Below are 69,175 nucleotides of genomic sequence, written 5' to 3'. Positions count from 1 at the left end.
ATCTTCTCCGTCAGCTTGCATGGTATGCAGGCTAGGGACACTGGCCTGCAGTTCATTGCCTCCTGTCTATCCCCTTTCTTGTATATCGAGACTACGTTAGCTGCTTTCCAAATTTCTGGCAGTTCCCCTGTTACCAGTGATTTGTTGTACACTATGGAGAGTGGCAGGCACAGTTCTTCTGCTCCTTCCTTTAGTATCCAAGGGGAGATTCCATCTGGGCCTATAGCCTATGTCACATCCAACTCTAGTAAACACTTCCTTACTTCCCCGCTGGTAATCTCAAACTCTTCCAGTGGATCCTGGTTAGCTATTCCCTCTCTTATCTCTGGGATTTCTCCTTGCTCTAAGGTGAAGACCTCCTGGGATTTCTTATTCAGTTCCTCACACACTTCCTTGTCGTTTGTAGTGAATCCTTCTCCACCTATTTTTAATTTCATAACATGTTCCTTTACTGTTGTTATTCTCCTGATGTGGCTATGCAACAATTTAGGCTGAGTCTTTGCCTTGCTTGCGATGTCATTTTCGTATTGTCTTTCTGCCTCTCTTCTCATCCTGACATATTCATTCCTGGCATTCTAATATCTTTCTCTGCTCTCAAGTGTCCTGTTATTCCTAAAGTTTCTCCATGCCCTTTTACTTTGCTGCTTAGCTAGCCTACATCTCTGATTAAACCATGGGTTTCTCATCTTCATTTCACTGTTTTCCTTTTGGACTGGGACAAACTTGTTTGCTGCGTCCTTGCACTTCTGCATTATGTAGTCCATCATGTCTTGGGCCGTCTTTCCCCTGAGCTCTGTTTCCCATGCTATATCTGTTAGGAATTTTCTTATCTCCTCATAGTTTCCCTTTCGGTATGCTAACCTTTTGTTTTCGGTATCCCTCCTCTAGTTCAATAACCCTTCTTCAATCAAGAACTCAAACACCAGTACACTGTGGTCACTCATTCCTACTGGGGCATCAAAACCGATTTCTCTTATGTCGGAATCGTTCAGAGTGAAGACTAGGTCGAGTCTCGCTGGTTGGTCATTTCCTCTCACCCTTGTGGGTTCTCTGACATGCTGGGTAAAAAAGTTTCTAGTCACCACCTCCAATAGTTTGGCTCTCCACGTATCCTCGCCTCCATGCGGTTCCTTGTTCTCCCAGTCAATCCTTCCGTGATTTAAATCCCCCATGATGAGCAGGTGGGATCTATTTCTACAGGCAGCAGAGGCTGCCCTCTCAATTATAGTGTTAACTGCCATGTTGTTGTTTTCATACTCTTGACTGGGTCTTCTGGTTGTCGTAGTGTGTGTGTGTGTGTGTGTTTGCATACCACCAGTGTTGAATAGTTTATCCTTGTCTACCCGGTCGATTCCCCTGAGGATTATGTAGGTAGTGATCATGTCTTCCCCTACTCTTCCGTCTTCCAGTGTCATAAGGTACATTTCCCACAGCCTTTCCTCGTAACTCCTGCCTCTTAGTTCTGGGACTAGTCTAGTGGCATACCGTTGAACTTTTTCGAGCTTCGTCTTGTGCTTGACATAGTACGGGATTGTGTGTGTGTGTGTGTGTGTGTGTGTGTGTGTGTGTGTGTGTGTGTGTGTGTGTGTGTATTCACCTAGTTGTGTTTGCGGGGGTTGAGCTTTGCTCTTTCAGCCCGCCTCTCAACTGACAATCAACTGTTTACTAACTACTTTTTTTTTTTTATCCCACACCACACACACCCCGGGAAGCAGCCCGTGACAGCTGACTAACTCCCAGGTACCTATTTACTGCTAGGTAACAGGGGCATTCAGGGTGAAAGAAACTTTGCCCATTTGTTTCTGCCTCGTGCGGGAATCGAACCCGCACCACAGAATTACGAATCCTGCGCGCTATCCACCAGGCTACGAGGACCCTGTGTGTGTGTGTGTGTGTGTGTGTGTGTGTGTGTGTGTGTGTGTGTGTGTGTGTGTGTGTGTGTGTGTGTACTCACCTAGTTGTACTCACCTAGTTGTACTTGCGGGGGTTGAGCTCTGGCTCTTTGGTCTCGCCTCTCAACCATCAATCAACAGGTGTACAGGTTCCTGAGCCTATTGGGCTCTATCATATCTACACTTGAAACTGTGTATGGAGTCAGCCTCCACCACATCACTTCCTAATGCATTCCGTTTGTCAACCACTCAACCACTTTATCAACCCTGTCGATTCCCTTGAGAATCTTGAATGTGGTGATCATGTCCCCCCTAACTCTTCTGTCCTCCAACGAAGTGAGGTTTAATTCCCGTAGTCTCTCTTCGTAGCTCATACCTCTCAGCTCGGGTACTAGTCTGGTGGCAAACCTTTGAACCTTTTCCAGTTTAGTCTTATGCTTGACTAGATATGGACGCCATGCTGGAGCCGCATACTCCAGGATTGGTCTGACATATGTGGTATATATTGTTCTGAAAGATCCCTTACACAAGTTTCTAAAGGCCGTTCTTATGTTAGCCAACCTGGCATATGCTGCTGATGTAATCCTCTTGATATGAGCTTCAGGAGACAGGTCTGGCGTGATATCAACCCCCAGGTCTTTCTCTCTCTCTGACTCTTGAAGTATCTCATCTCCCAAATGATACCTTGTATCTGGTCTCCTGCTTCCTACCCCTTTCTTCATTACATTACATTTACATTACTTGGGTTAAACTCTAACAGCCATTTGTTCGACCATTCCTGCAGCTTGTCCAGGTCTTCTTGAAGCCTCAAGCTGTCCTCCTCTGTCTTAATCCTTCTCATAATTTTGGCGTCGTCAGCAAACATTGAAAGGAATTAGTCTATACCCTCTGGGAGATCATTTACATATATCAGAAACAGGAATGTGTGTGTGTGTGTGTGTGTGTGTGTGTGTGTGTGTGTGTGTGTGTGTGTGTGCGTGCGTGCGTGCGTGCGTGTGTGCGTGCGTGCGTGCGTGCGTGCGTGCGTGCGTGCGTGTGTGCGTACGTGCGTGTGTGTGTGTGTGTGTGTGTGCGTGCGTGCGTGTGTGTGTGTGTGTGCGTGCGTGCGTGCGTGCGTGCGTGTGTGTGTGTGTGTGTGTGTGTGTGTGTGTGTGTGTGTGTGTGTGTGTGTGTGTGTGTGTGTGTGTGTGTGTGTGTGTGTGTGTGTGTGTGTGTGTGTGTGTGTGTGTACGTGCGCCCAGGTCCAGAGGCGCACCTCCTGTAGTCGGTAACCAATCAGAGCGCTCTACAGTATCTACCCAACAATGACATCGGCCAATCGCAGGTGCGCACGCCGTCAGCCTCTCCAATAAAAGAGCTGAGCTGCAGCTGGTGTTGGCTCTAATGTACAGCTCTTCACCTTCTAGGTGTGTATTCCACCCTCCGTCACTCCCAGTTATCACAGGTTGGTTACCTTCAGATTATTTCGGGGCTTAGCGTCCCCGCGGCCCGGTCCTCGACCAGGCATCCTCGTTATTTTACTGGTCAACCAGGGTGTTGGACGCGACTGCTCGCAGCCATGCGTATGAGTCACAGCCTAGTTGATCAGGTATCCTTTGGAGGTGTTTGTCAAGTTCTCTCTTGAACACTGTGAGGGGTCGGCCAGTTATGCCCCTTATGTGTAGTAGAAGCGTGTTGAACAGTCTCGGGCCTCTGATGTTGATAGTTCTCTCTTGAACACGGTGAGGGGTCGGCCGGTTATGCCCCTTATGTGTAGTAAAAGCGTGTTGAACAGTCTCGGGCCTCTGATGTTGATAGTTCTCTCTTGAACACGGTGAGGGGTCGGCCGGTTATGCCCCTTATGTGTAGTAGAAGCGTGTTGAACAGTCTCGGACCTTTGATGTTGATAGAGTTCTCTCTCTCTCAGAGTACCTCTTGCACCTCTGCTTTTCGACGAGGATATTCTGCACATCCTGCCATGCCTCCTGGTCTCATGTGATATCATTTCTGAGTGCAGGAGTGAGACCAGCCCCCTCTACTATTTTCCACGTGTAAATCATACACGAATAAACAGATTGGTTGTATTCTGTGGTACACTTGTACACTGTGGATTTATTTTGTGGTACTCATGTGCACTGTGGTTATATTCTGTGGTACACTTGTACTCTGTGGTTGTGTTCTGTGGTACACTTGTACTCTGTGGTTGTATTCTGTGGTACACTTGTACTCTGTGGTTGTATTCTGTGGCACACATGTGCACTGTGGTTGTATTCTGTGGTACACTTGTACACTGTGGTTGTGTTCTGTGGTACACTTGTGCACTGTAGTTGTGTTCTGTGGTACACTTGCACACTGTGGTTGTGTTCTGTGGTACACTTGTGCACTGTAGTTGTGTTCTGTGGTACACTTGTACACTGTAGTTGTGTTCTGTGGTACACTTGTACACTGTAGTTGTGTTCTGTGGTACACTTGCACACTGTGGTTGTGTTCTGTGGTACACTTGTGCACTGTAGTTGTGTTCTGTGGTACACTTGTACACTGTAGTTGTGTTCTGTGGTACACTTGTACACTGTGGTTATATTCTGTGGTACACTTGTACACTGTAGTTGTGTTCTGTGGTACATTTTTATATAATATGTAAACTTTTGTTTGAGGAAATCTGTAGTGGTAGAAATTGTATTTAACAAAATAAGCGTAAATTTGTTTTCAAAGAAGTCAGTTACATTGCTTTTGACCTTCCTGGAAGTCTTTTATATTAATATTTGCAAGTTATGTGTAAATCCTCAATAATGCAGATATCTAAATTGTTAATTAACTTGATTGGTTATTACTTGTATCTATTACGTTACATCTAAAAACAAAGATATCTGAATGCTTTGGTCCCGGTTCAAAGAACCATTTAATACGAGTACATGCATGCTAAACCATTGAACTTTGTTAGTTACTAGTTCATATCACATATTTGTGGGTTGGACATGTATATGAGTGGGATTGGGAGGTAATAAATAGGATCTGCCTCGTATGGGCCAATAGGCCTTCTGCAGTTACCTTTATTCTTATGTTCTTATATTCTTTCATGCACGCTAAACCATTGAACTTTATTAGTCACAAACTTCGATGACGTTGAAGAAAGTTCCTTACAAAGTGGAAATATCTTTCACATTATAAAAAGTAATAACATATGAGCTGAGTGCATGTTAACGTCAGCGCTGACGGAACTAATGGATATACACTAATACACCAATAGTATTATTGGTGTATGAGTTCACTGGGGCGTCAGCTATGTTGTTGTAGTGACGATACACATACCAGACCATATCAGGCATAATGACACGACCATAGTAGATAGAACAATTAGTCAGACATAATGACTCGACTATAGTAGACAGAACAATTAGTCAGTCATAATGACACGACCGTAGTAGACAGAACAAGTAGTCAGTCATAATGACACGACCATAGTAGACAGAACGATCAATCAATTTGACACATGACACAAAACAGGTCAAGAGATCATTCTGGATCAAATATTTCACAATTGCTGCTATCCAGAATCACAAAAAATTAATTTACATAAAATTATTATTTATTTTTGTTAAAAATATATAATTTACTTACTCTATAATATAATAAGCTGATCCTTAATTTAGAGTTAGTAACATTATTGAAGTGTTCATTGTACACCCACCACACCCCGTGTGCGTGTCCACCCACCACACCCCGTGTGCGTGTCCACCCTCGACACCCCGTGTGCGTGTCCACCCACCACACCCCGTGTGCGTGTCCACCCACCACACCCCGTGTGCGTGTCCACCCGCCACACCCCGTGTGCGTGTCCACCCACCACACCCCGTGTGCGTGTCTACCCACCACACCCCGTGTGCGTGTCCACCCACCACACCCCGTGTGCGTGTCCACCCACCACACCCCGTGTGCGTGTCCACCCTCCACACCCCGTGTGCGTGTCCACCCGCCACACCCCATGTGCGTGTCCACCCGCCACACCCCGTGTGCGAGTCCACCCGCCACACCCCGTGTGCGTGTCCACCCGCCACACCCCGTGTGCGTGTCCACCCACCACACCCCGTGTGCGTGTCCACCCGCCACACTCCGTGTGCGTGTCCACTCACCACACCCCGTGTGCGTGTCCACCCGCCACACCCCGTGTGCGTGTCCACCCACCACACCCCATGTGCGTGTCCACCCGCCACACCCCGTGTGCGTGTCCACCCACCACACCCCGTGTGCGTGTCCACCCGCCACACTCCGTGTGCGTGTCCACCCACCACACCCCGTGTGCGTGTCCACCCGCCACACCCCGTGTGCGTGTCCACCCACCACACCCCATGTGCGTGTCCACCCACCACACCCCGTGTGCGTGTCCACCCACCACACCCCGTGTGCGTGTCCACCCACCACACCCCGTGTGCTTGTCCACCCGCCACACCCCGTGTGCGTGTCCACCCACCACACCCCGTGTGCGTGTCCACCCGCCACACCCCGTGTGCGTGTCCACCCACCACACCCCGTGTGCGTGTCCACCCTCCACACCCCGTGTGCGTGTCCACCCACCACACCCCGTGTGCGTGTCCACCCACCACACCCCGTGTGCGTGTCCACCCACCACACCCCGTGTGCGTGTCCACCCACCACACCCCGTGTGCGTGTCCACCCACCACACCCCGTGTGCTTGTCCACCCACCACACCCCGTGTGCGTGTCCACCCACCACACCCCGTGTGCGTGTCCACCCACCACACCCCGTGTGCTTGTCCACCCGCCACACCCCGTGTGCGTGTCCACCCACCACACCCCGTGTGCGTGTCCACCCTTCACACCCAGTGTGCGTGTCCACCCTCCACACCCAGTGTGCTTGTCCACCCACCACACCCCGTGTGCTTGTCCACCCGCAACACCCCGTGTGCTTGTCCACCCACCACACCCCTTGTGCGTGTCCACCCTCCACACCCAGTGTGCTTGTCCACCCGCCACACCCCGTGTGCGTGTCCACCCACCACACCCCGTGTGCGTGTCCACCCTTCACACCCAGTGTGCGTGTCCACCATCCACACCCAGTGTGCTTGTCCACCCGCCACACCCCGTGTGCTTGTCCACCCGCAACACCCCGTGTGCTTGTCCACCCACCACACCCCTTGTGCGTGTCAACCCGCCACACCCCGTGTGCTTGTCCACCCGCCACACCCCGTGTGCTTGTCCACCCGCCACACCCCGTGTGCTTGTCCACCCGCCACACCCCGTGTGCTTGTCCACCCACCACACCCCGTGTGCGTGTCCACCCACCACACCCCGTGTGCGTGTCCACCCACCACACCCCGTGTGCGTGTCCACCCTTCACACCCAGTGTGCGTGTCCACCCTCCACACCCAGTGTGCGTGTCCACCCGCCCCACCCCGTGTGCGTGTCCACCCGCCACACCCCGTGTGCGTGTCCACCCGCCACACCCTGTGTGCGTGTCCACCCGCCAAACCCCGTGTGCGTGTCTACCCTCCACACCCCGTGTTCGTGTCCACCCGCCACACCCCGTGTGCGTGTCCACCCACCACACCCTGTGTGCGTGTCCACCCTCCACACCCAGTGTGTGTGTCCACCCGCCACACCCCGTGTGCGTGTCCACCCGCCACACCCCGTGTGCGTGTCCACCCGCCACACCCCGTGTGCGTGTCCACCCTCCACACCCCGTGTTCGTGTCCACCCGCCACACCCTGTGTGCGTGTCCACCCGCCACACCCCGTGTGCGTGTCCACCCGCCACACCCCGTGTGCGTGTCCACCCGCCACACCCCGTGTGCGTGTCCACCAGCCACACCCCGCGTGCGTGTCCACCAGCCACACCCCGTGTGCGTGTCCACCCACCACACCCCATGTGCGTGTCCACCCACCACACCCCGTGTGCTTGTCAACCCGCCCCACCCCGTGTTCGTGTCCACCCACCACACCCCGTGTGCGTGTCCATCCTCCACACCCAGTGTGCGTGTCCACCCTCCACACCCAGTGTGCGTGTCCACCCTCCACACCCCGTGTTCGTGTCCACCCACCACACCCCGTGTGCGTGTCCCCCCTCCACACCCAGTGTGCGTGTCCACCCGCCACACCCCGTGTGCGTGTCCACCCGCCACACCCCGTGTGCGTGTCCACCCGCCACACCCCGTGTGCGTGTCCACCCGCCACACCCCGTGTGCGTGTCCACCCGCCACACCCCGTGTGCGTGTCCACCCGCCACACCCCGTGTGCGTGTCCACCAGCCACACCCCGTGTGCGTGTCCACCAGCCACACCCCGTGTGCGTGTCCACCCGCCACACCCCATGTGCGTGTCCACCCGCCACACCCCGTGTGCGTGTCAACCCGCCACACCCAGTGTGCGTGTCCACCCGCCACACCCAGTGTGCGTGTCAACCTGCCCCACCCCGTGTGCATGTCCACCCGCCACACCCCGTGTGCGTGTCCACCCGCCACACCCCGTGTGCGTGTCCACCCGCCACACACAGTGTGCGTGTCAACCCGCCCCACCCCGTGTGCGTGTCCACCCGCCACACCCCGTGTGCTTGTCCACCCACCACACCCCGTGTGCTTGTCCACCCACCACACCCCGTATGCTTGTCCACCCACCACACCCCGTGTGCTTGTCCACCCACCACACCCCGTGTGCTTGTCCACCCACCACACCCCGTGTGCTTGTCCACCCACCACACCCCGTGTGCTTGTCCTCCCACCACACCCCGTGTGCTTGTCCACCCACCACACCCCGTGTGCTTGTCCACCCACCACACCCCGTGTGCTTGTCCACCCGCCACACCCCGTGTGCGTGTCCACCCGCTACACCCCGTGTGCGTGTCCACCAGCCACACCCCGTGTGCGTGTCCACCAGCCACACCCCGTGTGCGTGTCCACCCGCCACACCCAGTGTGCGTGTCCACCCGCCACACCCCGTGTGCATGTCCACCCGGCACACTACGTGTGCGTGTCCACCCGACACACCCCGTGTGCGTGTCCACCAGCCACACCCCGTGTGCGTGCCCACCAGCCACACCCCGTGTGCGTGTCCACCAGCCACACCCCGTGTGCGTGTCCACCAGCCACACCCCGTGTGCGTGTCCACCCGCCACACCCCATTTGCTTGTCCACCCACCACACCCCGTGTGCTTGTCCACCCACCACACCCCGTGTGCTTGTCCACCCACCACACCCCGTGTGGTTGTCCACCCACCACACCCCGTGTGCTTGTCCACCCACCACACCCCGTGTGCTTGTCCACCCACCACACCCCGTGTGCTTGTCCACCCGCCACACCCCGTGTGCGTGTCCACCCGCTACACCCCGTGTGCGTGTCCACCCGCCACACCCCGTGTGCGTGTCCACCCGCTACACCCCGTGTGCGTGTCCACCCGCCACACCCTGTGTGCGTGTCTACCAGCCACACCCCGTGTGCGTGTCCACCCACCACACCCCGTGTGCTTGTTCACCCACCACACCCCGTGTGCTTGTCCACCCACCACACCCCGTGTGCTTGCCCACCCACCACACCCTGTGTGCTTGTCCACCCACCACACCCCGTGTGCTTGTCCACCCGCCACACCCCGTGTGCGTGTCCACCCGCTACACCCTGTGTGCGTGTCCACCCGCCACACCCCGTGTGCGTGTCCACCCTCTACACCCCGTGTGCGTGTCCACCCGCAACACCCCGTGTGCGTGTCCACCAGCCACACCCCGTGTGCGTGTCCACCCACCACACCCCGTGTGCTTGTCCACCCACCACACCCCGTGTGCTTGTCCACCCACCACACCCCGTGTGCTTGTCCTCCCACCACACCCCGTGTGCTTGTCCACCCACAACACCCCGTGTGTTTGTCCTCCCACCATACCCCGTGTGCTTGTCCACCCGCCACACCCCGTGTGCGTGTCCACCCGCTACACCCCGTGTGCGTGTCCACCCACCACACCCCGTGCGCCTGTCCACCCGTCACACCCAGTGTGCGTGTCCACCCGCCACACTCCGTGTGCGTGTCCACCAGCCACACCCCGTGTGCATGTCCACCCGTCACACCCGGTGTGCATGTCCACCCGCCACACCCCGTGTGCGTGTCCACCCACCACACCCGTGTGCGTGTCCACCCGTCACACCCCGTGTGCATGTCCACCAGCCACACCCCGTGTGCATGTCCACCCGTCACACCCAGTGTGCGTGTCCACCCGCCACACTCCGTGTGCGTGTCCACCAGCCACACCCCGTGTGCGTGTCCACCTGTCACACCCCGTGTGCATGTCCACCCGCCACACCCTGTGTGCGTGTCCACCCGCCACACCCCGTGTGCGTGTCCACCCGCCACACACCCCGTGTGCGTGTCCACTCGCCACACCCCGTGTGCTTGTCCACCAACCACACTCCGTGTGCTTGTCCACCCACCACACCCCATGTGCTTGTCCACCCACCACACCCCGTGTGCTTGTCCACCCACCACACCCCGTGTGCTTGTCCACCCACCACACCCCGTGTGCTTGTCCACCCACCACACCCCGTGTGCTTGTCCACCCGCCAAACCCCGTGTGCGTGTCCACCCGCTACACCCCGATTGCGTGTCCACCCACCACACCCCGTGTGCGTGTCCACCAGTTACACCCCGTGTGAGTGTGTCCACCCGCCACACCCCGTGTGCGTGTCCACCAGCCACACCCCGTGTGCGTGTCCACCAGCCACACCCCGTGTGCGTGTCCACCTGCCACAACCCGTGTTCGTGTCCACCCACCACACCCCGTGTTCGTGTCCACCCACCACACCCCGTGTTCGTGTCCACCCACCACACCCCGTGTGCGTGTACACCCGCCACACCCCGTGTTCGTGTCCACCCGCCACACCCCGTGTGCGTGTCCACCCGCCACACCCCGTGTTCGTGTCCACCCGCCACACTCCGTGTTCGTGTCCACCCGCCACACCCCGTGTGCGTGTCCACCCGCTACACCCCGATTGCGTGTCCACCCACCACACCCCGTGTGCGCGTCCACCAGCCACACCCCGTGTTCGTGTCCACCCGCCACACCCCATGTGCGTGTCCACCCACCACACCCCATGTGCTTGTCCACCTGCCACACCCCGTGTGCGTGTCCACCCGCCACACCCCGTGTTCGTGTCCACCCGCCACACCCCGTGTGCGTGTCGACCCGCCACACCCCGTGTTCGTGTCCACCTGCCACACCCCGTGTGCGTGTCCACCCGCCACACCCCATGAGCGTGTCCACCCACCACACCCCATGTGCTTGTCCACCCGCCACACCCCATGTGCTTGTCCACCCATTACACCCCGTGTGCATGAGTAGTGTAAAGTATGACAAGTATCGGCCGTTTTGCTTTTTTCGACAGTCTGTACTTGCACCCCCGGTTTCACGAACTTTTTTCGACGGCCGGTACTTGCACCCCCGGTTTCACGAACTTTTTCAACGGCCGGTACTTGCACCCCCGGTTTCACGAACTTTTTTCGACAGCCGGTACTTGTCTCGTGTGTTTTTCGTTATAAATGGTGATGGCCGGTACTTGTCTCGTGTGTTTTTTGTTACCTCATCGGGTAGCCAGTCTTCAATTTGCCTGGGGGTAAGATTAAACGGCCGGTCCCTGGCATACCCAAATTTCGTTACCCCAGTGACCCATGCACAGGCATCACTAATGGACAATGACGTCACCAGCTAGCCGCTCAGCGTTCCTGCACAGGCAAAATCAAGTGGATTAAAAAGCCGGTCTATAAGTCGTGTGTTTTGCGATAAAACAGTAACCCTGAACCTAATGTAAAATACCATCATCCCTAGTCTATTTTTAATTACCTATTTACTTCCAACCATCGGCCATTGCATGTAGCAAAAAGGGGTTGCAACACAGAGCAAGAAGCTATGTGTGTATTTTCAAGTTCGTCCCTTGCTACCTGTATTTACCCAGGTTTTTTCCTATATCTAAAACCTATCCAATTTATTCCTGTTCTGTTTCATGTTCGTACGTTTAATAGGTTATTAATATCTCACTTTACTATGACCATTCAGTCACACCTTTATCAGGTCACCCCTATTTCTTCGTCTTTCTAGAGAATGTAATTCGAGCTTTGACAATCTTTCTTGAAGGAACGTTTATTATGCATAGGGCAAAAATAAAATGAAAGAACCGCTATCAGTCATATATATGAAAAAATCAGAGCCCTGGGCATTGGCAATTTCAATGCAAGTTCAGTAGTAATCCAATATTGTCCCTAACTCTATACACATCTCACATTCGCTCGAAACATACCTCCCACACCTTACTGTAGCATATAACAACTCAAAAATACTCATTCAGTAAAAGCAAGCCTCTCATGTTTTGAAATAAAGCCTTCTGCAATTACCTTATTTTCTGACGTCATCATCATCCCTAATGCGGTGCGAGGCGCCAACGTGCTAAATGGGGATCCCAGGAGGTTCACACATAAGTGTGAACTCTTAATCTGGCTTATTACCTCAACTGTACTCTGTGCTACATCAGAGTCGATATTCAGCTTCATTGGCTCGTATTTTCGCTCATTGCTCATATTTTCTGATATTCATAAACCCGATGAAACCATCCTAACCTAACTTATTATATATAACAAACAAAAACATTCTACAGACCAGTTGTTGTCATTGTTTAGTGACATCACAAAAAGCGACCTCAAGTATAGGGATAAGGTATTGCTGGCCATTAGCATATAAGTGTCAAGGTATCACAGCACCTGACTGGTCAACTATGTGTGACGTCACTAGATGGCCAATGCGGCCTTTATCATCCTACTGGCATGTGAATTTGATATTATTATTAAAAAATGACTAGACAATCCATCCCCACCTAACCTAATCAGAGGTTTAAGAATATACATTTTAATTATCCACAACTATAATCATTTTTCAGTTATAAGTGCAAAAGTATAACAGCAACCCAAATGTCATACCGCAATTTTTTGTAGAATCGTACATCTGGCAGCATAGCAGGTGAGCTGAACATAAGATTAAAGGTAACTGCAAAAGTCCTATTGGCCCATACGAGACAGCTCCTATATATTTCCACCCAATCTCATTCATATTCATGTCCACCCTATGCTTAAAACAACCAAGGGATCCACTTAAAGTATTAGTTTACAATAATAGTTTTAATAAATAGCTGTCATTCTAGTTTTATACACAACAGCAATTATGAAACCCTATAGCTAGATATCGTACTGTAATCCACAAGTAGCTACCACACATCTGGCAGCACAGTGGATTATTAGCTGTGTTGATAGGCTAGTCAACTGTCCTCACATCCTTCAAATAGCTATCCAAATGTCGCACCTCAATTCATCCATCTAGCAACTTAGCTGGATGCTAGTCACTATATTCATAGCCTAATCATTTCTACACCTCAAAAATAAAAAAATCCTAGTTTCTAAACCGACACTCGCAAATACATGCATACATACCTACACATACTCCACAACCCATACATTCATAGAGAATAGCCTAGTTTTTTGCCACCATTTCCCCCCATTAATCAGATGTGAATTATGCCATACACAGAAAATACAGCAGTTACACGCCAAATATGACATTTATGCACAAAATATTTTATTTACACTCAAAATATACCATCACACAAAAATATGATATTTACATACGAAATATGTCAGTTGCACACAAAAATATACCATTTACACAATATTGCATGTACACTCAGAGTATGACATTTACACAAAGGATGGTGTTTGCACAAATATATCAAAATGCTTATGCATTTAGACAATCAAAAATGAGCTTTCACTATAATTACACAATTCCACATACATAATTTTCACAAAATACTCATACATTATCTCATAAACCAAAATACACTTACACAATTAAGGTCTATTTTTTCAGATTACAGAGCTTACACAAAATACACAATTTGCACACAAAAATACAGTTGCACCAGTTCCACTTCAACAAATTAAAAACACAACTTGCATAAATGCACTATTAGCACAAAAATTATTATAAAACATAGACAATTATTACACAATTTGTGTAATTATTGTACATCTTTGCACAATTAATACAAGAAAACTTGCTATATAATTTCTCGACTTGCGCAATGACAATCAATAAACAAAGGTATAAATAAACAATTCGTCCATATGCAATTACACAACATGCGCAATTAATACACAACTTTCACATATATTACACATCTTTCATAATTATTACACAACTTGCACAAATACATATCTAGCACAAGTACGTACAATACATAACTACCCCAAATATGAAAATACACAACTAGCATAAATACACGATTTACACAAATACAATTGCGACATTTACACAAATTGCTCAAAAATAAAATCAATACACAACTGAACAATACATAACTAGCACATATTCATTAAATACACAACTAGAAAATTTCTACAAATACATATACAATTAATACATGCGACTTGCACAAAACAATACACAATTCATAGAAATATAATCAATACATGATTGCAATAATCATATAACTTATGCAAAATACATAATCTGCACAATTAATACACCAGTATATTAATTGTGCTATATATGTACAAATACAAACACAACCAACTGGGTCAAACAATACACAATTTGCATGATATTTTTCTATGTATATTTAGGACATTAATTACAATATGCTGAGTTTAACCAACTCCCCAAAAGTCAGAATTTCACATATAAAAAGGTACATATGACTTCCGATGAGCTCAATATAAAACACATTCATTTTCTATTAATATTTCAACATTATTAGTGCTAAACTATTCATCTAACATATGTCCATTGTTTTTAATGTCTTATTAGTACCTTCCTTGTCACATCCTCTCCAATCACACCACCCATATTTATGTATTTATGCAAACCATCTAAAAGACTTATTTGTTCTAGCCTTAGTTATGTTAGGGCAGGTAGGGTTAGGTGAAGTCAATATTTTCTATGATAATTTTAAGCATATTTGCTATATCTTATCAAAAATGCATCCTATTAAAACCTAAATTCATCTAAATCTATAAAAAAAATATACTTATACTACACAAATTTGACTAAATTTAACCTAGCAAAAGCTAAACTAACTAAATATGAGCATCCCATATCCTCACATACAAGCCTATGTCACCTCTGTCCATACATTACATGAGTTGGCCATATAGCTCGAACCCCAAATAGGAAAATTTACACTATTTCATAAACATGCTAGTTCATGACCCCTAAGATATTATATATATATATATATATATACATATATATATATATATATATATATATATATATATATATATATATATATATATATATATATATATATATATATATATATATATATATATATATATATATATATATATTTATATTTATATATATGTCCTTCCCTACACGACCTCATCTAACCTGACCTAGCATATCCAAACCTAGATTTGGTTAAAGTTGATGAAATTTAAGCTATTCCAACCTAAATTTGACCTAATTTAAGACAATTCCCACCAAATATATCCAAATGTTGTGTATCATAGCATCGCCAAAGCCCATTTTTACCTACATTTTCTCCTATTTCATCCTATCTCACGCAACCTTACCTAACCTATCCTAGCATATCCAAACCTAGATTTGGCTAAAGTCGGTGAAATTTAAGCTATCCCACATAAATTCGACCTAATTTAAGACAATTCCCACCAAATATCCCCAAATGTTGTGCACTGCCAAAGCCCATTTTTACCTACATTTTCTCCTATTCCATCCTACCCTATGCAACCTTACCTAACCTAACCTAGCACATCCAAACCTAGATTTTGTTAAAGTTGATAAAATTTAAGCTATTCCCACCTAAATTTTACCTAATTTAAGACAATTCCCACCAATATATCCAAATGTTCTGTATCATAGCATTGCCAAAGCCCATTTTTTTACCTACATTTTCTCCTATTCCATCCTACCCTTCGCAACCTTACCTAACCTATCCTACCATATCCAAACCTAGATTTGGTTAAAGTCGGCGAAATTTAAGTTATCCCATATAAATTTGACCTAATTTAAGACAATTTCCACCAAATATACCCAAAAATGTTTTGGAACATAGCACGGCCAAAGCTCATTTTAGCTGAGTTTTCACCTATTCCAACCTGCCCTAGACAACCCTACCCGGCCTCTCCTGGCATATCCAAAGTCAGATTTGATTATAGTTGGCAAAATTTATGCCTTTCCCACCTAAATTTTACCTAATTTATGCCAATTTCCACCGAATATACCCAAATGTTTTGTATCTTAGCATGGCCAAAGTTCATTTCACCCAAGTTTTTCACCTATTCCATCTTACCTTACACAGCCTACCTATCCTGACCTAGCATATCCCAAGCTAGATTTGATTAGAGTTCGTGAAATTTATGCTTACTCACCTAAATTCAACCTAATTTACGACAATTTCTACCCAATATACCCAAAATGTTTTGTTACATAGCTCAGCCAAAGACCATATTAGCCAAGTTTTCACATATTCCAACCTACCCTACATAGCCTTACCTATCCCTGACCTAGCAGATTTGATTAAAGTTGGGGAAATTTAAGCTATCGCCACCAAATTGTAGACAATTTCCACCAAATATGCCTAAATGTTGTGTATCATAGCACAGCCAAAACCTATTTTATCCACATTTTCACCCATTCCATCTAAACCTGGACCTAACCTCTGATACGACATATACTCAGAGAAGTGATGATTTTTGGATATGAACCTAAATGCCCGTGCCTAACCTGCAAGAGTCTTGGAGCTTTGTTGAATATTTTATATAATTTTTCTTCGAAAACTGAAGTTTTGGATATGAACCTATCCGCACTGTGCCTAACCTGCTAGGTTCTTTGTTGAACATTGTAACCATATTCATAGAAAAGTGATGTTTAGGATATGGACCTAACAGCCCCTCTCCTTTAAAACTTGGAACTGTTCAATATTGTAGATATAGTGTTGGGTATGTGTTTTGTTTTTACACATCAACCCAACTGTCCTGGACCTAACCTCAATAGTATAGGGTTAATTATAGTATAGGGTTAAATTAGGGAATGTTAGGTTTATATGTGAAAATATATTCCTACCTTAAATATATAGTATAATTTCGAGGTAAAGGGGGGTCTAAACCCTCTGGTTATGGGTTAGGATAAGGAAAATTGGGTAAATGGTAATTAAATAGTTTTGGTGAGTTATATCCCTTTCTAACTAAGGTTAGGTTAAGGATGGTTAAGTTGAACTGATGTACTGAAAATTCCCATTATTATCATATTTTCCATTAACCTTCCTCCCCCAGGTAATAGAGGTTAGGTTGAGGATGATTGAATTATGTGAAAAAAATGCTACGAGTATGATGCAATATTGAACCAAGATTCGTGTATCAGAGGTTAGTTATCAGATACCCACACCCACGTACAGACTGGCGAAGCGACTCAACGGCCTGCTGACTCCTTATGTTCCTTGCGCCTTCAGCCTGAAGTCTCCAAAGGAATTTGTTGACTTACTGCGGGGCACACGGGCCACAGGGATAAGAGCCTCGTTGGACGTAGAATCGCTGTTTACCAACGTACCTGTGGACGAGACAATCGGAATGATAGCCGACAGAGTGTATCGTGATCCAGCCTGTACTCCTCTTGACATACCAGAAAATATTCTGAGGAAACTACTCCAAGCTTGTACTAAAGAGGCACCCTTCTTGAGCCCGGATGGGCACATGTATAAGCAAGTAGATGGGGTCGCCATGGGTTCTCCCCTAGGTGTCCTGTTTGCAAACTTCTACATGGGTACCATCGAGCAAAAAGTCTTAGTCGACATGAACTTGAAACCGGCCATATACTGCAGGTATGTTGACGACATTTTTACACAGGTACCTGATGTCAGACATCTGCAGGAGCTGAAGGAGGCATTTGAGCAGAGTTCCGTGCTGCGTTTCATTTACGAGATGGAAAAGGATGGGAAGCTGCCCTTTCTAGATGTAACAGTCATGGAAAAGAGCGGAGGTTTCCACACTGCAGTCTACACTAAGGAAACGAACATAGGAATGTGCCTAAATGCCAACAGCGACTGCCCAGACAGGTACAAGAGGAGTGTTGTTAACGCATATGTCGACCGTGCTCTCAGCCACAGCTCAGAATGGAAGCAAGTCGACGAAGAACTCTGTAGGGTAAGGCAGGTCCTAGTCAACAACGGCTTCTCCAATGGTTTCGTCGAAGACATCATAAGAAGGAAAGTGAAAAGCCATGCAACCTCTGAAGAGACAACTAACACAACACCTATACCCCCTATTAGACTATTTTACAGGAACTTCTTTTCCACAGCTCATAAAACGGAGGAAAGGGTCCTGAAAGATATTGTTAATAGAAACGTTATCCCTACAGACAAAAATCAGAGGATACAACTGACGATTTACTATAAAACCAGAAAAACGGCCAGCCTACTCATGAGAAACTCTCCAGACACAAAACAGAACGCTTTAAAAGAGACTAACGTCGTCTATGCCTTCAAATGCCCTCTTGGGGACTGTAAGCTCCAAAAAACCCAGTATATAGGCAAGACAACAACATCTCTTTCTAGGCGTTTAACGATGCATAAGCAACAGGGCTCCATTAAGGAACATATAATCTCTTCCCACAACCAAACCATCGCCAGAGAAATCCTAGTAAACAACACAGAAATCATCGATAGATACAGCGATAGCAGGCGGCTTGACGTTTGCGAGGCACTACACATCAAGAAGTCAACACCAGCAATCAACAGCCAATTATTGCACAACTATATTCTACCCACCTCAAGACTCCGCTCCAATATAGAAGCATGAAGAAATATGGACCAATAGGCTTTCTACAAACACTTCTATTCAATACCCATTGTTTCGTGTTCTGTCTTGTGTTGATGAAATTAATACCCTATTAATGTCACCTCTTGTTCTGTCTTGTGTTGATGAAATTAATACCCTATTAATGACACCTCTTGTTCTGTCTTGTGTTGATTAATGCCACATCACCCCTTCCACCTCACTCAAATGTAGATATAAAATCGGAGATGAGTAAGTTCTATTCAGTTGTGTATTTGTAAACTAAAGTCTTTGAAAATGTAATAAGTTTTACGAAACGCGCTCGTGTCGCGTCAGACTAGAAATAAAAATGAATTTTGGAGAATTGATTTTTGATTTACCTCCAACAGTGAAAAGAAATGTACGAATGATTGAGAAAATTCGTGTTAGAATTATTAATCTTACTTTTTCGGTCACATTTAATAATATATATATGTATATATATATATATATATATATATATATATATATATATATATATATATATATATATATATATATATATATATATATATATATATATATGTATATATATATATATATATATATATATATATATATATATATATATATATATATATATATGTATATATATATATATATATATATATATATATATATATATATATATATATATATACATATATATATATATATATATATATATATATATATATATATACATATATATATATATATATATATATATATATATATATATATATATATATATATATATATATATATATATATATATATATATATATATATATATATAGACGGGTTCGATCATTGTTGCAAGTCAAACACTTCTTCAAATTCCTCTGAAGTTGGACTAGTGCCCAAGACGCAACAGGCATTTCCCCTCTGAATCGCAACACTGAGGCGCTGGAACAAGAAACTTTTTGCTCTCTGGTCTTTTGTAGCGCTGATCAATTTGTCCCCCAATTCCTTCAGGAACTTCAATGCACATTTTCCCCACGAACCGAGGGTCTCCGAGCCGATCGGAACAAAGCTGTAGCAGTGTGCTAGACCTCTGTATTTAATAATTTTCTGCGATTCCCTGAAAGAAGCAGCACCACCGCTTTCACGTGTGCTGTAGTGGAGGTAGGTACTGGCCAGTGTGGCAGCGCACGTGTAGTCCCATACCACTTGCTTACCATCCTTCCAAGGTAGCAAGGTGACCCCATCAGGGCGCTTCTGAGGGTCGTTAGGTCTGGATAAGTGTGGTTCTCTTTGTGCCGGGCAGCGGGCTGTGGCGAGGCTCCTCTTGATGATGTCGTTGACTTCTTCATGTCTTGCAATTTTACCCTGTGATTTACGACATACCAGACCATGACGACCATATTGGTCTGCCATCGCAGTTCCGCAGATGCACCTATGTTCGGTGAGGATGGGGGCGGCAAGGCGAAGGGCAACTCCAATGCGGAGAGCGTCATGACTGAGGCGAGTTCCCAGGGCTGCATTGGGCACAGCAAATAAAAAATCCCCGGCTTGGGGTGCTGTTACCGCTAGGAGGCGGGCTTTGTTTTCAGCATCAGCGTTGTCAATCATTGCTGTGACAGTCTTTTCCATTATGGGGCTATCCCAGTGGGCCTGCTTGTGGTCTTTTGGGACTTGTGGTCGGGGTTGAGGGTGTGCAATGGTGTCCCATTGTCTGGCTGCTTCGATGAACGTTTGATCATGAGTTCCCGCTGTCTCTCTCATACGCTCTGGTCGGATCTGCCTTACCAATTCGTTTGCTGCTGTACATGAGGATAAGAATGCTGGAAGTGCTACCTCAGTTGCCTTTCGTATGCCTATCCCTCCAAATCTCACTGGGAGTGTTGCTTGGTCCCACTGACTGTCATCTAAATCTAGGTTGAGCGCCTTCCTGAATATTGACCTGAGGAGCTCATCATATTGATGTAGAAGTGGGTTGCCAAAAGTTGGTGCAAACCTTATATATATATATATATATATATATATATATATATATATATATATATATATATATATATATATATATGTCGTACCTAGTAGCCAGAACGCACTTCTCAGCCTACTATGCAAGGCCCGATTTGCCTAATAAGCCAAGTTTTCCTGAATTAATAAATTTTCTCTATTTTTTTTCTTATGAAATGATAAAGCTACCCATTTCATTATGTATGAGGTCAATTTTTTTTTTATTGGAGTTAAAATTAACGTAGATATATGACCGAACCTAACCAACCCTACCTAACCTAACCTAACCTAACCTATCTTTATAGGTTAGGTTCGGTTAGGTAGCCGAAAAAGTTAGGTTAGGTTAGGTTAGGTAGGTTAGATAGTCGAAAAATCATTAATTCATGAAAACTTGGCTTATTAGGCAAATCGGGCCTTGCATAGTAGGCTGAGAAGTGCGTTCTGGCTACTAGGTACGACATATATATATATATATATATATATATATATATATATATATATATATATATATATATATATATATATATATATATATATATATATATATATATATATATATATATATACATATATATATATGGACAGAGGTGACATATATATATATATATATATATATATATATATATATATATATATATATATATATATATATATATATATATATATATATATATATATATGTCGTACCTAGTAGCCAGAACGCACTTCTCGGCCTACTATGCAAGGTCCGATTTGCCTAATAAGCCAAGTTTTCCTGAATTAATATATTTTCTTTAATTTTTTTCTTATGAAATGATAAAGCTGCCCATTTCATTATGTATGAGGTCAATTTTTTTTATTGGTGTTAAAATTAACGTAGATATATGACCGATCCTAACCTAACCTATCTTTATAGGTTAGGTTAGGTTAGGTAGCCGAAAAAGTTAGGTTAGGTTAGGTTAGGTAGGTTAGGTAGTCGAAATACAATTAATTCATGAAAACTTGGCTTATTAGGCAAATTGGGCCTTGCATAGTAGGCTGAGAAGTGCGTTCTGGCTACTAGGTACGACATATATATATATATATATATATATATATATATATATATATATATGTCGTACCTAATAGCCAGAACGCACTTCTCAGCCTACTATTCAAGGCCCGATTTGCCTAATAAGCCAAGTTTTCATGAATTAATGTTTTTTCGTCTACCTAACCTACCTAACCTAACCTAACCTAGCTTTTTTTGGCTACCTAACCTAACCTTACCTATATATATAGGTTAGGTTAGGTTAGGTAGGGTTGGTTAGGTTCGGTCATATATCTACGTTAATTTTAACTCCAATAAAAAAAAATTGACCTCATACATAGAGAAAAGGGTTGCTTTATCATTTCATAAGAAAAAATTTATAGTAAATATATTAATTCAGGAAAACTTGGCTTATTAGGCAAATCGGGCCTTGAATAGTAGGCTGAGAAGTGAGTTCTGGCTACTAGGTACGACATATATATATATATATATATATATATATATATATATATATATGTCGTACCTAGTAGCCAGAACGCACTTCTCAGCCTACTATGCAAGGCCCGATTTGCCTAATAAGCCAAGTTTTCCTGAATTAATAAATTTTCTCTATTTTTTTTCTTATGAAATGATAAAGCTACCCATTTCATTATGTATGAGGTCAATTTTATTTTTATTGGAGTTAAAATTAACGTAGATATATGACCGAACCTAACCAACCCTACCTAACCTAACCTAACCTAACCTATCTTTATAGGTTAGGTTCGGTTAGGTAGCCGAAAAAGTTAGGTTAGGTTAGGTTAGGTAGGTTAGATAGTCGAAAAATCATTAATTCATGAAAACTTGGCTTATTAGGCAAATCGGGCCTTGCATAGAGAAAAGGGTTGCTTTATCATTTCATAAGAAAAAATTTATAGTAAATATATTAATTCAGGAAAACTTGGCTTATTAGGCAAATCGGGCCTTGAATAGTAGGCTGAGAAGTGAGTTCTGGCTACTAGGTACGACATATATATATATATATATATATATATATATATATATATATATATATATATATATATATATATATATATATATATATATATATATATATATACATATATATATATGGACAGAGGTGACATATATATATATATATATATATATATATATATATATATATATATATATATATATATATATATATATATATATATATATATATATATATATATATATATGTCGTACCTAGTAGCCAGAACGCACTTCTCGGCCTACTATGCAAGGTCCGATTTGCCTAATAAGCCAAGTTTTCCTGAATTAATATATTTTCTTTAATTTTTTTCTTATGAAATGATAAAGCTGCCCATTTCATTATGTATGAGGTCAATTTTTTTTATTGGTGTTAAAATTAACGTAGATATATGACCGAACCTAACCTAACCTATCTTTATAGGTTAGGTTAGGTTAGGTAGCCGAAAAAGTTAGGTTAGGTTAGGTTAGGTAGGTTAGGTAGTCGAAATACAATTAATTCATGAAAACTTGGCTTATTAGGCAAATTGGGCCTTGCATAGTAGGCTGAGAAGTGCGTTCTGGCTACTAGGTACGACATATATATATATATATATATATATATATATATATATATATATATATATATATATGTCGTACCTAGTAGCCAGAACGCACTTCTCAGCCTACTATGCAAGGCCCGATTTGCCTAATAAGCCAAGTTTTCCTGAATTAATATATTTTCTCTATTTTTTTTCCTATGAAATGATAAAGCTACCCATTTCATTATGTATGACGTCATTTTTTTTTATTGGAGTTAAAATTAACGTAGATATATGACCGAACCTAACCAACCCTACCTAACCTAACCTAACCTATCTTTAAAGGTTAGGTTAGGTTAGGTAGCCGAAAAAGTTAGGTTAGGTTAGGTTAGGTAGGTTCGGTTGTTGAAAAATAATTATTTCATGAAAACTTGGCTTACTAGGCAAATCGGGCCTTGCATAGTAGGCTGAGAAGTGCGTTCTGGCTACTAGGTACGACATATATATATATATATATATATATATATATATATATATATATATATATATATATATATATATATATATATATATATATATATGTATGGACAGAGGTGACATAGGCTTGTATGTGAGGATATGGGATGCTCATATTTAGTTAGTTTAGCTTTTGCTAGGTTAAATTTAGTCAAATTTGTGTAGTATAAGTATATTTTTTTTATAGATTTAGATGAATTTAGGTTTTAATAGGATGCATTTTTGATAAGATATAGCAAATATGCTTAAAATTATCATAGAAAATATTGACTTCACCTAACCCTACCTGCCCTAACATAACTAAGGCTAGAACAAATAAGTCTTTTAGATGGTTTGCATAAATACATAAATATGGGTGGTGTGATTGGAGAGGATGTGACAAGGAAGGTACTAATAAGACATTAAAAACAATGGACATATGTTAGATGAATAGTTTAGCACTAATAATGTTGAAATATTAATGGAAAATGAATGTGTTTTATGTTGAGCTCATCGGAAGTCATATGTACCTTTTTATATGTGAAATTCTGACTTTTGGGAAGTTGGTTAAACTCAGCATATTGTAATTAATGTCCTAAATATACATAGAAAAATATCATGCAAATTGTGTATTGTTTGACCCAGTTGGTTGTGTTTGTATTTGTACATATATAGCACAATTAATATACTGGTGTATTAATTGTGCAGATTATGTATTTTGCATAAGTTATATGATTATTGCAATCATGTATTGATTATATTTCTATGAATTGTGTATTGTTTTGTGCAAGTCGTATGTATTAATTGTATATGTATTTGTGGAAATTTTCTAGTTGTGTATTTAATGAATATGTGCTAGTTATGTATTGTTCAGTTGTGTATTGATTTTATTTTTGAGCAATTTGTGTAAATGTCGCAATTGTATTTGTGTAAATCGTGTATTTATGCTAGTTGTGTATTTTCATGTTTGGGGTAGTTATGTATTGTACGTATTTGTGCTAGATATGTATTTGTGCAAGTTGTGTAATAATTATGAAAGATGTGTAATATATGTGAAAGTTGTGTATTAATTGCGCATGTTGTGTAATTGCATATGGACGAATTGTTTATTTATACCTTTGTTTATTGATTGTCATTGCGCAAGTCGAGAAATTATATAGCAAGTTTTCTTGTATTAATTGTGCAAAGATGTACAATAATTACACAAATTGTGTAATAATTGTCTATGTTTTATAATAATTTTTGTGCTAATAGTGCATTTATGCAAGTTGTGTTTTTAATTTGTTGAAGTGGAACTGGTGCAACTGTATTTTTGTGTGCAAATTGTGTATTTTGTGTAAGCTCTGTAATCTGAAAAAATAGACCTTAATTGTGTAAGTGTATTTTGGTTTATGAGATAATGTATGAGTATTTTGTGAAAATTATGTATGTGGAATTGTGTAATTATAGTGAAAGCTCATTTTTGATTGTCTAAATGCATAAGCATTTTGATATATTTGTGCAAACACCATCCTTTGTGTAAATGTCATACTCTGAGTGTACATGCAATATTGTGTAAATGGTATATTTTTGTGTGCAACTGACATATTTCGTATGTAAATATCATATTTTTGTGTGATGGTATATTTTGAGAGTAAATAATATATTTTGTGCATAAATGGCATATTTGGCGTGTAACTGCTGTATTTTCTGTGTATGGCATAATTCACATCTGATTAATGGGGGGAAATGGTGGCAAAAAACTAGGCTATTCTCTATGAATGTATGGGTTGTGGAGTATGTGTAGGTATGTATGCATGTATTTGCGAGTGTCGGTTTAGAAACTAGGATTTTTTTATTTTTGAGGTGTAGAAATGATTAGGCTATGAATATAGTGACTAGCATCCAGCTAAGTTGCTAGATGGATGAATTGAGGTGCGACATTTGGATAGCTATTTGATGGATGTGAGGACAGTTGACTAGCCTATCAACACAGCTAATAATCCGCTGTGCTGCCAGATGTGTGGTAGCTACTTGTGGATTACAGTACGATATCTAGCTATAGGGTTTCATAATTGCTGTTGTGTATAAAACTAGAATGACAGCTATTTATTAAAACTATTATTGTAAACTAATACTTTAAGTGGGTTCCCTTGGTTGCTTTAAGCATAGGGTGGACATGAATATGAATGAGATTGGGTGGAAATATATAGGAACTGCCTCGTATGGGCCAATAGGACTTTTGCAGTTACCTTTATTCTTATGTTCAGCTCACCTGCTATGCTGCCAGATGTACGATTCTACAAAAAATTGCGGTATGACATTTGCGTTGCTGTTATACTTTTGCACTTATAACTGAATAATGATTATAGTTGTGGATAATTAAAATGTATATTCTTAAACCTCTGATTAGGTTAGGTGGGGATGGATTGTCTAGTCATTTTTTAATAATAATATCAAATTCACATGCCAGTAGGACGATAAAGGCCGCATTGGCCATCTAGTGACGTCACACATAGTTGACCAGTCAGGTGCTGTGATACCTTGACACTTATATGCTAATGGCCAGCAATACCTTATCCCTATACTTGAGGTCGCTTTTTGTGATGTCACTAAACAATGACAACAACTGGTCTGTAGAATGTATTTGTTTGTTATATATAATAAGTTAGGTTAGGATGGTTTCATCGGATTTATGAATATCAGAAAATATGAGCAATGAGCGAAAATACGAGCCAATGTAGCTGAATATCGACTCTGATGTAGCACAGAGTACAGTTGAGGTAATAAGCCAGATTAAGAGTTCACACTTATGTGTGAACCTCCTGGGATCCGCATTTAGCACGTTGGCGCCTCGCACCGCATTAGGGATGATGATGACGTCAGAAAATAAGGTAACTGCAGAAGGCCTTATTTCAAAACATGAGAGGCTTGCTTTTACTGAATGAGTATTTTTGAGTTGTTATATGCTACAGTAAGGTGTGGGAGGTATGTTTCGAGCGAATGTGAGATGTGTATAGAGTTAGGGACAATATTGGATTACTACTGAACTTGCATTGAAATTGCCAATGCCCAGGGCTCTGTTTTTTTCATATATATGACTGATAGCGGTTCTTTCATTTTATTTTTGCCCTATGCATAATAAACGTTCCTTCAAGAAAAGATTGTCAAAGCTCGAATTACATTCTCTAGAAAGACGAAGAAATAGGGGTGACCTGATAGAGGTGTGACTGAATGGTCATAGTAAAGTGAGATATTAATAACCTATTAAACGTATGAACATGAAACAGAACAGGAATAAATTGGATGGGTTTTAGATATAGAAAAAGACCTGGGTAAATACAGGTAGCAAGGGACGAACTTGAAAATACACACATAGCTTCATGCTCTGTGTCGCAACCCCTTTTTGTTACATGCAATGGCCGATGGTTGGAAGTAAATAGGTAATTAAATATAGACTAGGGATGATGGTATTTTACATTAGGTTCAGGGTTACTGTTGTATCGCAAAACACACGACTTATAGACCGGCTTTTTAATCCCCTTGATTTTGCCTGTGCAGGAACGCTGAGCGGCTAGCTGGTGACGTCATTGTCCATTAGTGATGCCTGTGCATGGGTCACTGGGGTAACGAAATTTGGGTTTGCCTGGGACCGGCCTTTTAATCCTACCCCCAGGCAAATTGAAGACTGGCTACCCGATGAGGTAACAAAAAACACACGAGACAAGTACCGGCCATTTACAACGAGAAGTAACGAAGGAGGAGACCAGCAGTAAAGGGACCTCGTCTTGGAGAGTTGCGAAAGACAGGGGCCTTAAGAAGACTTTGATAAAGCCGCCTTCAAACGCCATAGCAACTTCAAATTCATTTGACGTTTTGGAGGACGAGTGCTGTGGAGAGACTGTGGATCGCGCAAAAGGGAAAGCAACGAAGAGAAAGGAAGCGCAGGCCCCTCAGAAAGTAAAGGAAGTACCTAAGCAAACATTAGTTGTGGGAGATTCCCAGATAAGGTATTTGGATAGAACGTTTTGTGCTAGAGATAGGGGGAACAGGTTAAGGGTTTGCTATCCCGGAGCTGGCATTGGTGATATTATAAACAACATGAATGATATTATGGCTGGTAATGGGAACAATCCCATTATTTGCATTAGCGTGGGAGGAAATGATGTTGGTCGAGTCAGGAGTGAGGAACTGATTCAGAGGTATAAAACAGCCATAGAGTTAGTTAGGAGCAAGGGAGGAATCCCGATCATATGTGGCATTCTTCCAAGAAAGGGAGTGGGAAATGAATGGATATCGAGGGCACTTGGTGTCAATTGCCGGCTGGAAAGATATTGCAAATCAAATGCAATATCTTTCATAGACAACTGGGAACACTTCTTTGGAAGAAATGAAATGTATGCTCGTGATGGGGTGCATCTATCGAGAGCTGGGGTTGTTGCTGTTGCGAACTCACTAGAAGAAGTGGTTAGAGGTGTTTGTTTGGGTTTAAACTGTTAGTAGATAGAGGTATGGGAATTGATTTGGAGGAAGGAGGTAATAAAAGTATGTGTTTGTGGGAGAAAGGAATTGGCAAAACTATCAGGGAAAGAGAAGGTCCGCAAAATAACAATTCACTTAGGGTATATTACACTAACAGTAGAAGTCTAAGAAATAAAATTAACGAATTAAATGCTCTTGTCTGCACAGAAAAAATAGATATTATTGCACTTACCGAAACGTGGATGAATGTAGAAAATAGAGAACTATTAGCTGAATATCAAATATATGGATTTAAACTATTTCACACAGATAGATATATTAGACGAGGAGGTGGAGTAGCCATATATGTTAGGGACAATTTGAAATGTAGTCTCAAAGAGGGAATCAAAACAGAGCCACACACAGAAACTATTTGGATTGAATTAAACGAAAAAGCTAATAATATTATAATAGGAGTAATATATAGGCCACCAAATTTAGACAGAATGGAAGCAAAGCATCTATGGGATGAAATATCTAGAGCATCTAGATCTAACAGTATTTATGTCATGGGTGACTTTAATTTTAGCGGAATAAACTGGTTGAACAAAACAGGGAATAGTGAAGCAGAAGATTTTCTAGAATTAATTGACGATTGCTTTCTTACGCAACACATTAAGGAACCAACACGGGAAAATAATATTTTAGATTTAGTGTTAACTAACAGGGAAACGCAAATTAATGACATCGAAATAGGGAGTGAGGTAGGGAGCAGTGATCACAAAGAAATCAGATTTAGCATAGAATGGAATAGACCAGTAGGAGAAAATTCTGTTAAAGTGCCAGATTTTCGAAAAGCTGATTTTAATAGCCTAAGAAATTTTTTGGGTCAAATTGATTGGAAAGGCTTGGGTATGGGGTGTGGGCCGGTCTTGGAGCGAGACATGAACCCAGCGATAGGTGACTTAAATGGGGATTTCGATGTGGATTCAATATATAACTTATTTAAGAATATTCTAAACAAAGCACAGGAACGTAGTATACCATACAAATTGAATAGATCGTATACTAATGACCCAAAGTGGATAACAAAGAATTTGAAGAACCTTATAGGTAAAAAGAGAGCTTGGTACAAAAGGATTAAAAATGGGGAGGTCACTTTAGAACAGGAATTCGTACAACTGGTTAGAAATGTTAAAAAAGAGATAAGGAAAGCAAAAAGGAACTATGAAGTTCGCATAGCAGGGCAAGCAAAGACAAATCCTAAAGGGTTTTTTCAGTTATATCGTACTAAGACTAGGGAAAGGATAGGTCCATTAAAAACTGAGACAGGTCAAATAACAGATAGTGATGAAGAGATGAGTAGTATTTTTAATAAATATTTTGTATCTGTATTTACTAAAGAGGAACTTAACAATATGCCTTCAGCCGAACAAGTCTATGTGGGTGGGGACGAGGACAGGTTGACGAGTTTAGCAGTTACCAGGGAGGATGTTCTTAAACAAATAGTAAAACTCAAACCAAACAAATCCCCAGGGCCGGATGAAGTGTTTGCTAGGGTGCTTAAAGAATGCAAAGAGGAGCTTTGTGACCCACTGTCAACCATATTTAATAAATCAATAGAGTCAGGCAGAGTGCCAGAGTTTTGGAAAGTTGCTAATGTGATACCAGTTTTTAAGAAAGGAGATAGATCACTTGCGTCTAACTATCGACCAATTAGCCTAACGTCTATTGTGGGAAAGTTACTCGAATCTATAATAGCAAATAAAATTCGTCTTCATCTTGAAAAACATAAATTAATAATTGAGTCGCAACATGGTTTTATAAATGGCCGTTCATGTTTAACAAATTTGTTATCTTTTTATTCTAGCATTGTTGAGGCAGTTGATAGTGGTAAGGATTGCGATGTTGTATACCTTGACTTTAGCAAAGCTTTTGATACAGTGCCACATGAAAGACTGATTAAAAAAATAGAGTCTCATGGTATTGGGGGTGCTATATTAAGCTGGATTAGGGCATGGCTATACCAAAGGAAACAGAGAGTTAGTATAAATGGAATCAAGTCAGAGTGGGAAAATGTTGTAAGTGGAGTGCCTCAAGGCTCTGTCCTGGGACCTCTGTTGTTTATAATATATATAAATGATTTAGATTCAGGTTTGAGTAGCAACATTTGCAAATTTGCCGATGATACGAAAATCGGTAGGGAAATTAATTCGGAGGAGGACTCACTATCACTTCAAGTTGATCTAGATAGGGTTTTGAAATGGTCAAAGGATTGGCAGATGCAGTTTAATGCTGATAAATGTAAAGTTCTGAGGTTAGGTAATGATGATAGAGTTACAAGATACGAGCTAGATGGTGTTGTGATTGCGAAGTCGGATTGCGAAAGGGATCTGGGAGTTATGATTAGTAAGAATTTAAAACAAAAGGATCAATGCATAAATGTTCGTAATAAGGCAAATCGGACACTTGGATTTATTAATCGCAGCGTTAGTAACAAGACACCTGGTGTGGTTCTCAAGCTATATCTTGCTCTAGTTAGGCCCCATTTAGATTATGCAGTTCAGTTTTGGTCGCCATATTATAGAATGGATATAAATTCACTTGAACGTGTCCAGCGTAGGATGACTAAGTTAATTCCCCAAATTAGAAATCTTTCATATGAAGAAAGATTAACAAAGCTTAAGTTGCATTCACTGGAAAGGCGAAGAGTTAGGGGTGACATGATAGAGGTTTACAAGTGGATGAATGGACATAACCGGGGGGATATTAATAGGGTATTAAAAGTATCAACACAGGACAGAACACGAAACAATGGATATAAATTGGATAAGTTTAGATTTAGGAAAGACTTGGGTAAATACTGGTTCAGTAACAGGGTTGTTGATTTGTGGAACCAATTGCCGCGTAACATTGTGGAGGTGGGGTCCCTCGATTGTTTCAAGCACGGGTTGGACAAGTATATAAAATAATAAATAAATAAATATGTTTATTCAGGTAAGGTACATACATACAAGTGATGTTACATTAATGGATTGATATATAGATAGAGCTAGTACATACAATGCCTAAAGCCACTATTACGCAATGCGTTTCGGGCAATGAGTGGGATTGGGTGGTTATAGAATAGGAGCTGCCTCGTATGGGCCAATAGGCCTTCTGCAGTTACCTTTGTTCTTATGTTCTTATGTTCTTATGTAATGTTCGTAATAAGGCGAATAGGAAACTGGGATTTATTAATCAAAGCATTAGTAACTAGACACCTGGTGTGGTTTTTCAGCTATATCTTGCTCTAGTTAGGCCCCATTTAGATTATGCACTTCAGTTTTAGTCGCCATATTATAGAATGGATATAAATTCACTTGAACGTGTCCAGCGTAGTATGACTACGCTAATTCCCCAAATTAGAAATCTTTCATATGAAGAAAGATTAACAAAGCTTAAGTTGCATTCACTGGAAAGGCGAAGAGTTAGGGGTGACATGATAGAGGTTTACAAGTGGGTGAATGGACATAACAAAGGGGATATTAATAGGGTATTAAAAGTATCAACACAAGACAGAACACGAAACAATGGGTATAAATTGGATAAGTTTAGATTTAGGAAAGACTTGGGTAAATACTGGTTCAGTAACAGGGTTGTTGATTTGTGGAACCAATTACCGCGTAACGTGCTGTAGGTGGGGTCCCTCGATTGTTTCATGCGCGGGTTGGACAACTATATGAGTGGGTTGGGTGGTTATAAATAGGAGCTGCCTCGTATGGGCCAATAGGCCTTCTGCAGTTGCCTTTGTTCTTATGTTCTTATGTTCTTATCACCATTTATAACGAAAAACACACGAGACAAGTACCGGCCGTCGAAAAAAAGTTTGTGAAACCGGGGGTGCAAGTACCGGCTGTCGAAAAAAGCAAAACGGCCGATACTTGTCATACTTTACACTACTTGCGTATCCACCCGCCACACCCCGTGTGCGTGTCCACCAGCCACACCCCGTGTGCGTGTCCACCCGCCACACCCCGTGTGCGTGTCCACCAGCCACACCCCGTGTGCGTGTCCACCCGCCACACCCCGTGTGCGTGTCCACCAGCCACACCCCATGTGTGTGTCCACCCGCCACACCCCGTGTGCGTGTCCACCCGCCACACCCCGTGTGCGTGTCCACCAGCCACACCCCGTGTGCGTGTCCACCAGCCACACCCCGTGTGCGTGTCCACCCGCCACACCCCGTGTGCGTGTCCACCAGCCACACCCCGTGTGTGTGTCCACCCGCCACACCCCGTGTGCGTGTCCACCCGCCATACCCCGTGTGCATGTCCACCAGCCACACCCCGTGTGCGTGTCCACCCACCACACCCCGTGTGCATGTCCACCTGCCACACCCCGTGTGCGTGTCCACCCGCCACACCCCGTGTGGCGGGTGGATTAATTGGCCAGAAATGTGGTAATAAACAGATTTCGGTAAGACACTTCCCTTGTTTGGATGTTGACTGTGTGTTGATGATGGAAGAAGCACTAATTTGATCTCCATAACACTTCCTCCAAGGGAGAATTATAGGAGCTCAATTTGCTCCAGTGACTCGGTCTAACAACAGTGGCTGACCTCTCCCACCACTTATGCTCTGGCTCTCTTTATCCAGATGTCAATAATTGGTAGAAAGGTCACATTTATTTTATTTTGGTACTGATAACTAAGTCAATTTAAATGAGATGTTTTATGATGTTAAAAGTCCAAAGACTGCTGTATTAAGAATAACTCCCAACAGAATAGCTGGTGAATTTATAGCGCTATGTGGCAATGATATCCCATTTTCTATTGACGGAGAATTACACTACAGGCTACATTTTCTATGGGTTAACTTGTATATACAACACATCAGTAATATTATCTGCTTATTGTATTCAATATTAGAAGATGGTGTCGGGTTTTCCGACAACGTCAGCCGGCTGGCGATTGGCTGGCCAAGGTCACGTGAAGCGGCCGACCAATCATGGTCCGCCGTGACGTCACCGAGACCCCCTGGCGCCGGCGGAGGCGTCGATTAGAGCTGATCTGACTGGATGCGAGCAGTTGTGCGTCGAATAGCTCTCGAGGTTGGAGGCTCTGGGAGCCTCTTTCAGTGGATTATAAGCAGCCATCGCAAACATTATTGCTGAAGACACTGTGTTCCTGGGGAGCACGATGAAGCCAAGTTCAGTGGGCAAAGAAGTGCCAAGACTTGAGGATTTCAGTCGGCGATGACTCGGGAGGGCCTGACTGGTGCCCGTGGGTCTAGTTGGTGTGACGAGCAGGTTTGCAGTGACCGGATCACATCTACTAAAGCGCTGGAGGGAAGACACACCGTTTCTAGGTCAAGGAGGTAACTCCTAATGGAAGGAACGAGTGTATACAGTGACTGGCTCAGTGACCACTGGTTGGACCAGAATTAGAATACCTGAACTTAGGGAGTGGCACGGAGAGGACGCGATTGTTTCACGATACCTGAGGTTCCACGACTCAGGAACCATGGGAACCTCACACCATCGAGACAGGCGTCATGAACCAGAAATGTTAAGGAAGATCATTTTTCCCCTCCCATTACCCCTTGTTGATTAGGCTAGTTAGGCCAGTAATATATGTATATGATAACAGTGTATTTATTATTACGTCAGTATTAAGATGTACATGTGCAGATGTACACATGTATGTACTTTTACCTGAATAATCATTTGATTTGATTTGGTTTGAAGGTAATTATGAGGAGAAAGCCCCAAGCCAGTTTGGATAATATCACTTGAAGTAGATATGAGGAACGACTAGGGATAGGATAGGAGGACGAGCTGAAGAAACAGTGTCCACCCCCACCCCCCTTTCTTCATCGGGGACAGAGCAAGCAAGCGAGGCTTTCGACGCCACCTGCAAGATGATAGGCCTAGGGACTTTCAAACTCTGGAGGGTTACTGAGGTCGGGGCACTCGCTCTACGACCAACCAGCATTTATACTTCAGACTCAAACAAGATTGAGGACTAGAGTGTACTCTCCGTGAATATACAGAGAAGGGGATGCACTACACCACTAGGTGTAGATGCACTACACTACTAGGTGTGTACATTTGCTTGATATCGGAGCTTCACCTGTCTTTATAACTATAATAGCTGTTTTACGTACAGTTGCTTAACTTGAGCCAGTTCCTGTTTCGAAACTGAAAACATGGAATGTGAATTTAAAGTAGCTGACAACTGATGTATTATATGAAGGACAATATTGTCCTTGCAATAATTTAGATCACCTTCACAACTGTATAAGCTGGGGAAAGCATTGCTGATATTTTTACTGTTACATTCCCACAGAGGAGCGTTATGGCGTCGCGCCGCAGGAGTCGGCCAACAGAGGTGTGTGAGCGCGCGAGGTTTGTGCGTCTGTGGGTGGCCGGAATGTCGCTTCGCGCTATTGCTGTGTCGTGTGGCGTGAGTGTGTCAACGGTGTTTCGCTGGATACACCGCTGGCTGCAGGAGGGCAACGTCCACACTCGACACTACGACCACACTCGACACTACGACCACACTCGACACTACGACAACACTCGACACTACGACCATACACCTCGCACGACCAGTACCGCATCCAGGGTGGTCTCTAGTCCCGCAGGACTCCTCCCGCTTTTAATAAATATAATGCATTATGTTCCTCGCCACACTGGAGACGAGCCACATTATGCTTCACATTACATCCAGAGGAACATAAGCGATCAGCACGCTATATATTTCCCTGATTACCTAAAGTTCCCAGGTATGATATACGACAAAGAGGCTTGTTTGCCTTTACTTCGGGCCCCTCAACGCTAGCACATACCCCGGGCCCCCTCAACGCTAACACACACACAGAGAGGCTTGTGTGCCTTTACCCCGGGCCCCTCAACACTAACACTCAGAGAGAGAGGCTTGTATGCCTTTACCCCGGGCCCCTCAACGCAAACAGAGAGAGAGAGAGAGGCTTGTATGCCTTTACCCCGGGCCCCTCAACGCAAACAGAGAGAGAGAGAGAGGCTTGTATGCCTTTACCCCGGGCCCCTCAACGCAAACAGAGAGAGAGAGAGAGGCTTGTATGCCTTTACCCCGGGCCCCTCAACATTAGCACTCAGAGAGAGAGAGGCTTGTATGCCTTTACCCCGGGCCCCTCAACACTAACAGAGAGAGAGAGAGAGAGAGAGGCTTGTATGCCTTTACCCCGGGCCCCTCAACACTAACAGAGAGAGAGAGAGAGAGAGAGGCTTGTATGCCTTTACCCCGGGCCCCTCTACGCTTACACATACAGAGAGAGGCTCGTGTGCCTTTACTTCAGGCCCCTCAACGCTAACACATACCCTGGCCCCTAAACGCTAACACACACAGAGGCTTGTGTGCCTTTATCCCGGGCCCCTCAGAGCTAACACACACACCGCACTTCTCACACACATCAACTTGTTCAAACTTGTAAACCTCATTGAAATAACTAGGAACATCAAACAACATTTCTTCAAATAGATGCGTAAAAATTATGCGAACGGAACTTCTCGTTCCTGTACGAGAGGTCAAGTTCATGTGTCACGTGTCATGAGGTCATGTTCGAACACTTATGAATAAAGTTTTAAATTTCAATGTAATTGTTTTTCACCCGAGCGATGAATTTGTTATTAGTGAAAGTGCCAGAAAGTATTTAATCTTTCAACCACTTATGCTCATCTGCACATTATTATAATGTGCATAATTATTAAATTCTTCTTCTTTGGTTAGATGGAAGGAAATATAGAAATTCGAAACTCCTTTTAATTCATAAACAAATTTTCCCATAGTAAAAATACACACCTGTTATGGTGTGTATATACAAGCCTGTTATGGTGTGAATATACACACCTGCTATGGTGTGTATTGTTGCGAAGTCCAGCTAGTATTCTCTTCTCCTGTCTGTTAAGAATCATACTCTCCCCATTGTACATATCTAGAAGTATATATTTAGAAGAAGCCTAATTTTATTTTATGTCATTTAAAAGGGAGCGAGTAGCAGCAGAATAAATATATTTGTTTTAAATTCGAATCGGAGTAGGCGAGAGAGAGCGACTCATCCACAAGATGGCGGATCAGGTCAGGTGGGAGGACGTTTTCCCAATAAGAGATTACTCCGGGGATGTGTCGTGGTGCTAGCTTGGGATGTGATTGGTCACCTGCAGGGGCTTGGCGAAGTTGATCAATCGTGAAGAGCTTCGGCCGTGACGTGGCGTGACGTCAGGCACCCCTCCGGCAGAGGCGGGAGAGAGTCGTCGTCACTTGCCACTAGGACCAAGAGCAACCAAGTGTGAGGCACGATGGTCCCTCGTTTTGGAGAGACTTAAGCCTCTTAAAGGATGTATTCCCGAGAAGTATTAAAGAGGCGAAGAGGAGCTGCTGGTCGACTTCCGAGGAAGTGCAGAGGAGCAGAGAGGATAGGAGTTCATAAGAGGATCAACGATGACGGAGCTCTAGTTTGCCTCGAGAGGCGGCGCTGGGGGGTTCAGATTCAACCCGCGGGCCGTTCCAAGAGATTGACTTACGTTAGGAAACTCGGTCGCAAGGTCCTGGTCCGGGTGTAGCAGTATAACGACTCTAGGGGAGCAAGTACATATAACACAAATCTCTAGAGTAGAAGAGACAAGGACCAGTGTCCTAGTGCGGAGCAGCTACTGGAGGTTGGCAAACATTCACTATCTCCTGGCGCGATCAATGAAGGAATTCCGTGGTCGGGAGCTACCTCCCTGGTTGGAGACCTGGATGGATCTTCAACCCAACGCTACGTGCTGCGAAGTCTTCCATGCTCTGTCATTAAGGTAGATCATTTTCCCCTCCCATTTCCCCCAGTTGTTGTTGTTGTTGTTAAAGATTTAGCTACTCAGGACGAAGTGTCCATGTAGCACGGGCTATGGTGAGCCCGTAATCTATTCTAACGTGGAACTTTACTTACCCCAGTTGTTAGGAAGTGTTTATTAAATATTATAAGTGTATGAGGTGAGATATATTGTGAGGTGAAAGGCCCTGTTATGGGGATATCGGACTGAGTGAATTTTGTGTGTAATTCTTTAAGATTGAGGATCTAGACTATTTGTTCATTGTTTATGAGGAGTTATTATGTACATATATTTCTTATGTGAACTTCCAAGTGGCGTGAGGTGCGAGTAAACATTTAAAGAGAGAACCTAGCAAATAATCGACTACAAAAAAAAAGATGGTTGGAGTGTTGCCAGAGTGTCACAAGTTTTGCCATCTATAAAATATTTGAGATATTTGCAGGCCGTAACTTTGAGATTCGTAGTCCTATGGTTCCGGGTACGATTCCCGGCGGAGGCAGAAACAAATGGGCAGAGTTTCTTTCACCCAGATTCACCCATTCACCTAGTAGTAAGTAAGTAAGTAATTATCAAAAGAAGGCACCAAACCGGGAAGGCTATGTAGCACCATCAAATGCGCAGAATAATCAGAGGGCGCTAAATATCACCAAGGATGCCAATACGAGAACAAAAACGCATAAGGTGAACGATATCAAAAGTATCCGAGTCACCAAGAATTCTATTGAGGGACAGGTGACCGCGAGGGGCGGTCGGAAAGCAAGACACACGCTCGTCCTGGAAGTCAGAACATTCAAGAAGGACATGCACGACCGTAAGAGAGACAATGCAACTAGAACAATAAGGAGCAGGGCGGCGCTCCATCAAATGACCATGGGTTAAGCGAGTATGGCCAATACGCAACCTCGCAAGAGCTGTTTCCCATCGCCGGTTACGGTGGTAGGAGGACGGCCACGAGGAAACACAACACTTAAGAGTACGTAGAGTTTCCGCCCGAAGGTCGGCCATCTTGGCGCGTGGATTGAACGCTCCTGGCTGGACGTTCTTTCCACACCTTACCTGGAACTCATCGTTGAATTCAGCTGGCTTCTTTGGGCCAGTGTGTGCTCACTGCAGCTACCCAGGGGTTCACAGGACCGGGGGAGGCCGGAGCCTCCCTAATGGACGCCTCCCCGAGCGGGGGCGCCATGGATGTTGACAGCAAGTCCGAGAGAGGAAAACGTCTGCTGGAAAATGAGTCGGCTGATGCTGCCCCAGAGCGAGATGCTAAGAGGATGTCTTACCCTTCAGAAGACCTTAGTCTTGTGGTACCCCGTTCCTCGTTTGTGGTAGTCCTAATCCAGTCAGAATCAGGTCAGTGCGTCTTTGCAAATCCTCGTACCTTAGGTGCAGCAATCGAGGCTTACGTATTGTGGCCACATTGCCTGCCTGAGACCATACGTACCCTGGGTAGGGGTGCAGCACTGAAGCTACATATCAGAAAGGAGTCTCTATCACACATCTGTGTATCCGACATTATTAAGTTGGGGGACTGGCCTGTCAGGTGCCGACAGGTATTGTCGCAGGAGGAGGAGTCTCGGGCCCGGTATGGGAAGATTGGCCCAATTGACCAGAGTGTAGATGTGGATGACATCCAGGCCGCTCTGCAGGTATTAGGGGGTGCATCAGCGATATTATTGGAAGTTACCAGGATTCGCGGAGCAGCAGGGCCGACATCCATGGTCCGTGTAAAGTTCGATGGGCACCTCCCTGACCGAGTGGCACTACACAGGACCTCGTATCAGGTTCAGCCCTACAATTTCCCTGTGTTACGATGTTACGCTTGTCATCTATTGGGCCACAGTCGCCTGACCTGCCGTAATGCAGCACGTTGTGCAAACTGCGGCAAAACAGGCCATTCAGACAGAGATAACGGTGGGTGCTCTGCTGCACCTCGCTGCTTTTTATGCCATGGCCATCATAAGGTTACGTCTAAGAGTTGCCCTGTATATCTTGAGGCCCTCCAGTTGGACATCGATCATAAAACAGTGGGGACACCTCGACATGAGCTGTTCCAGAAGTTGCGCACCCTCAATCAGCCTATCGCTTCTCGCCTCCAGGTTCCCCCTGGTCGGGTCTCTTCACAAGTAGAAACTAGCAGACGCTCTTGCCTGTCCCAGTCACATGCCTCATACGCCCAGATTGCTAATCGATTTTCCCTCCTGGGTAGCCTTGACACTGACGGAAACTCATCCACGGATACAGACATGGACGCTCAGTCTCGGCCGGAGCCTAGCACTCGTCACCCTCCTGCCTCTCCTCAAAGAAGCCAACACCGGGGTCGTCGACACACCCATCGATCAGGAGGTACTGCCCCAACAGACAGTCCTGATGATCCTCTGGTCCCCCAGGCACTTTCCCAAGGGATTGTGACACCGGGGGAACATGAGGCCCAGAGTGAGGCTCCCACCAGTCGCAGACGCCGTCAAGAGAGTTCGCGAGCCGACCACCGCTTCCGTCAGGCAGAGAGAAGCATAGATCAACATCCTCTGGACTGGAAGTCATTGATACCACACATTTTACTTACTTTGTATGAGGGTTTTATGGCTTTTTCTAGTGGTTCCCCCTTTGGAGACGTCTGTGCACTGGTGGTCAAAAAGTTAGCTGTTGTATTTCAGGGAAAATGGCGCCCCATCCTGAGAATACTGTGGTGTTTTGGAATGCCCGCTCCCTTTTAAGAAGACGCAATTTCTATGCAATTTTGATTCCACCCCGCGTCCATGGACTCGTCATCATTCTCGACTCCTCGACACTGCCATCACTCCTCTCCGAATTGGGCACACTTGCCTGGCCGCACATCTCCATCGTCTACGGCTGGTAGATTCCCCATACTGCCAGTGGTGTCCGACCCAGGAGGATACAGTGGAGCACCTTCTTCTTCACTGCCCTCGATTTCATAGCGCTCGCGTCAGACTACAGAGTGCTGTTCGTAGGCTGAATATTCCCCCTCCTCACAGTTCCCGTTCTCCTTGACGGGGCAGGTGCGAGAGATGAAGACGTTCGTCATGACATCCTTTGCCATACCTTCCGCTTCATCCGTCATGTCCGTGGCCTGAAGTGACTGTAAAATATGTGGCCTGAGGAGATTGTAGGGTCTATGGCCTGAAGAGACTATAGGGACCCCATCCCTCCGCTATTTCCCGGTATCGGGCAGCCGGGGAGCATCCGATCCCACGAACGTCGTCGCCCCTAAATCAACACAACAACAACAACTTAAGAGTACGTAGTTTGTTACCAGTAACAGACGACCAAGAAGCCTGCCAACGGGTAAGGACGGAGGAATGGATAACCGGGTAAAAGTCGGAATATGGAATACCTTTACGAGAGATGGGACAAGAGCGGACAGCTTCCTTGGCGGCAGCATCCGCACGCTCATTTAAAGACACACCAATATGGCTGGGAACCCAACAAAACTCAACCGACTTAAATTTACTGTGAACAAGAAACAGCCAATGCTGGTTCTCGACAACTACTGGATGAACCGGATTAAAGGACCCGAGAGTCATGAGGGCACTACGAGAGTCAACAACAACTACAAAGGAAGACTGACAACGAGAAAGCAGGAGACGAAGAGCATAGAGAATAGCATAAAGCTCCGCTGTGAAGATGCTAGTCTCCAGAGGTAAGCGACACATATAAGTGCGATCAGGAAAAACAACAGAGTAGCCAACACCGTCCGCAGACTTAGACCCATCGGTGAAGACAGAAACGGAGCGGAAGTGAGAAGAAAAGTGCTCAAGTAAAAGGCGTTTTAGAACCGTAGGAAGGGTTAAAGGTTTAGTGACGCGGGTCAAGGATGTACAAAACCGCGGAAGAGGGACTCTCCACGGGGGCAAAGAAGGAACAACACGAGGAGAAACATTAGAAATACGAACGGAAAAAGAATTCTGTAGGCGAGATAACCGGACAGAAAGAGGGAGGTGGTGAAAAGGAACAGGAACCGCAGGAGGGAGAAAAATTAAAGCACGACAGAGGCGAAAGGAAGAATGTTGTAAGGACCGCGCAAGATAGCGAAGACAGTAGCGATCACGGCGGTCCTGGAGAGACAGGAAGCCAGTGTCAATATACAAGCTAAGGACGGGAGTCAAACGAAAGGCACCAGAACTGAGGCGCAACCCAGTATGGTGCAAAGCATCAAGACGGCGAAGAGTAGAAGGAGAAGCAGACGAGTAAGCAGGGCAACCATAATCGAGCTTAGACAGGAACCTAGTAGTAAATAGGTACCCCTGGGAGTTAGACAGATGCTGTGGGCTGTTTCATGGGGATGTGTAACAAAAAGGAGGCCTGGTCGAGAACTGGGCCGCGGGGACGCTATGCCCCGATATCATCTCAAGATAATTGAGATACAATCTCAGATTGTATCTTTAATTCTAGTAAACGGCTAACGATTTTATCATTGCGTTTGAATCTCCATGCGTTTGTCTAAGGTTAAGCGGAGCAACGAGCACAACTGAGCAAGTAGCAGGCTGGAACGGTTATACCACTGTAATTTAGAGGTATTATCTAGCCTTATGCGAGCAAAAGGCCGATTGGCAACCTTTGGCAGTTTTACCTTTGTAGCGGCAAGTCGGACAAGAGGAGCCTAGTTCCTGGTACATGTGGGCATCGTGGATCAAGATATAGGGAGCGGCTGGGTTACTTTACTCGACACGGGTTCAAGGCCGGGTTCAAGGAACTCTAACCCCCGTGGGCAACTAAGATGCTTCCCCTGGGTGGCCAGTGGCACTAAGAGGGAAAGGAGAAGACCCGAGGTGGGAGGGCTAGAGAGAGTGTGCTACAGCTCTATACTACTACTACTACTACCACTACTAGTACATAATAACATTTTTTACCACAAGCTGGCGACTTTGTCAGGATACTTACTGATGTTCCAGTTTGATTTATAAGTGCTGTTCAGTATGTTCTCAGGAAACATAGAAGGAGGTGACGAAGGTGACAGAATTTATTGAGAGGTCTAGAGATGAAAGTGTGCTTGAGACCTGCACTAAGGACCAGCTTCGACAAGTGGCTGACCACTTTGGCATTAGGCGTACGCCGGCTAGAGAAGCTGAGAGGCTACTAGAGGAAATGGAAATCCACAAGAGTGGCAAGTGAAAGTCGCAATTGTGTTGGAGAGTTGGAGATGTTGACTCTGCAACTGTAGGTACAACGAGAAGAACGTCAGGCCCAACTGTAGCGGGATCGACAATAGAGCAGGAACAGCGTCATGCACAGCTGCAGCATGTGGAACGTGAACCACAGCTGCAGTAGGAGGAACGTGAAGCACAGCTGCAGCGGGAGGAACGTGAAGCACAGCTGCAGCGGGAGGAACTTGAAGCACAGTTGCAGCATAAGGAACGTGAAGCACAGCTGCAGCATGAGGAACGTGAAGCACAGCTGCAGCGGGAGGAACGTGAAGCATAGCTGAAGCGTAAGGAACGTGAAGTTCAGCTGCCGGGGGAGGAACGTGAAGCACAGGTGCAGCGGGAGGAACGTGAAGCACTGCTGCCGCAGGAGGCACGTGAAACACATCTGCAGCGGAAAAAAGGTGAGCCACAGCTGCAGCTGGAAGAGCGTGAGACACAGCTGAACTAGGAGAAACGTGAAACACAGCTGCAGCTGGAGGAACGTGAGAGACAGCTGCAGCGGGTAGAACGTGAGAAACAGTTGCAGCTGCAGGAACGTGAGACAAAGTTGCAGCTGAAGAAACGTGAGACACAGCTGCAGTGGGAAGAACGTAAAGCAAAGATGCAGCAGAAGGATCGTGAAGCACAGATGCAGCATGAGGAACGTGAAGCACAGCTGCAGCTGGAGAAACATGAGAGACAGCTGCAGCTGGAGGAACGTGAGACACAGCTGCAGCGGGAGGAACGTGTAGCACAATTGCAGCTGGAGGAACGTGAAGCACAGCTGCAGCTGAAGGAACGTGAAGCACAGCTGCAGCTGAAGGAACGTGAAGCACAGCTGCAGTGGGAAGAACGTGAAACAGAGATGCAAAAGGAGGAACATGCGAAAAAGCAGCAGCTGGAGGAACATGAAGCACAGCTGCAGTAGGAGGAACATGAGACACAGCTGCAGCGGGAGAAACGTGAGACACAGCTGCAGCGAGAGGAACGTGTAGCACAATTGCAGCTGGAGGAACGTGAAGCACATCTGTAGCTGGAGGAACGTGCAGCACAGCTGCAGCAGGAAGAACGCGAAGCACAGCTGCAGCTGAAGGAACGTGAAGCACAGCTGCAGTGGGAAGAACGTGAAACAGAGATGCAAAAGGAGGAACATGAGAAAAAGCAGCAGCTGGAGGAACGTGAAGCACAGCTGCAGTAGGAGGAACATGAGACACAGCTGCAGCAGAAGGAGCGTGAAGCACAGATGCAGCGGGAGAAACGTGAACCACAGCTGCAGCAGGAGGAACGTGAGACGCAGCTGCAGCAGGAGGAACGTGAAGCACAGCTGCCGCGGGAGGAACGTGAAGAGAGGCTGAAGCGGGAGGAAAATGAGACCCAGATGGAGCGGGAGGAACGTGAAGCACAGCTGCAGCGGGACGAACGTGAAGCAAAGCTGCAGCTGGAAGGACGTAAAGCAAGGCGGCAGCGGGAGGAACGTGAAGAACTGTTGCAGCAGGAGGAACGTGAAGCACAGCTGCAGCAGGAGGAACGTGAGACAGAACTGCAGCGGGAGGAACATGAAGCACAGCTGCAATGTTAGGAACGTTAAGCACAGCTGCAACGGGAGGAACGTGAAGCACCGCTGCAACGGGAGACGTGTGAAGCACAGCTGCAGCGAGAGGAACGTGAAACACAGATGCACCCCGAGGAACGTGAAGCATCGCTGCAGCGGGAAGAATGTGAAGCACAGCTGCAGCGGGAGGAACGTGAAGCACAGCTGCAGGACGTGGAATGTGAACGTGAAACACAGCTGCAGCTGGAGGAAAATGAAACACAGCTGCAACGGGAGGAACGTGAAGCACAGGTGCAGCAGAAAGAACGTGAAGTACAGCTGCAGCAGGAGAAACGTGAAGCACAGCTGCAGCAAGAGGAACGTGAAGCAAAACTGCAGCAAGAGGAACATGAGACACAGCTGCAACGGGAGGAACGTGAAAGCACAGCTGCAACAGGAGAAACGTGAAGCACAGCTGCAGCGGGAGGAACGTGAGAGACAGGTGCAGCTGGAAAAACGAGAAGCATAGCTGCAGCGGGAAGAATTTGAAGCACATCTGCAGCGGGAAGAATGTGAAGCACATCTGCAGCGGGAGGAACGTGAAGCACAGCTGCAACGAGAGGAACGTGAAGCACAGCTGCTTCGGGAGGAACGTGAAGCACAGCTGCAGCGAGAGGAACATGAACGTGAAGCACAGCTGCAGCGAGAGGAACATGAAGCACAGCTGCATCATAGGAACGTGAAGCACAGCTGCAGCGGGAGTAACGTGAAGCACAGCTGCAGCTGGAGGAACGTGAAACTCACTGCCAGCAGGTAAAACGTGAAGCACAGTTGCAGCGGGAGGAACGTGAGACACGGCTGCAGCGGGAGGAACGTGAAGCACAGCTGCAGCTGGAGGAACGTGAAGAGCGTCTGAAGCGGGAGGAACATCAGGCACAGCTGCAGCGGGAGGAACGTGAAGCACAGCTGCAGCGGAGGGAACGTGAAGCACAGAAGAAGCAGGAGGAACGTGAACGTGAAGCACAGCTGCAGCGAGAAGAACGGGAAGCACAGAGGGAGCGGGAGGAACGTGAAGCAAAGCTGCAACGGGAGAAACGTGAAGCACCGCTGCAACGGGAGACGCGTGAAGCACAGCTGCAGCGGGAGGACCGTGAGACACAGATGAAGCGGGAGGAACGTGATGAATCGCTGCAGCGGGAAGAATGTGAAGCACAGCTGCAGCGGGAGTAACGTGAAGCACAGCTGCATTAGGTGGAACGTGAACGGGAAATACAGCTGCAGCGGGAGGAACGTCAAGCACAGCTGGAACGGGAAAAACGTGAAGCACAGGTGCAGCAGGAGAAACGTGAAGAACAGCTTTAGGGGGAGGAACGTGACACACAGATGCAGCGGGAGGAACGTGAAGCAAAGCTGGAGCAGGAGGAACGTGAAGCAAGGCTGCAGTGGGAGGAACATGAGACAGCTGCAGCGGGAGGAACGTGAAAGCACAGCTGCAGAGGGAGAAACGTGAAAGCACAGCTGCAGCGGGACAAACCTGAGAGACAAGTGCAGCTAAAAAAACGTGAAGCATAGCTGCAGCGGGAAGAATGTGAAGCACAACTGCAGCAGGAGGAATGTGAATCTCATTTGCAGCAGGAAAAACGTGAAGCACAGCTGCAGCGGGAGGAACGTGAGAGACAGGTGCAGCTGGATAAACGTGAAACATAGCTGCAGCGGGAAGAATGTGAAGCACATCTGCAGCGGGAGGAACGTGAAGCACAGCTGCAACGAGAGGAACGTGAAGCATAGCTGCAGCGGGAGTAACGTGAAGCACAGCTGCAGCGGGAGGAACGTGAAACTCATTGGCAGCAGGAAAAACGTGAAGCACAGCAGCAGCGGGAGGAACGTGGGGCACGGCTGCAGCGGGAGGAACGTGAAGCACAGCTGCACCTGGAGGAACGTGAAGAGCGTCTGAAACAGGAGGAACATCAGGCACAACAGCAGCAGGAGGAACGTGAAGCACAGCTGCAGCGGGAGGAACGTGAAGCACAGAAGAAGCAGGAGGAACGTGAACGTGAAGCACAGCTGCAGCGAGAAGAACGTGAAGCACAGCAGGAGCGGGAGGAACGTGAAGCAAAGCTGCAACGGGAGGAACGTGAAGCACCTCTGCAACGGGAGACAAGTGAAGCACAGCTGCAGCGGGAGGACCGTGAGACACAGATGAAGCGGGAGGAACGTGAAGAATCGCTGCAGCGGGAGTAACGTGAAGCACAGCTGCAGGAGGTGGAACGTGAACGGGAAATACAGCTGCAGCGGGAGGAACGTCAAGCACAGCTGGAGCAGAAGGCATGTCAAGCAAGGCTGTAGCAGGAGGAAACTCAGACACAGCTGCAACGGGACGAACGTGAAAGCACAGCTGCAACGGGAGAAACGTGAAGCACAATTGCAGCAGGAGAAACGTGAAGAACAGCTTCAGGGGGTGGAACGTGAAACACAGATGCAGCGGAAGGAACGTGAAGCACAACTTCAGCGGGAGGAGTGTGAATCACACAAGCTGCAGCGGGAGGACCGCGAAGAGCGTCTGTAGCATGAGGAACATGAGACACAGCTGCAGCGGAAGGAATGTGAAGCACAGCTGCAACGAGAGGAACGTGAAGCACAGCTGCAGCGGGAGGAACGTGAAGCACAGCTGCAGCTGGAGGAACGTGAAGAGCGTCTGAAGCGGGAGGAACATCAGGCACAACTACAGCGGGAGGAACGTGAAGCACAGCTGCAGCGGGAGGAACGTGAAGCAAGGCTGCAGCAAGAGGAACATGAGACACAGCTGCAACGGGAGGAACGTGAAAGCACAGCTGCAGAAGGAGAAACGTGAAGCACAGCTGCAGCGGGAGGAACGTGAGAGACAGGTGCAGCTGGAAAAACGTGAAGCATAGCTGCAGCGGGAAGAATTTGAAGCACATCTGCAGCGGGAAGAATGTGAAGCACATTTGCAGCGGGAGGAACGTGAAGCACAGCTGCAACGAGAGGAACGTGAAGCACAGCTGCTTCGGGAAGAACGTGAAGCACAGCTGCAGCGAGAGGAACATGAACGTGAAGCACAGCTGCAGCGAGAGGAGCGTGAAGCACAGCTGCATCATAGGAACGTGAAGCACAGCTGCAGCGGGAGTAACGTGAAGCACAGCTGCAGCTGGAGGAACGTGAAACTCACTGCCAGCAGGTAAAACGTGAAGCACAGTTGCAGCGGGAGGAACGTGAGACACGGCTGCAGCGGGAGGAACGTGAAGCACAGCTGCAGCTGGAGGAACGTGAAGAGCGTCTGAAGCGGGAGGAACATCAGGCACAGCTGCAGCATGAGGAACGTGAAGCACAGGTGCAGCGGGAGGAACGTGAAGCACAGAAGAAGCAGGAGGAACGTGAACGTGAAGCACAGCTGCAGCGAGAAGAACGGGAAGCACAGCGGGAGCGGGAGGAATGTGAAGCAAAGCTGCAACGGGAGAAACGTGAAGCACCGCTGCAACGGGAGATGCGTGAAGCACAGCTGCAGCGGGAGGACCGTGAGACACAGATGAAGCGGGAGGAACGTGAAGAATCGCTGCAGCGGGAGTAACGTGAAGCACAGCTGCAGGAGGTGGAACGTGAACGGGAAATACAGCTGCAGCGGGAGGAACGTCAAGCACAGCTGGAGCAGAAGGCATGTCAAGCAAGGCTGTAGCAGGAGGAAACTCAGACACAGCTGCAACGGGACGAACGTGAAAGCACAGCTGCAACGGGAGAAACGTGAAGCACAATTGCAGCAGGAGAAACGTGAAGAACAGCTTCAGGGGGTGGAACGTGAAACACAGATGCAGCGGAAGGAACGTGAAGCACAACTTCAGCGGGAGGAGTGTGAATCACACAAGCTGCAGCGGGAGGACCGCGAAGAGCGTCTGTAGCATGAGGAACATGAGACACAGCTGCAGCGGAAGGAATGTGAAGCACAGCTGCAACGAGAGGAACGTGAAGCACAGCTGCAGCGGGAGGAACGTGAAGCACAGCTGCAGCTGGAGGAACGTGAAGAGCGTCTGAAGCGGGAGGAACATCAGGCACAACTACAGCGGGAGGAACGTGAAGCACAGCTGCAGCGGGAGGAACGTGAAGCAAGGCTGCAGCAAGAGGAACATGAGACACAGCTGCAACGGGAGGAACGTGAAAGCACAGCTGCAGAAGGAGAAACGTGAAGCACAGCTGCAGCGGGAGGAACGTGAGAGACAGGTGCAGCTGGAAAAACGTGAAGCATAGCTGCAGCGGGAAGAATTTGAAGCACATCTGCAGCGGGAAGAATGTGAAGCACATTTGCAGCGGGAGGAACGTGAAGCACAGCTGCAACGAGAGGAACGTGAAGCACAGCTGCTTCGGGAAGAACGTGAAGCACAGCTGCAGCGAGAGGAACATGAACGTGAAGCACAGCTGCAGCGAGAGGAGCGTGAAGCACAGCTGCATCATAGGAACGTGAAGCACAGCTGCAGCGGGAGTAACGTGAAGCACAGCTGCAGCTGGAGGAACGTGAAACTCACTGCCAGCAGGTAAAACGTGAAGCACAGTTGCAGCGGGAGGAACGTGAGACACGGCTGCAGCGGGAGGAACGTGAAGCACAGCTGCAGCTGGAGGAACGTGAAGAGCGTCTGAAGCGGGAGGAACATCAGGCACAGCTGCAGCATGAGGAACGTGAAGCACAGGTGCAGCGGGAGGAACGTGAAGCACAGAAGAAGCAGGAGGAACGTGAACGTGAAGCACAGCTGCAGCGAGAAGAACGGGAAGCACAGCGGGAGCGGGAGGAATGTGAAGCAAAGCTGCAACGGGAGAAACGTGAAGCACCGCTGCAACGGGAGATGCGTGAAGCACAGCTGCAGCGGGAGGACCGTGAGACACAGATGAAGCGGGAGGAACGTGAAGAATCGCTGCAGCGGGAAGAATGTGAAGCACAGCTGCAGCGGGAGTAACGTGAAGCACAGCTGCAGGAGGTGGAACGTGAACGGGAAATACAGCTGCAGCGGGAGGAACGTCAAGCACAGCTGGAGCAGAAGGCATGTCAAGCAAGGCTGTAGCAGGAGGAAAATCCGACATAGCTGCAACGGGAGGAACGTGAAAGCACAGCTGGAACGGGAAAAACGTGAAGCACAGGTGCAGCAGGAGAAACGTGAAGAACAGCTTCAGGGGGAGGAACGTGACACACAGATGCAGCGGGAGGAACGTGAAGCAAAGCTGCAGCAGGAGGAACGTGAAGCAAGGCTGCAGTGGGAGGAACATGAGACAGCTGCAGCGGGAGGAACGTGAAAGCACAGCTGCAGAGGGAGAAACATGAAGCACAGCTGCACCGGGAGAAACGTGAGAGACAAGTGCAGCTAAAAAAACGTGAAGCATTGCTGCAGCGGGAAGAATGTGAAGCACAACTGCAGCAGGAGGAATGTGAATCTCATTTGCAGCAGGAAAAACGTGAAGCACAGCTGCAGCGGGAGGAACGTGAGAGAGAGGTGCAGCTGGAAAAACGTGAAGCATAGCTGCAGCGGGAAGAATGTGAAGCACATCTGCAGCGGGAGGAACGTAAAGCATAGCTGCAGCGGGAGGAACGTGAAATACAGCTGCAGCGAGAGGAACATGAACGTGAAGCCAAGCTGCAGCGAGAGGAGCGTGAAGCACTGCTGCATCAGAGGAACGTGAAGCACAGCTGCAGCGGGAGTAACGTGAAGCACAGCTGCAGCTGGAGGAACGTGAAGAGCGTCTGAAGCGGGAGGAACATCAGGCACAACTGCAGCAGGAGGAACGTGAACGTGAGGCACAGCTGCAGCGGGAAGATCGTGAAGCACAGCTGCAATGGGAGGAACGTGAAGCACAGATGCAGCGGTTGGAATGTGAGAGACTGATGCTGCGGGAGGAACGTGAAGCATCGCTCCAGCGGGAAAAATGTGAAGCAGAGCTGCAGCGGGAGGAACGTGAAGCACAGCTGCAGGAGGTGGAACGTGAATGTGAAACACAGCTGCAGCAGAAGGAACGTCAAGCAAGGCTTCAGCAGGAGGAAAATGAGACACATCTGCAGCGGGAGGAACGTGAATGCACAGCTGCAACGGGAGGAACGCGAAGCACAGGTGCAGCAGGAGAAACGTGAAGAACAACTTCAGGGGGTGGAACGTGAGACACAGATGCAGCGGAAGGAACGTGAAGCACAACTTCAGCGGGAGGAGTGTGAATCACACAAGCTGCAGCGGGAGGAACGCGAAGAGCGTCTGAAGCATGAGGAACATGAGACACAGCTGCAGCGGAAGGAATGTGAAGCATAGCTGCAGCGGGGGTCAAGTGAAGTATAACTGCAGGGCGAGGAATGTGAAGCACTGCTGCAGCAGGAGAAACGTGAGACACAGCTGCAGCGGGAGGAACGTGATGCACTGCTGCATCTGTTGGAACGTGAAGCACAGTTGCAGCGGGAGAAACATAAATTACAGCTCCAGCGGGAGGAATGTGAACGTGAAGCACAGCTGCATACGGGAGGAACGTGAAGCACAGATGCAGCAGGAGGAACGTGAAGCACAGCTGCAGCTGGAGGAACGTGAGACACAGCTGCAGCCGGAGGAACGTGTTGCACAATTGCAGCTGGAGGAACGTGAAGCACAGCTGCAGCTGGAGGAAAGTGAAGCACAACTGCAGCTGGAGGAAAGTGAAGCACAGCCGCAGCTGGAGGAACGTGATAGACAGCTGCAGCTGGAGGAACGTGAGACACAGCTGCAGCGGGAGGAACGTGTAGCACAATTGCAGCTGGAGGAACGTGAAGCACAGCTGCAGCTGGAGGAACGTGAAGCACAGCTGCAGCGGGACGAACGTGAAGCAAGGCTGCAGCTGGAAGGACCTGAAGCAAGGCTGCAGCGGGAGGAACGTGAAGAACTGTTGCAGCAGGAGGAACATGAGACACAACTGCAGAGGGAGGAACGTGAAGCACAGCTGCAACGTTAGGAACGTTAAGCACAGCTGCAACGGGAGGAACGTGAAGCACCGCTGCAACGGGAGACGCGTGAAGCACAGTTGCAGCGGGAGGAACGTGAGAGACAGGTGCAGCTGGAAAAACGTGAAGCATAGCTGCAGCGGGAAGAATGCGAAGCACATCTGCAGCAGGAGGAACGTGAAGACCAGCTGCAACGAAAGGAACGTGAAGCACAGCTACAGCTGGAGGAACGTGAAGCATAGCTGCAGCGAGAGGAACATGAACGTGAAGCACCGCTGCAGCGAGAGGAGCGTGAAGCACAGCTGCAGCGAGAGGAGCGTGAAGCACAGCTGCATCAGAGAAACGTGAATCACAGCTGCAGCTGGAGTAACGTGAAGCACAGCTCCAGCAGGAGGAACGTGAAACTCATTGGCAGCATTTAAAACGTGAAGCACAGCTGCAGCGGGAGGAAAGTGAGACACAGCTGCAGCAGGAGGAACGTGAAGCACAGCTGCAGCGGGAGGAACGTGAAGAGAGGCTGAAGCGGGAGGAAAATTAGACCCAGATGGAGCGGGAGGTACGTGAAGCACAGCTGCAGCGGGGTACGTGAAGCAAGTCTGCAGCTGGAAGGACGTGAAGCAAGGCTGCAGCGGGAGAAACGTGAAGAGCTGTTGCAGCAGGAGGAATGTGTAGAGCGCCTGCAGCAGGAGGAACGTGGAGCACAACTGAAGCAGGAGGAACATGAAACACAGCTGCAGCAGGAAGAACGGGAAGTACTGCTGCAGCTGGAGGAACGTGAAGCAAAGCTGCAGCGGGAGAAACGTGAAGCACAGCTGCAGCAGGAAGAACGGGAAGTACTGCTGCAGCTGGAGGAACATGAAGCAAGGCTGCAGCGGGAGGAACATAAGACACAGCTGCAACGGGAGGAACGTAAAAGCAAGGCTGCAAAAGGAGGAACATGAGAAACAACAGCAGCTATAGGAACGTGAAGCACAGCTCCAGCAGGAGGAACATGAGACACAGCTGCAGCAGGAGGAGCGTGAAGCACAGATGCAGCGGGAGAAACGTGAACCACAGCTGTAGCAGGAGGAACGTGAGACACAGCTGCAGCAGGAGGAACGTGAAGCACAGCTGCCGCGAGAGGAACGTGAAGAGAGGCTGAAGCGGGAGGAAAATGATACCCAGATGGACCGGGAGGAACGTGAAGCACAGCTGCAGCGGGACGAACGTGAAGCAAGGCTGCAGCTGGAAGGACCTGAAGCAAGGCTGCAGCGGGAAGAATGCGAAGCACATCTGCAGCAGGAGGAACGTGAAGACCACCTGCAACGAAAGGAACGTGAAGCACAGCTGCAGCTGGAGGAACGTGAAGCATAGCTGCAGCGAGAGGAACATGAACGTGAAGCACAGCTGCAGCGAGAGGAGCGTGAAGCACAGCTGCAGCGAGAGGAGCGTGAAGCACAGTTGCATCAGAGGAACGTGAATCACAGCTGCAGCTGGAGTAACGTGAAGCACAGCTGCAGCAGGAGGAACGTGAAACTCATTGGCAGCATTTAAAACGTGAAGCACAGCTGAAGCGGGAGGAACGTGAGACACAGCTGCAGCAGGAGGAACGTGAAGCACAGCTGCAGCGGGAGGAACGTGAAACTCATTGGCAGCATTTAAAACGTGAAGCACAGCTGAAGCGGGAGGAACGTGAGACACAGCTGCAGCAGGAGGAACGTGAAGCACAGCTGCAGCGGGAGGAACGTGAAGAGAGGCTGTAGCGGGAGGAAAATTAGACCCAGATGGAGCGGGAGGTACGTGAAGCACAGCTGCAGCGGGGTACGTGGAGCAAGTCTGCAGCTGGAAGGACTTGAAGCAAGGCTGCAGCGGGAGGAGCGTGAAGAACTGTTCCAGCAGGAGGAACGTGTAGAGCGCCTGCAGCAGGAGGAACGTGGACCACAGCTGAAGCAGGAGGAACATGAGACTCAGCTGCAGTAGGAAGAACGGGAAGTACTGCTGCAGCTGGAGGAACGTGAAGCAAAGCTGCAGCGGGAGGAACGTGAAGCACAGCTGCAGCAGGAAGAACGGGAAGTACTGCTGCAGCTGGAGGAACGTGAAGCAAGGCTGCAGCGGGAGGAACATGAGACACAGCTGCAACGGGAGGAACGTAAAAGCAAGGCTGCAAAAGGAGGAACATGAGAAACAACAGCAGCTATAGGAACGTGAAGCACAGCTCCAGCAGGAGGAACATGAGACACAGCTGCAGCAGGAGGAGCGTGAAGCACAGATGCAGCGGGAGAAACGTGAACCACAGCTGTAGCAGGAGGAACGTGAGACACAGCTGCAGCAGGAGGAATATGAAGCACAGCTGCCGCGAGAGGAACGTGAAGAGAGGCTGAAGCGGGAGGAAAATGAGACCCAGATGGACCGGGAGGAACGTGAAGCACAGCTGCAGCGGGACGAACGTGAAGCAAGGCTGCAGCTGGAAGTACGTGAAGCAAGGCTGCAGCGGGAGGAACGTGAAGAACTGTTGCAGCAGGAGGAACATGAGACACAACTGCAGCGGGAGGAACGTGAAGCACAGCTGCAACGTTAGGAACGCTAAGCACAGCTGCAACGGGAGGAACGTGAAGCACCGCTGCAACGGGAGACGCGTGAAGCACAGCTGCAGCGGGAGGAACCTGAGAGACAGGTGCAGCTGAAAAAACGTGAAGCATAGCTGCACGCGGGAAGAATGTGAAGCACATCTGCAGCGGTAGGAACGTGAAGCACAGCTGCAACGAGAGGAACGTGAAGCACAGCTGCAGCGGGAGGAACGTGAAGCACAGCTGCAGCTGGAGGAACGTGAAGAGCGTCTGAAGCGGGAGGAACATCAGGCACAACTACAGCGGGAGGAACGTGAAGCACAGCTGCAGCGGGAGGAACGTGAAGCAAGGCTGCAGCAAGAGGAACATGAGACACAGCTGCAACGGGAGGAACGTGAAAGCACAGCTGCAGCAGGAGAAACGTGAAGCACAGCTGCAGCGGGAGGAACGTGAGAGACAGGTGCAGCTGGAAAAACGTGAAGCATAGCTGCAGCGGGAAGAATTTGAAGCACATCTGCAGCGGGAAGAATGTGAAGCACATTTGCAGCGGGAGGAACGTGAAGCACAGCTGCAACGAGAGGAACGTGAAGCACAGCTGCTTCGGGAAGAACGTGAAGCACAGCTGCAGCGAGAGGAACATGAACGTGAAGCACAGCTGCAGCGAGAGGAGCGTGAAGCACAGCTGCATCATAGGAACGTGAAGCACAGCTGCAGCGGGAGGAACGTGAAGCACAGATGCAGCAGGAGGAACGTGAAGCACAGCTGCAGCTGGAGGAACGTGAGACACAGCTGCAGCGGGAGGAACGTGTTGCACAATTGCAGCTGGAGGAACGTGAAGCACAGCTGCAGCTGGAGGAAAGTGAAGCACAACTGCAGCTGGAGGAAAGTGAAGCACAGCCGCAGCTGGAGGAACGTGATAGACAGCTGCAGCTGGAGGAACGTGAGACACAGCTGCAGCGGGAGGAACGTGTAGCACAATTGCAGCTGGAGGAACGTGAAGCACAGCTGCAGCTGGAGGAACGTGAAGCACAGCTGCAGCGGGACGAACGTGAAGCAAGGCTGCAGCTGGAAGGACCTGAAGCAAGGCTGCAGCGGGAGGAACGTGAAGAACTGTTGCAGCAGGAGGAACATGAGACACAACTGCAGAGGGAGGAACGTGAAGCACAGCTGCAACGTTAGGAACGTTAAGCACAGCTGCAACGGGAGGAACGTGAAGCACCGCTGCAACGGGAGACGCGTGAAGCACAGCTGCAGCGGGAGGAACGTGAGAGACAGGTGCAGCTGGAAAAACGTGAAGCATAGCTGCAGCGGGAAGAATGCGAAGCACATCTGCAGCAGGAGGAACGTGAAGACCAGCTGCAACGAAAGGAACGTGAAGCACAGCTACAGCTGGAGGAACGTGAAGCATAGCTGCAGCGAGAGGAACATGAACGTGAAACACAGCTGCAGCGAGAGGAGCGTGAAGCACAGCTGCAGCGAGAGGAGCGTGAAGCACAGCTGCATCAGAGGAACGTGAATCACAGCTGCAGCTGGAGTAACGTGAAGCACAGCTCCAGCAGGAGGAACGTGAAACTCATTGGCAGCATTTAAAACGTGAAGCACAGCTGCAGCGGGAGGAAAGTGAGACACAGCTGCAGCAGGAGGAACGTGAAGCACAGATGCAGCGGGAGAAACGTGAACCACAGCTGTAGCAGGAGGAACGTGAGACACAGCTGCAGCAGGAGGAACGTGAAGCACAGCTGCCGCGAGAGGAACGTGAAGAGAGGCTGAAGCGGGAGGAAAATGAGACCCAGGTGGACCGAGAGGAACGTGAAGCACAGCTGCAGCGGGACGAACGTGAAGCAAGGCTGCAGCTGGAAAGACGTGAAGCAAGGCTGCAGCGGGAGGAACGTGAAGAACTGTTGCAGCAGGAGGAACATGAGACACAACTGCAGCGGGAGGAACGTGAAGCACAGCTGCAACGTTAGGAACGTTAAGCACAGCTGCAACGGGAGGAACGTGAAGCACCGCTGCAACGGGAGACGCGTGAAGCACAGCTGCAGCGGGAGGAACCTGAGAGACAGGTGCAGCTGGAAAAAACGTGAAGCATAGCTGCAGCGGGAAGAATGTGAAGCACATCTGCAGCGGGAGAACGTGAAGCACAGCTGCAACGAGAGGAACGTGAAGCACAGCTGCAACGAGAGGAACGTGAAGCTCAGCTGCAGCGAGAGGAACATGAACGTGAAGCACAGCTGCAGCGAGAGGAGCGTGAAGCACAGCTGCAGCGAGAGGAGCGTGAAGCACAGCTGCATCAGAGGAACGTGAATCACAGCTGCAGCGGGAGTAACGTGAAGCACAGCTGCAGCTGGAGGAACGTGAAACTCATTGGCAGCAGGTAAAACGTGAAGCACAGCTGCAGCGGGAGGAACGTGAGACACAGCTGCAGCGGGAGGAACGTGAAACACAGCTGCAGCGGGAGGAACGTGAAGAGCGTCTGAAGCGGGAGGACCGTCAGACACAGCTGCAGCGGGAGGAACGTTAAGCACAGCTGCAGCAGGAGGAACGTGAAGCACCGCTGCAACGGGAGACGCGTGAAGCACAACTGCAACGGGAGGAGAGTGAATCACACAAGCTGCAGCGGGAGAAACGCGAAGAGCGTCTGCAGCATGAGGAACATGAGACACAGCTGCAGGGGAAGGAATGTGAAGCATAGCTGCAGCGGGGGTCAAGTGAAGTATAACTGCAGGGCGAGGAATGTGAAGCACTGCTGCAGCGGGAGGAACGTGAGACACAGCTGCAGCGGGAGGAACGTGATGCACTGCTGCATCTGGGGGAACGTGAAGCACAGTTACAGCGGAAGGAACATAAATTACAGCTGCAGCGGGAGGAATGTGAACGTGAAGCACAGCTGCATACGGAAGGAACGTGAAGCACAGATGCAGCAGAAGGAACGTGAAGCACAGCTGCAACTGGAGGAACGTGAGACACAGCTGCATCGGGTGGAACGGGAAACTCATTGGCAGCAGGTAGAACGTGAAGCACAGCTGAAGCGGGAGGAACGTGAGACACGGCTGCAGCGGGAGGAACGTGAAGCACAGCTGCAGCTGGAGGAACGTGAAGAGCGTCTGAAGCGGAAGGAACATCAGGCACAACAACAGCGGGAGGAACGTGAAGCACAGCTGCAGCGGGAAGAACGTGAAGCACAGAAGAAGCAGGAGGAACGTGAACGTGAAGCACAGCGGGAGCGGGAGGAACGTGAAGCAAAGCTGCAACGGGAGGAACGTAAAGCACCGCTGCAACGGGAGACGCGTGAAGCACAGCTGCAGCGGGAGGACCGTGAGACACAGATGAAGCGGGAGGAACGTGAAGAATCGCTGCAGCGGGAAGAATGTGAAGCACAGCTGCAGCGGGAGTAACGTGAAGCACAGCTGCAGGAGGTGGAAAGTGAACGGGAAATACAGCTGCAGCGGGAGAAACGTCGAGCACAGCTGGACCACAAGTAATGTCAAGCAAGGCTGTAGCAGGAGGAAAACCAGACACAGCTGCAACAGGAGGAACGTTAAAGCACAGCTGCAACGGGAGAAACGTGAAGCACAGGTGCAGCAGGAGAAACGTGAAGAACAGCTTCAGGGGGAGTAACGTGACACACAGATGCAGCGGGAGGAACGTGAAGCAAAGCTGCAGCAGGAGGAACGTGAAGCAAGGCTGCAGTGGGAGGAACATGAGACAGCTGCAGCGGGAGGAACGTGAAAGCACAGCTGCAGAGGGAGAAACTTGAAGCACAGCTGCAGCGGGAGGAACGTGATAGACAGGTGCAGCTGGAAAAACGTGAAGAGTAGCTCCAGCGGGAAGAATGTGAAGCACATCTGCCGTGGGAGGAACGTGAAGCACAGCTGCAGCGAGAGGAACGTGAACCACAGCTGCAGCAGGAGGAACGAGAGACACAGCTGCCGCGGGAGGAACGTGAAGAGAGGCTGAAGCGGAAGGAACGTGAAGAGAGGTTGAAGCGGGAGGAACGTGAAGCACAGCTGCAGCGGGGTACGTGAAGCAAGGCTGCAGCTGGAAGGACGTGAAGCAAGGCTGCAGCGGGAGGAACGTGAATAACTGTTGCAGCAGGAGGAACGTGTAGAGCGCCTGCAGCAGGAGGAACGTGAAGCACAGCTGCAGCAGGAGGAACATGAGACACAACTGTAGCGGGAGGAACGTGAAGCACAGCTGCAACGTTAGGAACGTTAAGCACAGCTGCAACGGGACGAACGTGAAGCAACGCTGCAACGGGAAGAATGTGAAGCACAGCTGCAGCGGGAGGAACGTGAAGCACAGTTGCAGGACGTGGAACGTGAACGTGGAACACAGCTGCAGTGGGAGGAACGTGAAGCAAGGCTGCAGCAGGAGGAAAATGAGACACAGCTGCAGCGGAAGGAACGTGAAGCACAACTTCAGTGGGAGGAGTGTGAATCACACAAGCTGCAGCGGGAGGACCGCGAAGAGCGTCTGCAGCATGAGGAACATGAGACACAGCTGCAGCGGATGGAATGTGAAGCATAGCTGCAGTGGGGGTCAAGTGAAGTATAACTGCAGGGCGAGGAATGTGAAGCACTGCTGCAGCGGGAGAAACGTGAGACACAGCTGCAGCGGGAGGAACGTGATGCACTGCTGCATCTATTGGAACGTGAAGCACAGTTGCAGCTGGAGGAACATAAATTACAGCTGCACCGGGAGGAATGTGAACGTGAAGCACAGCTGCATACGGGAGGAACGTGAAGCACAGATGCAGCAGGAGGAACGTTAAGCACAGCTGCAGCTGGAGGAACGTGAGACACAGCTGCAGCGGGAGGAACGTGTAGCACAATTGCAGCTGGAGGAACGTGAATCACAGCTGCAGCTGGAGGAACGTGAAGCACAGCTGCAACTGGAGTAACGTGATAGACAGCTGCAGGTGGAGGAACGTGAGACATAGCTGCAGCGGGAGGAACGTGTAGCACAATTGCAGCGGGTGGAACGTGAAGCACAGCTGCAGCTGGAGGAACGTTGAAGCAAAGCTGCAGCAGGAGGAGCGTGAAGCACAGCTGCCGCGGGAGGAACGTGAAGAGAGGCTGAAGCAGGAGGAAAATGAGACCCAGATGGACCGGGAGGAACGTGAAGCAAGGCGGCAGCTGGAAGGACGTGAAGCAAGGCTGCAGCGGGAAGAACGTGAAGAACTGTTGCAGCAGGAGGAACATGAGACACAACTGAAGCGGGAGGAACGTGAAGCACAGCTGCAACGTTAGGAACGTTAAGCACAGCTGCAACGGGAGGAACGTGAAGCACCGCTGCACCGGGAGGAACGTGAGACACAGATGCACCGGGAGGAACGTGAAGCATCGCTGAAGCGGGAAGAATGTGAAGCACAGCTGCAGCGGGAGAAACGTGAAGCACAGCTGCAGCGGGGGGAACGTGAGAGACAGGTGCAGCTGGAAAAACGTAAAGCATAGCTGCAGCGGGAAGAATGTGAAGCACATCTGCAGCGGGAGGAACGTGAAGCACAGCTGCAACGAGAGGAACGTGAAGCACAGCTGCAGCTGGAGGAACGTGAAGCACAGCTGAAGCGAGAGGAACATGAACATGAAGCACAGCTGCAGCGAGAGGAGCGTGAAGCACAGCTGCTGCGAGAGGAGCGTGAAGCACAGCTGCATCAGAGGAACTTGAATCACAGCTGCAGCGGGAGTAACGAGAAGCACAGCTGCAGCAGGAGGAACGTGAAGCTCATTGGCAGCAGGTAAAACGTGAAGCACAGCTGCAGCGGGAGGAACGTGAGACACAGCTGCAGCGGGATGAACGTGAAGCACAGCTGCAGCGGGAGGAACGTGAAGAGCGTCTGAAGCGTGAGGAACGTCAGGCACAGCTGCAGCGGGAGGAACGTGAAGCACAGCTGCAGCGGGAGGAACGTGAAGCACCGCTGCAACGGGAGACGCGTGAAGCACAACTGCAGTGGGAGGACCGTGAGACACAGTTGAAGCGGGAGGAACGTGAAGAATTGCTGCAGCGGGAAGAATGTGAAGCACACCTGTAGCGGGAGGAACGTGAAGCACAGCTGCCGGAGGTGGAACGTGAACGGGAAATACAGCTGCAGAGGGAAGAACGTCAAGCACAGCTGGAGCAGAAGGCATATCAAGCAAGGCTGTAGCAGGAGGAAAATCAGACACAGCTGCAACGGGAGGAACGTGAAAGCACAGCTGCAACGGGAGAAACGTGAAGCACAGGTGCAGCAGGAGAAACGTGAAGAACAGCTTCAGGGGGAGGAACGTGAGACACAGATTTAGCGGGAGGAACGTGAAGCACAGCTGCAGGAGGTGGAACGTGAACGGGAAATACAGCTGCAGCGGGAGGAATGTCAAGCACAGCTTGAGCAGAAAGAATGTCAAGGCTGTAGGAATGTTAAGGCTGTAGGAATGTCCTGATGAAGGAATGTCAAGCAAAACCGCAGCGGGTGAAACGTGAAGCATAGCTGGCGCGGAAGGAACGTAAAGGACAGCAGAAGCGGGAGGAATGTTAATGTGAAGCACAGCTGCAGCGGAAAGAACATGAAGCACAGCTGCAGCGGAAAGAACATGAAGCACAGCTGCAGTGAGAGGAACGTGAAACACACGTCCAGCAGGAGGAACGTGAAGCACATCTGCATCGGGAGGAACGTGAAGCACAGCTGCATCGGGAGGAACGTGAAGCACAACTGCAGCGGGAGGACCGTGAAGCACAGCTGCAGCGGGAGAAACGTGATGTACAGCTGCAGTGGGAGGAATGTGAATCACAGTTGCAGTGAGAGAAACGTGAAGCACAGCTGCAGCAGGAGGAACGTGAAGCACAGCTGCAGCGAGCGGGACGTGAAGCAAAGTTGCAGCGGGAGGAACGTTAAGCCCTGCTGCAGCGGGGGAACGTGAGACACAGCTGAGTGGTAGGAACGTGAAACACAGCTGCAGCAGCCAGAACGTGAACGTGAAGCACAGATGCAGCGGGAGGAACACGAGACACTGCAGCAGTGGGAGGAACGTGGAAGCACAGCGGCAGTGGGAGAAAAGTGAAGCACAGCTGCAGCGGTAGGAACATGCGACATAGCTGCAGCGGGAGGAACGTGAATGTGAAACACCGCTGCAGCGGGAGGAACGTGAAGCATAGCTGCAGCGAGATGAACGTGAAGCACAACTGCAGCGGGAGGAATGTGAAGCACAGCTGCAGTAGGAGGAACGTGAAGCAGAGCTTCAGCGGGAGGAACGTGAACGTGAAGGACAAATGCAGCGGGAGGAACGTGAACGTGAAGCTCAGCTGCAGTAGGAGGAACGTGAGACACAGCTGCAGCGGGAAGAACGAGATGCAAAGCTGCAGCAGGAGGAATGTGAAGAGCGGCAGCAGTGAGAGAAACGTGAAGCACAGGCGCAGCGGGAGAAACGTGAAGCACAGCTACAGCGGGAGGAACGTCAAGACAGCTTGCAGCAGCAGGAACTTGAGATATAGCTGCAGCGGGATGAACGTGAAGCACAACTGCAGCGGAAGGAACGTAAAGCCCAGCTGCAGCCGGAGGAACGGGAAGTACAGGTTCAGCGGGTGGAACTTGAAGCACAGCTTCAGCTGGAGAAATCTAAAATACAGCTGCAGCGGGAGAAATGTGAACGTGAAGCACAACTGCAGCGGGAGGAACGTGAACGTGAAGCACAGCTGCAGCGGGTGGAACATGAAGCACAGCGCAGGTGGAGGAACCTGAAGCACTGCTGCAGCGGGAGGAACTTGAAGCACTGCTGCAGCAAGAGGAACGTGAACGTGAAGCACAGCTGCAGCGGGAGGAACGTGAAGCACAGCTACAGCGGGTGGAACTTGAAGCACAGCTTCAGCTGGAGAAATCTAAAATACAGCTGCAGCGGGAGAAATGTGAACGTGAAGCACAACTGCAGCGGGAGGAACGTGAACGTGAAGCACAGCTGCAGCGGGTGGAACATGAAGCACAGCGCAGGTGGAGAAACGTGAAGCACAGCTGCAGTGGGAGCAAATTGAGACACACCTGCACCGGGAGAAACGAGAAGAACAGCTGCAGCGACAGAAACGTGAAGTAAAGCTGCAGCGGGAGGAACGTGAGACACAGCTGCAGCAGGAGAAATGTTAGACACAGCTAAAGCGGGAGGAACGTAAAGCACAGCAGCAGCGGGAGAAACGTGAAGCACAGCTGCAGTGGGAGAAAAGTGAAGCACAGCTGCATGCGGAGGAATATGAAGCACAGTTGCAGCTAGAGAAACGTGAAGCACTGCTGCAGCTGGAGGAATATGAAGCACAGCTGCAGCTGGAGAAACGTGAATCTCTGTTGCAGCGGGAATAGCATGAGACACAGCTGCAGCGGGAGGAACATGACACGCAGCTGCAGCAGGCGGAACGTGAAGAACAGCTGCATCGGGAGGAACATGAGACACTGCTGAAGCGGGAGGAACGTGAAGCACAGCTGCAGCGGGACGAACGTGAAGCAAAGCTGCAGCTGGAAGGACGTGAAGCAAGGCTGCAGCAGGAAGAACGTGAAGAACTGTGGCAGCAGGAGGAATATGAGACACAACTGCAGATGGAGGAACGTGAAGCACAGCTGCAACGTTCGGAACGTTAAGCACAGCTGCAACGGGAGGAACGTGAAGTACCGCTGCACCGGGAGGAACGTGAGACACAGATGCACCGGGAGGAACGTGAAGCATCGCTGAAGCGGGAAGAATGTGAAGCACAGCTGCAGCGGGAGAAACGTGAAGCACAGCTGCAGCGGGAGGAACGTGAGAGACAGGTGCAGCTGGAAAAACGTAAAGCATAGCTGCATCGGGAAGAATGTGAAGCACATCTGCAGCGGGAGGAACGTGAAGCACATCTGCAACGAGAGGAACGTGAAGCACAGCTGCAGCTGGAGGAACGTGAAGCACAGCTGAAGCGAGAGGAACATGAACGTGAAGCACAGCTGCAGCGAGAGGAGCGTGAAGCACAGCTGCTGCGAGAGGAGCGTGAAGCACAGCTGCATCAGAGGAACGTGAATCACAGCTGCAGCGGGAGTAACGTGAAGCACAGCTGCAGCAGGAGGAACGTGAAGCTCATTGGCAGCAGGTAAAACGTGAAGCACAGCTGCAGCGGGCGGAACGTGAGACACAGCTGCAGCGGGAGGAACGTGAAGCACAGCTGCAGCGGGAGGAACGTGAAGAGCGTCTGAAGCGTGAGGAACGTGAAGCACAGCTGCAGCGGGAGGAACGTGAAGCACCGCTGCAACGAGAGACGCGTGAAGCACAACTGCAGTGGGAGGACCGTGAGACACAGTTGAAGCGGGGGGAACGTGAAGAATCGCTGCAGCGGGAAGAATGTGAAGCACACCTGTAGCGGGAGGAACGTGAAGCACAGCTGCAGGAGGTGGAACGTGAACGAGAAATACAGCTGCAGAGGGAAGAACGTCAAGCACAGCTGGAGCAGAAGGCATGTCAAGCTAGGCTGTAGCAGGAGGAAAATCAGACACAGCTGCAACGGGAGGAACGTGAAAGCACAGCTGCAACGGGAGAAACGTGAAGCTCAGGTGCAGCAGGAGAAACGTGAAGAACAGCTTCAGGGGGAGGAACGTGAGACACAGATGCAGCGGGAGGAACGTGAAGCACAGCTGCAGCAGGGGGAACGTGAAGGAAGGCTGCAGCGGGAGGAATATGAGACACAGTTGAAGCGGTAGGAACGTGAAGAATCGCTGCAGCGGGAAGAATGTGAAGCACAACTGCAGCGGGAGGAACGTCAGGCACAGCTGCAGCGGGAGGAACGTGTAGCACAGCTGCAGCGGGAGGAACGTGAAGCACCGCTGCAACGTGAGACGCGTGAAGCACAGCTGCAGCGAGAGGACCGTGAGACACAGATGAAGCGGGAGGAACGTGAAGAATCGCTGCAGCGGGAAGAATGTGAAGCACAGCTGCAGCGGGAGTAACGTGAAGCACAGCTGCAGGAGGTGGAACGTGAACGGGAAATACAGCTGCAACGGGAGAAACGTGAAGCACAGGTGCAGCAGGAGAAACGTGAAGAACAGCTTCAGGGGGAGGAACGTGAGACACAGATTCAGCGGGAGGAACGTGAAGCACAGCTGCAGGAGGTGGAACGTGAACGGGAAATACAGCTGCAGCGGGAGGAATGTCAAGCACAGCTTGAGCAGAAAGAATGTCAAGGCTGTAGGAATGTTAAGGCTGTAGGAATGTCCTGATGAAGGAATGTCAAGCAAAACCGCAGCGGGTGAAACGTGAAGCATAGCTGGCGCGGAAGGAACGTAAAGGACAGCAGAAGCGGGAGGAATGTTAATGTGAAGCACAGCTGCAGCGGAAAGAACATGAAGCACAGCTGCAGCGGAAAGAACATGAAGCACAGCTGCAGTGAGAGGAACGTGAAACACACGTCCAGCAGGAGGAACGTGAAGCACATCTGCATCGGGAGGAACGTGAAGCACAGCTGCATCGGGAGGAACGTGAAGCACAACTGCAGCGGGAGGACCGTGAAGCACAGCTGCAGCGGGAGAAACGTGATGTACAGCTGCAGTGGGAGGAATGTGAATCACAGCTGCAGTGAGAGAAACGTGAAGCACAGCTGCAGCAGGAGGAACGTGAAGCACAGCTGCAGCGAGCGGGACGTGAAGCAAAGTTGCAGCGGGAGGAACGTTAAGCCCTGCTGCAGCGGGGGAACGTGAGACACAGCTGAGTGGTAGGAACGTGAAACACACGTCCAGCAGGAGGAACGTGAAGCACAGCTGCATCGGGAGGACCGTGAAGCACAGCTGCATCGGGAGGAACGTGAAGCACAGCTGCATCGGGAGGACCGTGAAGCACAGCTGCATCGGGAGGAACGTGGAGCACAGCTGCATCGGGAGGAACGTGAAGCACAGCTGCATCGGGAGGACCGTGAAGCACAGATGCAGCGTGAGAAACGTGAAGTACAGCTGCAGTGGGAGGAATGTGAATCACAGCTGCAGTGAGAGGAACGTGAAGCACAGCTGCAGCAGAAGGAACGTGAAGCACAGCTGCAGCGAGCGGGACGTGAAGCAAAGTTGCAGCGGGAGGCACGTTAAGCCCTGCTGCAGCGGGGGAACGTGAGACACAGCTGCAGTGGTTGGAACGTGAAACATAGCTGCAGCAGCCAGAACGTGAACGTGAAGCACAGATGCAGCGGGAGGAACACGAGACACTGCTGCAGCGAGAGGAACGTGGAAGCACAGCGGCAGTGGGAGAAAAGTGAAGCACAGCTGCAGCGGGAGGAACATGCGAAATAGCTGCAGCGGGAGGAACGTGAATGTGAAACACCGCTGCAGCGGGAGGAACGTGAAGCATAGCTGCAGCGAGATGAACGTGAAGCAGAGCTTCAGCGGGAGGAACGTGAACGTGAAGCACACATGCAGCGGGAGGAACGAGATGCAAAGCTGCAGCAGGAGGAATGTAAAGAGCGGCTGCAGTGAGAGAAACGTGAAGCACAGGCGCAGCGGGAGAAACGTGAAACACAGCTACAGCGGGAGGAACGTGAAGACAGCTTGCAGCAGCAGGAACTTGAGATATAGCTGCAGCGGGATGAACGTGAAACACAACTGCAGCGGAAGGAACGTAAAGCCCAGCTGCAGCCGGAGGAACGGGAAGTACAGGTTCAGCGGGTGGAACTTGAAGCACTGCTGCAGCGGGAGGAACTTGAAGCACTGCTGCAGCAAGAGGAACGTGAACGTGAAGCACAGCTGCAGCGGGAGGAACGTGAACGTGAAGGACAGCTACAGCGGGTGGAACTTGAAGCACAGCTTCAGCTGGAGAAATCTAAAATACAGCTGCAGCGACAGAAACGTGAAGTAAAGCTGCAGCGGGAGGAACGTGAGACACAGCTGCAGCAGGAGAAAAGTGAAGCACAGTTGCAGCTGGAGGAATATGAAGCACAGTTGCAGCTAGAGAAACGTGAAGCACTGATGCAGCTGGAGGAATATGAAACACAGCTGCTGCTGGAGAAACGTAAATCTCTGCTGCAGCGGGAATAGCATGAGACACAGCTGCAGCGGGAGGAACATGACACGCAGCTGCAGCAGGCGGAACGTGAAGAACAGCTGCATCGGGAGGAACATGAGACACTGCTGAAGCGGGAGGAACGTGAATCACAGCTGCAGTGGGAGAAAAGTGAAGCACAGCTGCAGCGGGAGGAATATGAAGCACAGCTGCAGCTGGAGAAACGTTAAGCACTGCTGCAGCGGGAGGAACGTGAGACACAGCTGTAGTGGAAGGAACGTGAAGCACAACTCCAGCTGGAGGAACATGAGACACAGCTGCAGCAGAAGGATCGTGAAGCACAGCTGCAGCGGGAGGAACGTGAAGCACAGCTGCAGCGGGAGGAACGTGAAGCACATCTGCAGCGGATAAAACGTGAAGCACTGCTTCAACTGATGGAACGTGAAACACAACTACAGCGGGAAGAACGTGAAGCACATTTACAGCGGGAGAAATGTGAAGCACAGCTGCAGCTGGAGGATCGTGAAGCACAGCTGCAGCAGGAGGAACGTAAAGAGCGGCTGCAGCGGGAGGAACGTGAAGCACAGTTGCAGCGGAAGAAACGTGAAGCACAGCTGCAGCGAGAGAAACGTGACACACAACTGAAGCAGGAGGAACATGAAGCACAGTGGGTCGGGAGGAACGTGAACGTGAAGCACAGCTGCCACAGAAGGAACGTAAAGGACAGCTTCAGCGAGAAGAACGTGAAGAGCGGCTGCAGCTTGAGGAACTTGAATCACAGCTGCAGCTGGAGGAACATGAGACACCGCTGCAGCGGGAGGAACGTGAATCACAGCTGCAGTTGGAGGAACATGAAGCACGTTGCAGTGGGAGTAACGTGAGACACAGCTGTAGCGGGAGGAACGAGAAGATCCGCTGCAGCGACAGAAACGTGAAGTACAGCTGCAGCGGGAGGAACGTGAGATACAGCAGCAGCGGGAGTTAAGTTAGACATAGCTGCAGCGGGAGGAACGTAAAGCACAGTAGCAGCGGGAGAAATGTGAAGCACAGCCGCAGCAGGAGGAACGTGAGACAGCAGCAGGGGGAGGAACGTGAAGCACACCTGCAGCAGGAGGAAGGTAAAGAGCGGCTGCAGCGGGAGGAACATGAGACACAGCTGCAGTAGAAGGAACGAGAAGAACAGCTGCAGCGGCAGAAACGTGAAGCACAGCTGCAGCGGGAGGAACGTGAAGAGCGCCTGCAGCAGGAAGAGCATGAGACACAGCTGCAGCGAGAGGAATGTGAAGCATAGCTGAAGCGGGAGGAATGTGAAGCACAGCTGCAGCGCGAGGAACGTGAAGAGCGCCTGCAGCGGGAAGAGCATGAGACACAGCTGCAGCGAGAGGAATGTGAAGCACAGCTGCAGCGGGAGGAACATGAAGTACAGCTGCAGCGGGAGGAACATGAAGCACAACTACAACTGGAGAAACTTGAAGCACTGCTGCAGCGGGAGGAACGTGAAACACAGCTGTAGTGTGAGGAACGTGAAACACATCTGCAGCGGGTGAAACGTGAAGCACTGCTTCAGCTGGAGGAACATGAAACACAGCTGCAGCGTGAGGAACGTGAAGCACAGCTGCAGCGGGAGAAAAGTAAAGCACAGCTGCAGCGTAAGGAACTTGAAGCACAGCTGCAGCTGGAGAAACGTGAAGCACTGCTGCAGCGGGAGGAACGTGAGACACAGCTGTAGTGGGTGGAACGTGAAGCACAGCTGCAGCTGGAGGAACATGAGGCACAGCTGCAGCGGGAGGAACGTGATGCACACCTGCAGTGGGAGGAACGTGAAGCACAGCTGCAGCGGGAGGAACGTGAAGCACATCTGCAGCGGGTGAAACGTAATGCACTGCTTCAGCTGGAGGAACGTGAAACACAGCTGCAGCGGGAGGAACGTGAAGCATATCTGCAGTGGGAGAAACGTGAAGCACAGCTGCAGCTGGAGGAACATGAAGCACAGCTGCAGCGTGAGGAACGTGAACGTGAAGCACAGCATCAGCTATGGGGAAATTAAGAATGGGTATGGACCTGGCGGGGCATACCACTCAAATAGCAAGCCCAGGTAAGCCTTCGAGAGCCTGCGAGGAAGCCTCCATATAGCAACTCAGGTACGAGCTATGGTACAGGCAGCTCGGCCAGGGAGTACGCGGCTGTGAGTTCTACGACGACCCTGGTTTGCAGCAGTCGAGTACATCGTATTCCCTGAGGTCGTGAGCCAATACCCTCGTGTAGCATGTCTCTCTCCGTGTCCTAGAAATGTGTACGTCACTCAAGCAATTCTGAACGCTGTAAAACAGCTTATTCCCTCCTCCTCTCCTCATAAATCGAATAGATACTCTAGTGTTAATCTCAAGTACTCTATCATACACACTGTAAATTTAATTCCATTCTCATTATTTCAATCATTGCGTTTCTCTGACATCGAAGAATGATCCTCTTAACCTCGTTTTGTATCAACTCTAGTTTTTAATTCTGCCTTGCCCTGCGTAAGACAAAATGGACGCTACGTAGTCTATCAGGGACTGAATGAATAGATCTGTCCACAAGATAGATACCCCTACACCTTTCCCAGAAAATGCTGGCGTCATTAGAGGATGCAGTCAGGCTTTTCACAAGATGCTGATAGGATTTATTTCAGCCTTTTTACTCTCACATGTGTATCCAACATGCATGCCCAAATACTTGTACTCCTGAGCATGGCTCAGTTCCTTACCATTTAGAGTAAGTGTTATATTTCTTCGTTTCCTATACTCATATTTGGTTTTGTCTGCGTTTATAACTAAGCCTAACTTGTGACTGGTTGTGCCAAGTATTTTAAGAGCAGTTTAAACTTTGTTACCAGCAGTGCCTTGTATAAGAAGGTCATCAGCATTTATGATCGTCGTGATTCCTAGAGGATACGTTTCTAATGCTAATCTGTGCATTAATACATTGAATAAGATGGGACCTAAAACTCTCCCTTAGGGGATACCGAACTGAAACCTTGTTTCCTCAGACATGTACCCTTGATAGTAGACATGACTTTTTCTCCTTGTAGATAATCTCGTATCCAGTGTAGCAATCTCCATGTTATTCCCATATTGGCTAATTCGATTACTTCTCCTTTGGCTTTGTAAAATGTCCCTTTTTATATCAACAAAATCTCTACAATTGTCATCCACATTAGACAAACACTTTGAGACAGTCCGCAATACTTTTGCCCTTGATAAAACAAAAGAGGATATTGGACATGTATCGCCTATAAGGTTGAGTAGCCTATATAACAAAATTCTTTCATTCATTTAACAAAAGCCACAGGTTGTTAAGGATGTAACACGGGGGAGAGGGGGGGTATCGGCTCTGATCTACTCTGAAATCACCCTTCACCCCTACCCGTATCTTATTTTCTTCTCTTCTACCGAGAGACCCCAAAGCTACTCTAAGCCGAATCCCACGCCACTTGGTCTTAGCCGTTTTGACCGGCTAAGATTCAACAGCCTCACGACATGGTACTAGACTCCCAGCAAACTCTAGAATCTCCTTCTGCTGCCACCACCAGACCATTAACAAGGAGCGTCAAAACCGGGGTCTGGACCGATTAAGCACTCAGTAAACCTTGGGACTTGATCCCCAGTTATTTGGAATAGGAGGGAAGAATCTATGTTAAGTGTGGGAAATTATAGCAAACAAAGAGATAACTGAACTCTTACACTTTGCTGGGCTTGCGGCCCAACTAAACTCAGACTCGTGGAGACCACGTGCCAAGGACAATGAGAGCAGGAAAACATAGAAATAATGAAATGTAAATTACAACTAATTGGTTTATTTAATGAAAATCTAAACAAAATCTAAATAAAAGCACTCCCTATAGTTAACACTCCCTAGAGGCATATGAACTATTTTCCTATACAAAACTATAGCAGACTCTACCTTTTACTGCAACCAGCTAGATGTATTACTGATCGTGGGTGGAGATGGAGGACCTCTCCCAGTTGTTGACCGGTCCACACTGAATCTCGCCCTCCTCACCACGAGGCTTGGAGGGTATT

General features: G+C 48.6%; 8 protein-coding genes across 8 annotated transcripts; all 8 read left to right on the top strand.

Annotated features, from left to right (window-relative positions):
• Nucleotides 1-41,986: 41,986 nt before the first annotated feature.
• Nucleotides 41,987-43,059, top strand: LOC138370445 (involucrin-like). The gene is made up of 2 exons (XM_069334811.1): nucleotides 41,987-42,055; nucleotides 42,619-43,059. The coding sequence occupies exons 1-2, from the start codon at nucleotides 41,987-41,989 to the stop codon at nucleotides 43,057-43,059; spliced, it is 510 nt and encodes a 169-aa protein (XP_069190912.1).
• A 747-nt stretch (nucleotides 43,060-43,806) lies between these two features.
• LOC138370444 (trichohyalin-like) lies at nucleotides 43,807-52,353 on the top strand. The gene is made up of 20 exons (XM_069334810.1): nucleotides 43,807-44,112; nucleotides 44,225-44,401; nucleotides 44,476-44,871; nucleotides 45,235-45,342; nucleotides 45,478-45,899; nucleotides 46,030-46,220; nucleotides 46,272-46,481; nucleotides 46,597-46,784; nucleotides 46,859-47,244; nucleotides 47,375-47,565; nucleotides 47,617-47,826; nucleotides 47,942-48,129; nucleotides 48,204-48,616; nucleotides 48,747-48,903; nucleotides 49,050-49,151; nucleotides 49,373-49,779; nucleotides 50,118-50,617; nucleotides 51,203-51,534; nucleotides 51,674-51,958; nucleotides 52,105-52,353. Exons 1-20 carry the CDS (start codon nucleotides 43,807-43,809, stop codon nucleotides 52,351-52,353), a joined length of 5,418 nt encoding a protein of 1,805 aa, XP_069190911.1.
• Nucleotides 52,354-52,374: 21 nt separating this feature from the next.
• LOC138370443 (trichohyalin-like) lies at nucleotides 52,375-53,583 on the top strand. The gene is made up of 4 exons (XM_069334809.1): nucleotides 52,375-52,386; nucleotides 52,595-52,753; nucleotides 52,914-53,163; nucleotides 53,342-53,583. Exons 1-4 carry the CDS (start codon nucleotides 52,375-52,377, stop codon nucleotides 53,581-53,583), a joined length of 663 nt encoding a protein of 220 aa, XP_069190910.1.
• Nucleotides 53,584-54,583: 1,000 nt separating this feature from the next.
• Nucleotides 54,584-55,678, top strand: LOC138370442 (trichohyalin-like). The gene is made up of 3 exons (XM_069334808.1): nucleotides 54,584-54,643; nucleotides 54,870-55,119; nucleotides 55,491-55,678. The coding sequence occupies exons 1-3, from the start codon at nucleotides 54,584-54,586 to the stop codon at nucleotides 55,676-55,678; spliced, it is 498 nt and encodes a 165-aa protein (XP_069190909.1).
• Nucleotides 55,679-56,787: 1,109 nt separating this feature from the next.
• LOC138370441 (trichohyalin-like) lies at nucleotides 56,788-58,406 on the top strand. Its single transcript, XM_069334806.1, has 5 exons — nucleotides 56,788-56,835; nucleotides 56,976-57,174; nucleotides 57,401-57,678; nucleotides 57,718-57,896; nucleotides 58,130-58,406. The coding sequence occupies exons 1-5, from the start codon at nucleotides 56,788-56,790 to the stop codon at nucleotides 58,404-58,406; spliced, it is 981 nt and encodes a 326-aa protein (XP_069190907.1).
• A 1,811-nt stretch (nucleotides 58,407-60,217) lies between these two features.
• LOC138370440 (trichohyalin-like) lies at nucleotides 60,218-61,753 on the top strand. Its single transcript, XM_069334805.1, has 4 exons — nucleotides 60,218-60,451; nucleotides 60,658-60,814; nucleotides 60,853-61,127; nucleotides 61,478-61,753. The coding sequence occupies exons 1-4, from the start codon at nucleotides 60,218-60,220 to the stop codon at nucleotides 61,751-61,753; spliced, it is 942 nt and encodes a 313-aa protein (XP_069190906.1).
• Nucleotides 61,754-61,813: 60 nt separating this feature from the next.
• LOC138370439 (trichohyalin-like) lies at nucleotides 61,814-64,114 on the top strand. The gene is made up of 8 exons (XM_069334804.1): nucleotides 61,814-61,921; nucleotides 61,982-62,158; nucleotides 62,197-62,495; nucleotides 62,635-62,786; nucleotides 62,847-63,056; nucleotides 63,090-63,337; nucleotides 63,550-63,669; nucleotides 63,872-64,114. The coding sequence occupies exons 1-8, from the start codon at nucleotides 61,814-61,816 to the stop codon at nucleotides 64,112-64,114; spliced, it is 1,557 nt and encodes a 518-aa protein (XP_069190905.1).
• A 283-nt stretch (nucleotides 64,115-64,397) lies between these two features.
• Nucleotides 64,398-67,161, top strand: LOC138370437 (trichohyalin-like). Its single transcript, XM_069334803.1, has 6 exons — nucleotides 64,398-64,571; nucleotides 64,724-65,123; nucleotides 65,400-65,938; nucleotides 66,406-66,534; nucleotides 66,655-66,826; nucleotides 66,860-67,161. Exons 1-6 carry the CDS (start codon nucleotides 64,398-64,400, stop codon nucleotides 67,159-67,161), a joined length of 1,716 nt encoding a protein of 571 aa, XP_069190904.1.
• The last annotated feature ends 2,014 nt before the right edge of the window (nucleotides 67,162-69,175 follow it).

The sequence above is a fragment of the Procambarus clarkii genome, chromosome 32, assembly GCF_040958095.1.
Source record: "Procambarus clarkii isolate CNS0578487 chromosome 32, FALCON_Pclarkii_2.0, whole genome shotgun sequence".
Classification (NCBI taxonomy): Eukaryota; Metazoa; Arthropoda; class Malacostraca; order Decapoda; family Cambaridae; genus Procambarus; species Procambarus clarkii.
This window is presented reverse-complemented; position numbering and strand designations above follow the sequence as displayed.

Excerpts from the sequence above, each read along its gene's own strand:
- LOC138370437 (XM_069334803.1), top strand. The coding sequence starts at position 64,398 with ATGCGAAATAGCTGCAGCGGGAGGAACGTGAATGTGAAACACCGCTGC. Across the intron at positions 65,939-66,405 it reads ACCGCTGCAGCGGGAGGAAC|CTGAAGCGGGAGGAATGTGA; the intron begins GTGAATCACAGC and ends TGTGAAGCATAG. Across the intron at positions 66,827-66,859 it reads ACTGCTGCAGCGGGAGGAAC|CACAGCTGCAGCTGGAGGAA; the intron begins GTGAGACACAGC and ends TGGAACGTGAAG.
- LOC138370444 (XM_069334810.1), top strand. The coding sequence starts at position 43,807 with ATGCACCCCGAGGAACGTGAAGCATCGCTGCAGCGGGAAGAATGTGAA. Across the intron at positions 44,113-44,224 it reads AGGAACGTGAAAGCACAGCT|CGGGAAGAATGTGAAGCACA; the intron begins GCAACAGGAGAA and ends GCACATCTGCAG. Across the intron at positions 51,959-52,104 it reads TGCAGCTGGAGGAACGTGAA|CTGCAGCAGGAGGAACGTGA; the intron begins GCATAGCTGCAG and ends CGTGAAGCACAG.
- LOC138370442 (XM_069334808.1), top strand. The coding sequence starts at position 54,584 with ATGAACGTGAAACACAGCTGCAGCGAGAGGAGCGTGAAGCACAGCTGC. Across the intron at positions 54,644-54,869 it reads ACAGCTGCAGCGAGAGGAGC|CTGCAGCAGGAGGAACGTGA; the intron begins GTGAAGCACAGC and ends CGTGAGACACAG. Across the intron at positions 55,120-55,490 it reads ACGTGAAGCACAGCTGCAAC|CACAGCTGCAGCTGGAGGAA; the intron begins GTTAGGAACGTT and ends AGTAACGTGAAG.
- LOC138370443 (XM_069334809.1), top strand. Across the intron at positions 52,754-52,913 it reads AGGAACGTAAAAGCAAGGCT|CTGCAGCAGGAGGAATATGA; the intron begins GCAAAAGGAGGA and ends CGTGAGACACAG. Across the intron at positions 53,164-53,341 it reads ACGTGAAGCACAGCTGCAAC|CACAGCTGCAACGAGAGGAA; the intron begins GTTAGGAACGCT and ends AGGAACGTGAAG.
- LOC138370440 (XM_069334805.1), top strand. The coding sequence starts at position 60,218 with ATGCGACATAGCTGCAGCGGGAGGAACGTGAATGTGAAACACCGCTGC. Across the intron at positions 60,452-60,657 it reads TCAGCTGCAGTAGGAGGAAC|CGGAAGGAACGTAAAGCCCA; the intron begins GTGAGACACAGC and ends GCACAACTGCAG. Across the intron at positions 60,815-60,852 it reads GCAGCGGGAGGAACGTGAAC|CGCAGGTGGAGGAACCTGAA; the intron begins GTGAAGCACAGC and ends CATGAAGCACAG.
- LOC138370445 (XM_069334811.1), top strand. The coding sequence starts at position 41,987 with ATGAAAGTGTGCTTGAGACCTGCACTAAGGACCAGCTTCGACAAGTGG. Across the intron at positions 42,056-42,618 it reads TGACCACTTTGGCATTAGGC|CTGCAGCTGGAGGAACGTGA; the intron begins GTACGCCGGCTA and ends CGTGAAACACAG.
- LOC138370441 (XM_069334806.1), top strand. The coding sequence starts at position 56,788 with ATGCAGCGGGAGGAACGTGAAGCAAAGCTGCAGCAGGAGGAACGTGAA. Across the intron at positions 57,175-57,400 it reads TGAAGCACAGCTGCAGCGGG|CAACGCTGCAACGGGAAGAA; the intron begins GTACGTGAAGCA and ends ACGAACGTGAAG. Across the intron at positions 57,679-57,717 it reads TGCAGCGGATGGAATGTGAA|GGCGAGGAATGTGAAGCACT; the intron begins GCATAGCTGCAG and ends GTATAACTGCAG.
- LOC138370439 (XM_069334804.1), top strand. The coding sequence starts at position 61,814 with ATGCACCGGGAGGAACGTGAAGCATCGCTGAAGCGGGAAGAATGTGAA. Across the intron at positions 63,057-63,089 it reads ATCGCTGCAGCGGGAAGAAT|CACAGCTGCAGGAGGTGGAA; the intron begins GTGAAGCACAGC and ends AGTAACGTGAAG. Across the intron at positions 63,670-63,871 it reads TGCAGCGGGAGAAACGTGAT|GAGGAACGTGAAGCACAGCT; the intron begins GTACAGCTGCAG and ends CACGTCCAGCAG.